General features: G+C 39.1%; 2 protein-coding genes across 3 annotated transcripts; one reads left to right on the top strand and one right to left on the bottom strand.

Moving 5' to 3' along the window:
* The first annotated feature begins 25,151 nt into the window (after positions 1-25,151).
* On the top strand, positions 25,152-57,085 carry LOC121448623 (cytochrome P450 2J3-like). Of its 2 annotated transcripts, XM_041652757.1 has the most exons (9): positions 25,154-25,555; positions 29,498-29,660; positions 39,676-39,825; positions 40,207-40,367; positions 44,708-44,884; positions 46,668-46,809; positions 49,891-50,078; positions 50,169-50,307; positions 56,454-57,085. In XM_041652757.1, the coding sequence occupies exons 1-9, from the start codon at positions 25,346-25,348 to the stop codon at positions 56,630-56,632; spliced, it is 1,509 nt and encodes a 502-aa protein (XP_041508691.1). In that variant the 5' UTR covers positions 25,154-25,345; the 3' UTR covers positions 56,633-57,085. The 2 variants fall into 2 exon arrangements, with proteins under 2 accessions (XP_041508692.1, XP_041508691.1); XM_041652758.1 differs by lacking the exon at positions 50,169-50,307 and having other exon boundaries at positions 25,152-25,555.
* On the bottom strand, positions 37,229-37,820 carry LOC121448625 (60S ribosomal protein L17-like). Its single transcript, XM_041652759.1, has one exon. It carries the CDS (start codon positions 37,804-37,806, stop codon positions 37,252-37,254), a length of 555 nt encoding a protein of 184 aa, XP_041508693.1. The 5' UTR covers positions 37,807-37,820; the 3' UTR covers positions 37,229-37,251.
* Positions 57,086-72,089: the final 15,004 nt, after the last annotated feature.

The raw sequence follows: 72,089 nt of genomic DNA on the forward strand, positions 1-72,089 counted from the left end.
TATCACCTGAACATGTTGTACTATACAAATAAGGTCCTTTTTAAATTTGCTACACAAAAAAGACAACTTTTTCCTTATTCACCATTTTTCTGTAGCGCAATCTGTATGTAAAGAGTTTTTATATATTAAAAGAGTATACATTTCCATTAATATTTAGAAAGACTCTATAACTTAGTCAGCCATGTGGGTGGAAAGTTAAATAAGTTTGTTGCAGGATATTTGATCACACTGTGAACCTCCAGATTATGTTTTTTACTAGAAAAACCTGTTCTAATTGTGGTGTGGCTCAGACCTAGCACACTAAGGACTCCCATGTGGAGTCAACAAAGCCTAGCATATTAAGTTGAGGCAGGATCAAGCCCCTTCCGCACTGCATCACCAGTCCCTAGGTGCACCAAAAGTCAGCTGACAAAGTGACTTCTGTTTTTGTCCTTCAGTAAAGGGAGCTTGCCTGGGAGAAAAATTGGCCAGGTCTGAGGTGTTCATATTCTTCACTTTTCTTATGCAAAAATTTACCTTCAAGTCCCCAGTCAATGAGAAGCTGAGCCTGATGTTCAAAATGGGCCTCACCTTTACACCAGTCAGTCACCACACCTGTACTGTACCCAGACAATGATTATGGAGAAAGAAACAATAAAGAGAAGAAGGAGGAGTGACATACACATCAAAATCACTGATGCCTATGTGCACAATAGGATGAAGGCAACTGAGGAAAGATGGATGGAATTGGAGTAAGGAAATTGAATCAAATTCCTAGACTGCTGGACCTCCAAGTTGACACTGGTTATGGGACTGATGAGCTCATAAAGGTTACTAAAGTAATAATGACTGTTAGGATTCAGGCATTATGCTGGCCTGCTCTGTCTTCTGGCAGGATGTACTCAGGCAGTGCCCTGGCCAGACAAAAATCTTAGTTTGTATGCAGTTCTAGAGGTCCCTTTAAGAGACAAGCTCTAGGGGGCTGGAGAGATAGCTCAGAGGTTAAGAGCATGACTGCTTTTCCAGAGGTCCTGAGTTCAATTCCCAGCACCCACATGGTGGCTCACAGCCATTGGTAATGAGATCTGGTACTTTCTTCTGGTGTGCAGACATACATGCAAACAGACCACTGTATACATAATAAATAAATTTTTAAAAAAGCTCTGAAGCCAGAGACCTCATGGGCTCACAGAGACACAAATAGTTACAGTACAGAACAGACCAAGAACAGATCCCAAAGACATAGATAGCAACTGCAAGGATTGTAACAAGAGGCAAAGGCACTGCCACCACCACCTGGAGGAAGAGATGGCTAGGCATCAATACAAGAATTCATTCAACAACTTAAAAAGCAATAAGGTAACACCAAAACCCAGTGGTCATTCAACAGGAAGGCTAGACCATCCTATCCCAGAAGAAGCAGATAAAAAAAATAATTTTAAACATAATTTTATGAGGATGATGGAGACCTTTAATGAGAAAATAAAAATTTCCTTAAATAAATGGAGGAAAAGGCAAACAAAAAAATTGAAAGAAATCAATAAATATTTTAAAGAAACTTCCCCAAAAGGAAAAACAATCAAACAAATTGAAAAAAATGCAAGATCATCCTTCTCAATAGATGTTGAAAGGGTCTTCAACAAAATAAAAAATTCATGATATAGATCTTGGATAGAGCAGGGTTATAAGGAACATACCTAAACATAATGAAGGCAATACACAACAAGCCAACAGACAGCATTTAACTAAATGGAGAAAAACTCAAAGTGATCCCACTGAAATCAGGAACAAGACAAGGTTGTCCACTCTCTCCATATCTATTCAATATAGTACTTGAGGGCCTAGCTAGAGAATAAAACGACCTAAAGAAGGATATACCTATGAAGATACAAGACACATACAGAACACCAAATAGACTGGATTTAAAAAAAAAAGTCTCCTTGCCACATAATAATCAAAACACTAAACATACAGAATAAAAAAGAATATTAAGAACTGCAAAGGAAAAAGGCCAAGTAACATATAAAGGCAGACCTATCAGAATTAGACCTGATTTCTCATTGGAGACAATGAAAGCCAGAAGGTTATGGTCTAGCATTATGCAGATATTAAGAGACCACTGATGCCAGCCCAGACTACTATACCCAGCAAAACTTTCAATCACCATAGACAAAGAAAACAAGCTATTTCATGACAGAATCAGATTTAGCCAATACCTAACCACAAACAAGCCCTACACAAAGTGCTAGAAGGAAAACTCCAACCCAAGGATGTTAACTACATCCACAAAAACACAGACAATAGATCATCTCACAGGAGCAAATTCCAAAGAAGGGAAAAACACACACAATAACATCATCAACAATGACAACAAAAATAACATGAACTAGCAATCACTGGTCATTAATATCTCTTAATATAAGTGGACTTGACTCACCTATAAAAAGGCACAGGCTAGCAGATGCGATAGGAAAACAGAATTCATCCTCTGCTGCATACAAGAAACCTCAAAGACAGACAATGCCTCGGGGTAAAAGGTCGGGAAAAATATTCTAATCAAATGGACCTTAGAAACAAGCTGGTGCAGCTATTCTAATATCTAACAAAATTGACTTCAAAGTACAATCAATCAAAAGAGACAAAGAAGGACATTTCATATTAGTCACAGGAAAAATCCATCAAGATGAAATCTCAGTACTGAACATCTATGCCCCAAATACAAGGGCACCCTCATATGTTTAAAAAAAAACACTACTAAAACCTAAATGACACATTAAACTGCACACACTAATAGTGGGAGACTTTAGCACCCCACTCTCAACACTGGACAGGTCTGCCAAACAGAAACTTAACAGAGAAACAAGGAATTAACAGATGTTATGACTCAGTTGGACTTAACAGACATCTACAGAACATTCCATTCAAACATAAACAAATATACCTTCTTCTCATCACCTCAAAGAACATTTTCAAACATTGACTACATACTAGGTAACGAAACAAACCTCAACAGATAAAAAAATTGGAATAACCCCATGTATCCTATCAGATCACAGTGGATTGAAATTAGATTTCAACAGCAACATTAATTTCAGAAAGCCCCAAAACACTTTGAAATTAAACAACGTTCACCTGAATCACCAATGGGTCAAGGAAGAAATAAAGGAAGATGATGGAGGAAGGTCATTGGCTAATAAAGGCACTGCCCTGGCCCATTTTATTGGTTAGAGGATAGGTGGGAGGAGTAGACAGAACAGGACGCTGGGAGGAAGAGGAAGTGAGCTCAGTCTGGACAGCTCTGCTCTCCTGAGCAGATGCCTCAGCAGAGACGCCATGTCCCGCTCCCGGGATGAAGCTCCGACCCAGGATGGACTAGGCTAGAATCTCCCCGGTAAGCGCACCTTGGGGTGCTACACACAGATGATTAGAAATGGGCTAAATTAATATGTGAGAATTAGCCTAGAAGAGAATGGGCCAAGCAGTGTTTAAAAGAATACAGTGTCCGTGTAATTATTTCGGGGCATAAGCTAGCCGGGCAGGCGGCTGGGGTGTTGGGGATGCAGCCTCGCCACCGCCCTTATTACTACAGGAAGAAATTAAAGACTTTCTAAAATTCAATGAAAATGGCCACACAACATACAAAATTTATGGAACTCAGTGGATGCAATGTTAAGAGAAAAATTCACAGCACTAAATGCCTACAAAAAGAAGCTGGGGAAATCCCACACTAGTGATTTAACAGAACACCTGAAACCTCTAGAACAAAAAGAAGTAAACTTACCCAGGAGGACTACAAAACAGGAAATTATCAAATTGAGAGCTGAAATCTACAAAATAAAAATAAAACAATACAAAAAAAGCAATGAGACAAAGAGTTGGTTCTTTGGAAAAAATCAACAAAATAAATAAACCTTTATCCAAATTAACCAAAAGGCAGAGAGAGAATGTCCAAATTAACATAATCCGAAATGAAAAGGGGGACATAACAACATACAAAGAACTCAAGTAATTGATAGTCAAAAGAAAAAATATTCCAATAAAAAATGGGGTACAGGCTTAAACAGAAAACTCTCAACAGTTAAGTATTAAATGGCTGAAAGACATTTAAGGAAATGCTCAACATTGTTATCCATCAGAAAAAAGCAAATCAAAACAACTCTGAGATTCTATTTTGTAGAAGGAGCAGTGGGCAGGCCTGCTTTTCGTCCTGCTCAGCTCTGGCATGGTTAGCTTAGCCCCGGAAATAATAACACGGAAACTGTATTCTTTTAAACACTGCCTGGCCCATTATCTCTAGCCTCTTACTGGCTAACTCTCACATCTTGACTAACCCATTTCTAATAATCTGTGTAGTACCACGAGGTGGTAGCATACCAGGAAAGATTCAGCATGTCTGACCTGGCGGCTGGCTCCATGGCGTCTCTCTCACTGCCTTCTTCCTCCCAGCATTCTGTTCTGTCTACTCCGCCTATCTAAGCTGCTGTCCTATCAAAAGCCAAGGCAGTTTCTTTATTAACCAATGAAATTAACACATAGACAAATGACCCTCCTCCTTCACTATTTTACATGGCCAAAATCAAAAACACTAATGACAACTTAGGCTGGAGAGGACATGGGGTAAAGGGAACACTCCTCCATTACTGGTGGGATTGCAAACTGATACAACTGCTTTGGAAATCAGTATGGCAATTTCTCAGAAAATAGAAAATAACCTACCTCAAGTCCCAGCAGTTCCACTTTTTAGGTATATACCCAAAGGATGTTCAATCATACAACAAGGACATGTCCTCAACTATGTTCATAGCAGCATTATTTGTCATAGCCAGTACCTGGAAGCAACTTAAATGCCCCTCAACAAAAGAATTGATAAGGAAGATGTGGTACATTGACACAGTGGAGTACTACATAGTAGAAAAAATGGCATCTTGAAATTTGCAGGCAAATGGATGGATCTAGAAAACATCATATTGAGTGAGGTAATCCAGACCCAGAAAGACAAATATAATATGTAAACACACATAAGTGGCTTTTAGACAAGAAGCAAAGAAAAACTAGCCTATAATTAACAATTTCAAAGAATCTAGACAGCAAAAGGACCCTAAGAGAGACATACATGGATCTAATCTACATGGGAAGTAGAAAAAGATAAGATCTCCTGAGTAAATAGGAAGCATAGGGAACATGGAAGAGGAAAAAAGGGGATGGACGTAGGGGAAGAGGGAGAGAGAAGAAAAATATATAGCTCAATAAAAACAATTAAAAAGGAACATATCAAAACATAATAAAAAGCAAAAAAACAGCAAGCCGACAACCAACATCAAATTAAATGGAGAGAAACTCAAAGTGATTCCACTAAAATCAGGAACAAGACAAGGCTGTCCACCAATTCAGTATCTGTTTAACATAGTTCTTGAAGGTTTGACTAAAGCAATAAGACAACAAAAGGAGATCAAGGGGATACTAATTGGAAAGGAAGAAGTTAAACTTTTGCTTTTTGCAGATGATATGATAGTGTGAAAATGTAATCCCAAAAACTCTACCAGGGAACTCCTACAGCTGATGAATACCTTCAGTAATGTGACGCAGTACAAGACAAACTCAAAACAATCAGTAGTCCTCCTATATACAAATGATAAAGAAGCTGAGAAAGAAATCAGTGAAACATCACCCTTCACAAATAACCACAAATAACATAAAATATCTTGGGGTAACCCTCACCAAAGAGTAAAAGACCAGTTTTACCAGAACTTTCAGTCTTTGAAGAAAGAAATTGAAGAAGATACCAGAAAATGAAAAGATCTCCCAAGCTCTTGGATAGGTAGGATCAACATAGTAAAAATGGCAATGCTAACAAAAGCAATCTATTGATTCAATGCAATCCCCATCAAAATCTCAACACAATTCTTCACAGACCTTGAACGAAAAATACTCAGCTTCATATGGAAAAATAAAAACCCAAGATAGCCAAAACATTCCTGTCTGTTGTCTTTGCTATGGGCGACCACATTACCAACTGCCCCTGAGCAACTCAGCCCCAGGTGGCAACTGGGACTTGAATGGGGAGGCGCTGCGGACTCATGTGGTTCCACTCCTAATCAAGTGCCACAGCAGTCTACCCCCACACAGGGATCCTGCTCGCCTGTAACAGCTTCCTCACACCTACAACAAATCTTTTCCTTTCATTCAGTGCTGGCAGCTGGGTCTGCAACATGGAAATCAGAAATGGAAAACCCAAGCACCCTCACTCTTACTATTCATATGGGTTTTCAGCAAACTTTATCACGGGATGTGTGTGTATGCATATGAAACTTAAATTCAGCTGCTGTATGTGCACCTTCAGCTAGAGTTTAGAAAAATGCTTTAAATAGCCACAGTGGTTTCTTAATGCTAAAGAACTCTGTTCAATGTGTGTCCTTCTACTAAGGAAACAGTAAGTCTCAAATATTTTAAATTGGTATAAACTTTTAAATGATGATAAATATATAGTTAGATCTGTCCCAATATACACTCTGTGTGATTCAACCAACCTTTAAAATATATTCTACATAATAAACAAATATTTAAGGTTATAAAGACCTATTTCAGATTAACAAAAGCTAACCTAGAAATTTCCTATAAGCTCTTCTTCATTATTGTCAGTTTTACTGTTAAGTTCCTATTAAAAACAATATTCTTTTTCTTTGTCCTTGGCAAGTATAAATCTCACCTGTTAAGTTAAATCCAGTTACAGTCAAGCTGGAAGACTCTGGGCAAAATGTTCCTCCACAATCTCTCAACTTGTATCTACTTCTCTAGGGAGATCCTATACTGTAGTCAGAACACATATACACCCAATAGAGTCCTCAAATGCTCAGAGATCTTAGAAATATGGCATTTAAACGTTTAATTAAAAAGGCTTTTTGTAACAGAGAGACAAGTTGGCTCCTGGCAACAACCCCTCCTTCCTCCAAAGAAGATGAGAGGGCAAAGAACTTCCATCCGTAACTCGCTTCATCAAGAGAAAGCACTAGGCACTGAGATAAACCGCCTTTCACCTCAACTCCTGTAAACCTCTTCAGACTGAGGGCAGCAGAACTCTGAAAAATTAACTGACTCATTGCCAGGGCTGATCTCCCTACCAACTCCTAATCCATACGATCTCCCGAAGCCTGTCAGGCCCTGCGCTTCCAGCCAGAAGATGAATATTGTCCTAAGAATTCCCTTCAATGACCATGGAGGTCCCCCTGGTGGCTGCCTAGGCATCCAGTCAAGTAAGTTCTCTGTTATTTTTTTTAATTTATTTATTTATTAAAGATTTCTGACTCTTCCCCGCCACCGCCTCCCATTTCCCTCCCCCTCCCCCTGTTATTTTTATCCTTCTCAAAACTCTGGTTCAGTTTGAAGGCTGAGAAGTTTGCCAGTTTTAAAAAAGACAACCTCACAAAACAGATTTTAGCCTAACTTCGTATCATGTTTAAATAAAAGGTGTTTTCACATACAAAGGTCAAGATATGAGGATCTAAGAATTTTTAGAGTCTAATAAGGTAGGTTTTAAGGCATGTAGGCATATTAAGGTGTGTACATGCAAGTTATAAAGGTCTGCGGATAAGAATGTTTCAGAGTACAAGAAAATGACTTAAGGTGCATACAGGCAAGTTAGAAAAAAAGACTAAGAATAAGAAGCTTAAGTAACGACAAATGCGATTTTAGATGTCTGAAAGAATAAAAAATGTTCCGGATTTCTCTTTCATTATGCTACTGCTATATTAGGACTTCAATAATCAATTAATCAATAAAATTTGCTATTAATCTAGCCCTGGAAGAGTACTATAACTATCGTAACTATAAGATCAAGATTTTAAATTCTCTTTGGTCGTTTTCTAACTATAGACCTAAAGGATACTTTCCATTGTACAGAAAACATTTTTCACCATTATTTCTGCCATGTATATACTGCCATTTCTACAAAACAAATTTCAGTACAAATTATAAACAGTGGAAATGCTAATGCGTCTAAAGCTTATGTTTTCACAAACTCAAAGAATTCTTGTAAGTTTCAGGGAGTTGACCTGGAGGACTCACTTTGAATAAGTCAGAACCCTCCCTCAATTACAAGGTTCTAAGAATCCAAATCTCCCCACTTCACGTCGTCCTGACATGGTCCCCAATCACCAGAGCCTAAAGAAAAAAAATATTTGTCCTACACTTAACCTTGTCCTCTATTCTGCCAGAACCCTCCCAGGTTCAAGAGACACTAAACAGTCCCATATAGCCTGGTTAGCAGTGAGGCAACCAGATACTCCAGGACATGGTCAGCAACCCAGCTTTCTCAGGCCCAGATTTCAATGCCCACAAATTAGCAAGAAACAGTTTTGAGAGCCTGACTCCCTTATCCCTGTTCCACCTGCAATCCCCTTTAATTTTCCTACCTTCTATCATAAAGAAAAGATTGGAATGTTAGGACTCAGGCATTATTCTACCCTGCCCTTGTTATCTGGCAAGTCCAGTGCCCTGGTTTGTACATAGTTGCAAACATCCCTTTAAGAGAGACAAGCTCTGCTTACTTCTGTTCTCTCTTTTCCACTGTTCCTCTTAAGGGGCAAACAGACCTTTTCCTGCTTCTTCTGTTCTCTCTCTCTCTCTCTCTCTCTCTCTCTCCCCTCTCTCTCTCTCCCTCTCTCTCTGTGTGTGTGTGTCTCTGTCTCTCTGTCTCTTTGTCTCTCTCTCTCTGTCTCTCTCTGTCTCTCTCTCTTTCTCTCTCTCTCTCTCTCTCTCTCTCTCTCTCTCTCTCTCTCTCATTTTCTCTTCCCATCCCATTTCCTTTATCTCAGTAAACTCCACATTCAAACTCTGTCTGCATGGCATATTTGTCTCCCTCAGTCTTTACTCTCCATGGTACCCGCCAAGGTCTCTCTAGTGCCTTTTTACAACAATGATTATTTCTATTATTTAATTATATGTAAAATGAAATAATTATTAAAGTGCTATTTAAGTCATAACTCACAGACCAAGAGTGTACCTTCAAGTTTTTTCCTTCCTGCTGTTGTAGACACAGATTTTCTTCTGGACTGTTGAAATGGTTCATTTGTAAATGGTACCAAGAATGCATAAGAATTAGAACTGGACTTCTGGGGGCAGCCACAGAAACATGACTTGAAGACTCTTCTGTTTGCTTTCTCTTGCTCTGCCTCTGAGTATTCCTCCTGGAAGTCAGGTCAAAAAGGATGATTTACTGGTCTCAAATAAAACAAGGCAAACAGCAGTGAAGTACTCTATAGGATTTATATACTATAGCTGGATCATAACCTCTGACCTAGCACCAGGAAATACCAAAAAGCAAATCCTGGAAACAAGTTTTTGTGGGAAATGTTGGACATTTTCTGTCTTCAGATACATGAGCCAACCTGAGGTCCTTGGGATTGTTGGGAGTTCTCTGTCTGTTGGTCCTTGATGCTGTTGAACTGGGTATAAATATCATGGCTCTTATCTTAAAGGTGATAAGAAATGGTTTATTCTGGATCCATTTTGAGTGATCATGGCCCAGGAACACAGATTTAGATTACCACAGATTCCATGATCAAATTCAGAAGCAGTTGTATCAAGTTTTATGATTTTACAAAACAAAAATGTCACATGTCAACGCAAGTTTAAAATATTTTGGTGGCACATCAGAGAAGTGATTATAGCAAGATGGAGGAGGATTCTCTATAGGCCTTAGATGCTTTTTGATGACATCTTAGCTTTTAAGTTGGTGGAAACCAGTGGCTCTGAAAAATTCATAAATTCCAAACATTTTCTCTATTCATCAGGATGTGTTGGTTTGACTTGCTGGATCTTTTATGATTTTTCCCTATAACAATATGGGTATTATTGGAATTTTCAAGGAGATTACACAGATTGATTCTGGTAATATAACCAATTTCAAAATACTGATTATTCTAGTTCATCAACATGAAGGATCTTTCTATTGTCTAGTTTCTTCTTTAATTTCTTCCTTCTTGACTTTGAAGCATCTTTACTCCATTCCATAATTGACTTATTCCTAGGGACAGGTCTGTTGTTTCTGGTGTTATAGTGGTTGGAATTATTTCCCTAAAATTAGTACCAGCCTTCCTTTGGGGGACAAACAACCTCTTGGACTTTCTCCTTACACAGGTTGGTCGCTTACTAGGTGGGCTATTGTTCTTCAACACCCTTCCTGTTGTTACAGTAGAGAGCAATGGCTCTCTTTAAGAGTGCAAACCATCTTAACTATTACAGCCTCTCTTTCAGCACATGCCTTAACCTAACATTCAGCCTCCGAATGTTCTTTTGCTCTCCAAATTATTTTTTGTACTTGTTTCTGGACTACTTCATCCTTTTCATGGTAGACCTATATAAGAGTTATCAGTAATATCCACAGACTTATTATCATGCTGTTTTGAAATCGTTTCTGTCAGAGAAATGAATGCATTGCTTTAAAATTTAGCATCACACAAGTTCTTATGACAAGGACATATGGCAGTCAGACTCTTTCAAAAAATATCATATAATAGCCTCTACCCCAGTAGTTACAGAAACTGCTTCTCTTTGAAACCTCATCGGCTGCAGCCTCACTGTATAATATACTTAGTGCTACAGTCCTCTAGGCTACCGCTAGAATGGGCATATGCATGTGAGTTCAGGGAACTGCAGAGGCCAAGGCATCAATATCTCTTGCAGCTGGAGGTACAGGTGGTTGAGCCACCTGATATGGGCAATCAGAACTAAAGTTTAGCCCTCTGTAAAAGTAATTAATGCTCTTGACCACTTAGTAGCCCTCCATCCCCAAAATTACTTTGAAATACTTGCTTATTTATCATCATTTCAACCACTTGCAAAGGGAAACTCAGTTTTCTTCAATGGAGTCTCACTGGGTATATAAATCACTCTTAAGGCCAGGCTCCATACCCAGTAGTAGATGGCCAACACAAAAATGGGCTCAATGTATTTTTATAGGACTTTTAGTCTCATAATGCTTTACTGAGGCTTTTGTCGTTGTTGTTGTTACCAGTGTTTTGTTTGTATATTGGTGTCTGATTGTGTTTTTATGGAGTGTGTGTATTTCTTGAGCTTTGATGAAATTTTAAAAATTCTGACTTGTTTTCTTTTTATATTTCCACTTGTTTCATAAAGATTTTTAAAAAGGTATGGATTCAGATGGGTTGGAGGTTGGGAGGACCTAGAAGGAGACAGATGGGGGAAACTACCACCAGGGTGTGTTTTATGAATTTTCAATATAAAACATGTGAATGTGTTTAAAATTACTGAACAGTATCTTCTGAAGTGCTTAAGATGGTTTACTTCATGATTCATATATACATCATAAAGCACCTAAAAATGAGAGTATTAAATAGATTTTATTATTTTTAATTTGTTGAATGGTATGTGTATAGGTGTGTGTGTGTGTGTGTGTGTGTGTGTGTGTGTGTGTGTGTGTGTGCATGTGCCCGTGTATGTAAATAACTTCTACCACTGAGATCTCAGTGATCCAATTCAGGTTGTCAAACTTGGAAGCAAGTGCCTTTACCATAGAGCCAACATCCTAACCTCTAAATTCTCTTTTAAAGATAACCCTTCTCAGCCAGGTGAGGGTGAAACATGCCTTTAACCCCAACACTCAGGGAGGCAGAGATGGGTGGATCTCTTTGAGTTCAAGGACAGCATGATCTACAGTGTGAGTTCCAGGACAGCCAGAGATACACAGAGAAATCTTGTCTTGAAAAAAAAAAGATAACTCTTTTCCTATCTAATTAAAATAAAACCAATATTCTAAGTCTAATTGCTTTAAATATAAAGCATAAAAAAATCTTTATAAAAAGCACCTTTATTATGGTCAAACTAATTACATATAATCCTTTTAAGATTTAGTTTTCTGCAATCTGAAATGAGAAACACAATTTTTATACCAAGATAAATGTTAAAATATTGACTCATAAATTTATTTACAACAAAATATATTATCAATTAAACAATTATCTCATATAATACAGATAAAACACCTATCAATACAGACAAGATGTATGTTCACCTCATATAGCCAAAAGCCCAGAAATCACATAAAGGTAGTGTAGAAGTTAGCTCAATTTGGGAAATAACCAGGCTAACTAAAAGATAAAACAATTATATTTTTAATTATTATAAGGGGAAAACTCACGAAACAGGAATGAGAAGTCCAAGCTCAGCTGCCCTGCAAGGGAATCACACACAGAGAGGGCAGCTGGGCTGTGTGCCTTTTTTCTCCAGGTCCCAGAAAGCCACACCCTAACTTGGACCCACCTCTTAAAGATAATTGGTTGGCAAAGATTCCCCATCACTTCCCCCTTTTGTCTAAACAAGAGCAATCCAAACCTAATACAAAACTATACACAATAGGAACAGATATCAAGTATAAAATTACAACCAACATAAACAATATTAAGTAAGGAACACATGATAAATGTTTTAATAGACATTCTATTTCAAAGAATCCAAGTCTTAACATCAGAAATAGGCTTGGCTAAACCATTAGAGAATGATAATTCTGACTATCTAATCTTCAACCCCACTGAAGGCATGAGAATGGAGATAATATTACTTGAGTAGGCAGGAAGTACAATCAAGTAGCTTCCAAAGGGAACAGTATATGGCAGAGACAATTGGCTACCTGAGCAATCACCTAAAGTCTCATTTGCAATGTTGTAGCAACCAACTTTGGCTAAGGCCTAGAGTAACTGGCAGACCATTTTCAGAGGCAGAAAAGTTTTTAAATACATCTTACCCTGTCTTGGCAAGGTTTGGCGGTCTTTTTCCTTGTGTCCTCTTTGTCCGGTCTGGATACCATGTACTTCATCAGTGATTGAGGCATGGACAGTTTCTTTCCCAAAGACCAATTGTGCCAAGAAGGAAACAAACTCCAAGTAGAATGTCTTTGGCTCTCAACATTCTCTCTGGAATAGATTGGTGCTGTTAGGAGCAATCATGTCTCACTTGAACAGAACCCTAAGTTATTTAAATGTCATGTTCTATAGATCCCTGAAGTGATTGAAGATTACCTATATAGGCAGAATACAATCTCTATGTATCTAAAGAACCTAATTAATCTGACTATATGTATAACAAACATGAACAACTATTGACCTATAATATTTAATACCTGTATAACTTAAAGACTAAGACTTCATATCAGAATATTAAATAATCTGTAAACAAATGTGCAGGAAATGAGGACAATAACCTCAAAATGTAAACAATGTATAAGTATCTTAATCAAAGATAGGAATGATATATATAATGCAATGCAAAAAATATAATTTGGACATAATTTTTATAGCATGCATATTACCTTCCTGGAGAGACATTCTATCAGTCAATCTATCATAACCATTCAACAGAGTCTGATTAATACATTCAACAGTATGATTCTCTCAGGCAATGTCTCAGTATCCTCTGTCATTGACTGGGTTTTGTTTGTCAAATTGGTTGTATCCTTATCCAGAGTGTTGAGTTTCCTTTTTAGTTGGTCATTATTGGACTGTATCATTTCTAAAAGTGGCTCATTCTTGGTCGTATTATCAAATCATGGTTTTAAGGAGAAAATATGAAGGACAAAGCTAATCCCCAGAATCAAATAGAGGGATGTAGGAGAAAAATTATATAAACCTTGCATAACATCATACATGGTATAGGTAAAAAAAAAAAGCAATTGAATTCTAGGATTGTTAAATTGTCTATCATCTTGCCCTTTTAAATTATACATTTATAATTTATATATTAAGTTATAAATCTTACCTGTGGTTGAGTCTGAGCTGGAGTAGGTGCAATAACCGTTACCTGCCAGTAGGTGTTGCAGCACACTTGTAGCCATGTGGCCAGCTTGAATATGATTTTAGCATTAAATACTGAAAGAAATGCTCAAATTAAAAACATTTAGTGTAAATCACAGACCATACACTCCATGGAAGTCCCTGACTGGTCAGCAGCCTCAAGAGCACAAAGAGAGCAAGAAAACAATGCTGAACAGATACAACCAAAGAAGCCTGTGTCCTGTCTGAGCTTCCTTGAGTGCCAGAAAAACTGGACACAAACCAACCACACAGTTGAGGGTGGCAAAGATGCCTGAGAACTTGGAGAAGCTCTGAGGTAAATAATGAGACAATATGAAGGACTGCAGCTAGCGGCTACTCAGGGCTGCTGTGCAGGAATTCTATACCCGAATGAATGACATGGAGCATAATGGTGACTGACTAGAGCCGCTGGAGACCCAAGCCCCACGTTGGGCACCAACTATAGAAGTTAGCTCAATTTGGGAAAAAACCAGGCTAGCTAAAAGATAAAACAATTATATTTTTATTTATTATTACGAGAAAACTCATGAAAGAAGAAGTCCAAGCATAGCTGTGCTACAAGAGAATCACACAGAGAGAGCACACTTGGGCCATGCCCCATTTTTCTCCAGGTCCCAGAAAGCCACACCCTAACTTGGCCCCACCTTTTAAAGATAATTGGTTGGCAAAGATTCTCCATCAAGGTAGCTCTACACACAGGCTGATTCGAAAATTAATCTTTCAAATTTATATATTAGTTTGTCGAGCAGAAAATATTTTAGTAATTATATTATTTCCATTTCTTTTGCTGAGATAGACTCTTTTGACCCTTGTTGAGGACTGGCCTCAACAAAAAACACTTCCTGCCAGGGTAGAGGCATGGGAAAAGCACAAACCACAAGACAGTATTGGAAGGGAGTTTCAGGGATAATTCAAATCCTGAAATCACAGCCTTTATTTTTCCACAGCTTTTATATGAATGTAAACTGGGGGAGTAGATAACAAAAGACTTCATAACATTCTGTTGCCTAGGCAATGGGATGACTTATCATGTTTATTTGGTCAAAGCTTGGCCACTAGGAAGAAAACACCTCCTGTAGTGCCTGCACTATGCGGATGGTACATGCTCAGAGAACTAGGCTGGAGACTTAAAAACACATGCATGTACAGACAGACAGAGACACCGGGACACAGGTCATTCTTGATACAAGAATGCCAACTTTATTGTGCTCAGGAGCGGCTTATATAGGGCTCTGGTAACGCCCCAGCTCTTGGGATCTTTCAGCCATGGCCCACTCCCCTGTCATTAGGGTATCAAGCTCAGAGCAGCTGCAGGCTGCTCAGAACACAGGATAACAAGTTGTTTATAAGAAATTCAGGGTCTGGTGGTCCACAGCCCCTAACAACCTCCTTCCCAGGTGAACTCATAGTTACAATGAAGGAACCAAATCACATTAGCATATCCTGACCACCTTTTGGGATGGCACCAAGTTTACTTAACTTCAAAAGAGCCAGGAGACCACCTCATGTGTTGGAAGGTATAAATTGTGCTTGTTAGTCTCTCAAATTCTCTGACCAACAGACAATGGTGAGAAACGGGCCTACATTTCTCAGCTCCTCCAATTTCTCCCTTTCTATTAATTTTAATAAATCCTGTGTTTCTGCAACAGGACAGAATATCATGTCTGCCTTAGGTGAAGACTTCCTCAATTTCCCAGACTTACCCATCCTCAGAACAGGAATTCTAATTATGCAAGTCCCTATCTTAGGTGCCTGAGAGGAAGAAAATTCAAACCTGTATCTGACTGCTGACATCTGTGAACAAAAGAGATTAAGGGATAAAAATCCCTCTGGGCTCTGTTTCTCAGAGCCAAAGTTTTTTGTTAAGAGAGTTCATCTGCAATTAGATAACGTTTTAAGAATTTCATGCTCCTAAAAGCTATAGTCTCCTAATTAAAGGAAAGGAGGATCACCTAGATTGGGAAAGTAAAACAGTCAAATATTCATGCTGTATTTCTTATCTGGCTCCAAGGGAAACAGGATTCAGACTGCAGCAAATTGTAGTCAGAATTTCAACAGCAGCAGCGGGGCCTCAATGGCAGTTGGGTACCCAGTGTCCAGAAGAAGCCCAGTGTGCTGCAACACAGAAGGGCAGCAGCAGGCAGAGGTTGGCCATGTGCATCTTAAGCTTGGTCTTGTGGATCAGGCACTCCTCTCCATGGGGGCAGAGAAGGCAGGACTATGAGCTCTCATTCAGACTCCTCTGTGGAGGCATTTGCAGCTACAATGTCATCAGGTCTGCCATTCCTTTATTGTATATGCAGTCAAAAACTACATCCTCGACCCAAAATTAATATAAGGTTGGGTCTTTTTATAATCCAGTGCAACTGGTTTGTCACCTTGCCTTAGCAAAGATCACCTTGGTGCCATCATGCCAAAATCTGTCTGCAGCAGACTGTTCATGTACATCCATAAAAGGTGTATGACTTAAGGCATTATGTGGCGATTTTTAATTCTCTTGTTTTTATCTTTTTAAGTTGTTTTCAAGGAGCTATGGACATGGTCCACAATTACTTTTCACCATTAACCATATGTGCAGTTCCTCTACTGAAACAGACATCCGTAAAATTCAGCATAACATCCTTTAAGGAATCTTTTACTATAACATTATGAAAAATAAATGAACAGAGTTGTGTAAATTTCAGTAATGATTAGCTGGTAAAAGATTATTAATCTGGCCTTTAAATTGAGCAAATGCAATTGCCCAAGAATCACTATTTTAAAATTATCAATTAATCTGTTACTTAGTTTAAGAAATGTTGACCATAACTGATTCCTTGCCAAAATATCTCCTAGATTCCACACTGTTCTTCTATACTAAGTAAGCTAGTGCTTCAAAATAAGAGTTTAATATCCTAACTGGAAAAAAGGAAGGTGCAGCCATAAAAAGCAGACTGTTTTTCCCATAAGCTTCTGTAGGGTAAGTTTTATAAGTAATATACATGCTTACCAAGGCTGAATCATAATTAAGATAAGGTACTTGCTGTTTTGAATACCATACTTTACCTGCTTGAGTACCTGTCTGGCAGCTTATGTAAGCTGCCTACTGGAATTTGGATCACTGCTTCCTTTAAGAATTTTCACTTAGTGGCTCAAAGCCTCTCATGGGAAATTTTAAATAAAGTTTTTAGCAAGATATCTTTCTAATCCAAGTTGTAAGTCTGCCTAGCTGACAGGAAAATAGAAAAAAGGAAAGAATATTCAAGAAATGGTACTGGCCTACCTGGATATCAGCATGTAGAAGAATGAAAATAGATCCATAGCTATTGCCACGCACAAAACTCAAATCCAAATAGATCAAAGACCTCAATAGAAAACGAAGCACACTGAACCTCACTACACTTGAAAGAGAACTACACTTGAATGCATTGGCCAGGGGCCACTTCCTAAATATGAACAAGTGGCACAGACACTGAGAAACAAATAATAGATGGGACCTCCTGAAACTGAAAAGCTTCTGTAAAGCAAAGGACACAGTCAACAAAACTAAAAGTCATCTTACAGAATGGGAAAAGATCTTCACCTATTCCGTACTGAACAGAGGGCTGATCTCCAAAATATGGTCATCAAAAGAACAAATAATTAAAAAAAAGTATAGGGTATAGACCTAAACAGAGAACCCTTAACAGATGATTTTTTTAATTTATTATTTATTAAAGATTTCTGTCTCTTCCCCGCCACCGCCTCCCATTTCCCTCCCCCTCCCCCAATTAAGTCCCCCCCTCAGCCCGAAAAGCAATCAGGGTTCCCTGTCCTGTGGGAAGTCCAAGGAACCCCCACCTCCATCCAGGTCTAGTAAGTTGAGCATCCAAACTGCCTAGGCTCCCACAAAGCCAGTGCGTGCAGTAGGATCAGAAACCCATTGCGATTGTTCTTGAGTTCTCAGTAGTCCTCATTGTCAGCTATGTTCAGAGAGTCCGGTTTTATCCCAGGCTTTTCCAGACCCAGGCCAGCTGGTCTTGGTGAGTTCCCAGTAGAACATCCCCATTGTCTCAGTGTGTGGGTGCACCCCTCGCGGTCCTGAGTTCCTTGCTCGTGCTCTCTCTCCTTCTGCTCCTGATTTGGACCTTGAGATTTCATTCCTGTGCTCCAATGTGGGTCTCTGTCTCTGTCTCCTTTTATCACTTGCTGAAGGTTAATATTCAGGAGGATGCCTATATGTTTTTCTTTGGGTTCTCCTTATTTAGCATCTCTAGGATCACTAATTATAGGCTCAATGTCCTTGGTTTATGGCTAGAAACCAAATATGAGTGAGTACATCCCATGTTCCTCTTTTTGGGTCTGGCTTACCTCACTCAGGATAGTGTTTTCTATTTCCATCCATTTGCATGCAAAATTCAAGAAATCCTTGTTTTTTATTGCTGAGTACTACTCTAATATGTATATATTCCATACTTTCTTCATCCATTCTTCCATTGACTTTATGAAAGAAGTAGAATCCCTTATAATTAACAGATGATTCTAAAATGACTAAAAGACTCTTAAGAAATGCTCACCATCCTTAGCTATTAGAGAAATGCAAATCAAAACAACTCTTCATCTTACACCTGTAAGAATAGCCAAGATCAAAAACACTGATGACAACTTATGCTGCAGAGGATGTGGGGTAAAGAGAACACTCCAACACTGGTGGGAGTATAAACTGGTACAGTCACCCTGGATACCAGTATGGCGATTACTCGGAAAATTAGGCAGCAATCTACCTCAAGACTCAGCAATATCACCTTTGCGTATATATGCAAAAGATGCTCAACCATACCACAAGGACCTGTGCTCAACCATGCCCACAGACAATGACGGGCCTGAAGCTGCAGTTTTCTGCCTCTACCTATTTTGTATCTCTTAGCTGAAACCGGTGGGGGGCAAGCCATGCTCCCTCCACTGCTTGGCTGGCCTCACTGGGACAAGCTGGTCAGCCCCTCAATCAATCAGGCTGCCGATTCGATTATTATCCTTGCTTTTTTTTTTAATCTTGTAATCATAATTTTAAGAGAATCTTTGAATTCTCTCCTCTGTTATAGCTCTAAAATTATCCATATAGGTTCCTTGGCTCACCAGCCATTTAGCTTCTATGCATTTTCAACTGACGGACTCTGGTCACTGAAGGTGGGAGGTAAAGATAGTTCTTTAAACGTCTTTGTCTCCTGCTTCCCCATCTCAGCGGTAACCTAGGAAATCTCTAGACAAAATGCTGCACAAAGGTTTCACTCTTCCTATCCATTCTGCAGCGTTAGAAATTGCAGCTCCGTGACCATAGCATTGCCGCATTCTGGGGAAGGTGGGTCTCACCTTGGCTTCCTTGAACTCTGAATTCCGGTGCAATCCGAAGGCAGCCACAGCACCGCCACTGCAGCCGGCCGTATTGCTGTGGCATCGCAGTGGCATTGCAGCAGAATCACGGTGGCATCGTGGCGGAATCGCGGCGGCGAGAATATGTCATATAAAAACTCGAAATTTCTCTGCCTTGTTTCTGCGCCATTTTAGCTTCTTTAGCGATCAAAATACGTTCAAGCAACAGTACTGATAAATGAATAGTATTTCCTTGTCCCATAGTTACAATTATGTACAGTTTCACTTCCAATTTTTTTCTTTCCCACTTCTCTTTTTTCTTTTATTTTATTGATATTTATTGAGCTCTACATTTTTCTCTGCCCCCCTCCCAGCCTCTTCCCTCCTCCCTTCAATCCTCCCCCAAGATCCCCATGTTCCCAATTTACTCAGGAGATCTTGTCTTTTTCTACTTTCTACTTTCCATGTAGATTAGATCTATGTAAGTCTCTCTTAGTGTCTGCATTGTTGTCTAAGTTCTCTGGGATTGTGGTTTATAGGCTGGTTTTCTTTGCTTTATGTTTAAAAACCACCTATGAGTGAGTACATGTGATAACTTGTCTTTCTGGGTCTGGGTTACCTCACTCGAAATGATGTTTTCTAGCTCCATCCATTTTCCTGCAAAATTTTAGCTGTAGTTATTTTTTTCTGCTGTGTGGTACTCCATTGTGTAAATGTACCACATTTTCCATATCCATTCTTTGGTCGAAGGGCATTTACGTTTTTTCCAGGTTCTGGCTATGACAAATAATGCTGCTATGAACATAGTTGAGCACATGTCCTTGTGGCACAACTGAGCATCCTTTGGATATATACCCAAAAGTGGTATTGCTGGGACTTGAGGAAGGTTGTTTCCTAATTTTCTGAGAAATCACCATACAAATATCCAAAGGAACTGTACCAACTTACACTCCCACCAGCAATGTAGGAGTGTTCCCTTTACCCCACAACTTCTCCAGCATAAGTTGTCATCAGTGTTTTTTATCTTGGCCATTCTTACAGGTAAAAGATGGAATCTCAGAGTTGTTTTGGTTTGCATTTCTCTGATGACTAAGGATGTTGAGAATTTCCTTAAGTATCTTTCAGCCATTTAAGATTCCTCTGTTGAGAGTTCTCTATTTAGGTCTATACTCCATTTTTTATTGGATTATCCATTCTTTTGATGACCAGTTTCTTGAGTTCTCTGTATATTTTGGAGATCATACCTCTGTCTGATGTGGGATTGGTGAAGATCTTTTTCCATTTTGTTTTGTTGACCATGTTCTTTGCTTTACAGAAGCTTTTCAGTTTCGGGGGGTCCCATTTATTAATTGTTTCTCTCAGTGTTTTGCTGCTGGGGTTCTATTTAGGAACTGCTCTCCTGTGCCAATGTGTTCAAGTGTACTTCCCAATTTCTCTTATATGAGGTTCAGTGTGGCTGGCTTTATGTTGAGGTCTTTGAACCATTTGAACTTGAGTTTGTGCATGGTGATAGATATGGATCTATTTATTCTTCTACATGTTGATGATATTCAGTTATACCAGCACCACTTGTTAAATATGCTTTTTTTGCTTTGATTTTTTTGCTTCTTTGTCAAAGATCAGGTGTTGAAAGATGTGTGGATTGATATCTGGGTTTTCTTTTCGGTTCCATTGGTCCTCCTGTCTGTTCTTATGCCAATACCAGGCTGTTTTCAGTACAGTAGCTCTGTAGTAGAGTTTGAAATCAGAGATTGTGATGCTTCCCGAAGTTCTTTTATTGTACAGGATTGCTTTGGCTATCCTGGGTTTTTTTGCTTTTCCATATAAAGTTGAGCACCGTTTTAAAATTTTACTACTTATTTCTGAGCATCCACTACTCACCTCTCCAACTAATGTGCAATTTTCTCACAGGCTTCTTTTTATGCCTGGTCATTTCTGTGCATTTTGGGGTTTACCAGTCAGCCCCATGTTAGGGAAATAAAACATGAGGAATTGTGGGGTCTGAAAAATGCAGGCCCATTTCCCACCTTATCTGACAGTCAGAGAGTCTGGGGAATAAAAAGGCTTAATCACACTTCCTGCATAGGAGATGGCAGACTGTCCCATTTTTTTGAAGTTTAGTAAACACGGTGCCATCCTGACAGGTGTTCAGAATATGCTAATGTGATTCTGCTCCTTTCATGGTAACTATGAAGTCACTTGGGGAGGAGGTGTTTTCAGCCTATGTGACCAAGTGTTGGCCTAGTAAACATGACTTGAGTCAACCTGCTACCTAGGCAACAGAAAGTTAATGAAGCCTTTTGTTACCTGCTCCCCCAGTTTACCTTTCATATAAAAGCTGTGGGGGAAAAAATGCAGGTGATTTTCAGGATTTGAATGATCCCTGAAAATCCTGTTATTGTCTTCTGGCTTGTGTTTTTCCCACCTACCCTGGCAAGAAGTGGTTTTTGTTGAGGCTGGTCTTGAACAGAACCTCCAAAACCTTTACTTAGAAAAGGGTTTGACGAATATTTCCAATGGAGAGAGTTTGTTATAATGGTGAAGGCATTGTACCAGAAGTATAAGGCTCACCCACTAGGCAATGGGAAGGCAGCCAGACCATGTTTCATCTTCACAAAAGAAGCAGACAGAGAAAACATGAGGTGGGGTCAAGCTAAATTAACTCAAATCCACCTAGAGTAACTTACTTCTCCTAGCAAGGGTCCACCTCTTAAAGGAGTCCTGAAAAACTCCAACCATTCATTCATACACACAAACACACACACACACACACACACACGCACGCACGCAAACTCACACGCACACATACACTTTAAATCAGGTGTGCCAAGAATAGCACTTTTGGAACATAGAATTTAGTGTTAACTGAATCCGTGTTCCTGGGCCACATGGTCACTCATACTTATGTCCAGAATAAACTGCATCCTACCCTTTGTGGTGAAATTTCTGCTTTGTGCCAACAGTTATAGTGCCCAGATGTGGAAGCCTCCGAAACAAACAATTTTTCACTGGATGAGACAGGCACCAATACGGATCCCCTTTATCCAAACTGCCAGTATTATTATCTCCTCATGTGGATTTTAGTGAATGCTTTCTGGGCTCTAAATTTCCTTGATTTGGTCAACAGTAAAAGAAATGTGGCTATTTTCAGATTCATATTTATCTATCATCCTCTGACCATGCCTCTTCATTCTTTATCTTCAAGAGGAGCAAAATCATTGTTCCAAAGAGATGTTTATGGCCTAGTTTAAGATAACAGCAAAGTAGAGAACATCCCACGCTAAGCTTAAAAATTGTCAAGGCTGCTTCCAATGGGAAGCTCTCTCACCTCCATTGGGACATCTTAGTCTCCCTTTGAGGAGCTCTCTTTCTCTTAAGCATCTTGCTTAAGTTTTCATTTGAAGATCTTTTTTACTATACCACAAGACAAAAGTCCTGATTTGGCATGAGTTGGGTACTAGAAAGTCTAGAGAAGCTCTCCAGGTGGCTATAGATGATGACAATGTACAACCATGTCTCTGTCCAAACTAAGGTTTGTAGCTGTTCATGCCAGAATCTGTCCTGAAGCTCTGTTGGGGAGTTTGCCTGACCACCACTCAGCTTTTCTTTCTTGCTAAGCATGGCTTGAAAGTTACCTTAGGTTCCCACTTACTGTTGTAAAGTACCACCGGCACCAAAGACAGAAGTCTAGACTCATCCAAATCCTATTCCTGAGTAGACGTAATAAAACATGCCTTTTCTAGGGGAGATCTTCATAATGTTTATGGTCCCAAATATACCAAGCCACTCTTGGCCTACAATAGAGTGACCCGAGACACAACGGAGGCTGCTTGAGAAAGCAGCACATTCCGAATTCAAATCACACTAGGATGGTCATTTCTCCCCTAAATTACTCAAGGGACTTTCTGCACCTTTGCTTCCCTTCATGTTCTCTCTGTTTTGTGGAAAGTTAATTGCTTAGATAAGGGAGACTCTACCTGCTTTCCCATTCCCATGACTTTCTGAGAAGGGGCTCACTCAAACGTTTAAGGCCAACATAGGAGAAATCAGACTCAATGCACTTTGATTTCTTAAGAGACTAAAACTTCGACTGTCTATAGACTTTGGACTGGATGAACATTAGGATCTTTTCATGGTAGGAAACTTAGCATATGTTCCTTAGAATATCAGTGGATGGAATCATTTCTGATCTATGGGGATACTAAGGATATCTAGACAGAAAAATAGCCACCTAAATATTGGTGGTGCCAGGTAAATATGGGACAGATCCTCTTTATGTAGACCAGGACAAAATACAGGTGAGATTGGTACTAAGCAGGGAGGTGATAGCTGGTCCATGATGCTATACTTCCAAATAGTTGCTCTTTCATGTAGATACACAAGCAGGTATGGGAAATGTAGTTCAGCCCCACTACAAATTAGAAGAGTAAATGTTCTTTCTATTTTTTTTAATGTAAAGTAGCATTGAGGTGGTAGCTTGCTTTATTTGTGATGACATTTCGTCACCATCACATCAGTTTTAAAATTAGAAAAGAATGTTGCCTTAAGTACATATGATAAACTTGACCTTTTGATCATTTTACTCAACCTTCCTCATATCTTAAAGTGATAGGAATATATGAGCTTTCTACTTGGTAATTATACTGAACATATCTGCATTGCATGTAACTGTGTCTAGTCTACAATAAATATGTTCACATGTGGTTTTCTTTCCACATAAAGACTAACAAATCCTGTGGCCATTTCAATTTTTTATTTATTTGCATTGAGTACTGCTATAGGCATATATATATATATATATACTGATATACATGTATATATGCATATATGTAGGATGCTCAATTAAACTGCACAAGTGCGTAATTATAAATGTGAGTGTGTGAGTTATTTTTAAAAGACTTGATGAATGTGCACTGCCTTATACAGGTAGGCTAAATATCTTCAAACTTATTAAAATGGTATTTGTGGTCTATTAAGTGTTTTATAAAAACCTTAATATGATATTTTTTATATAAAACACCATTCATTGGAATTGTAGGACTAATGTTTCCTTAAGTTATAAAATTTAAGGTTACACACATAATATTACACAAAACAGGCTATAATGAAAAAAATCATTTAAATTTTTATTTCAATTAACTAATGATCATGAGAAAAATAAGAACTATATGGTTTAAAATGCTTTATGTTAATCAGAATACCTCTTAGGAATATATCTTAGAAATTCTTATTAAAATGTCTTCAAAAATATCCTTAACACACACACACACACACACACACACACACATATATATATATATATGGTAAGAGAGGCTCTTACTGAACTGTAATACATGTAAAAAGGACAAATTTCTTTACAAAGATCTATTTTAAAATTTTCTTTTTCATGATTAGGATTTCGGGAGGAAGATGGAATCCCAAAAAACCAGTCACATTCAAAACCTAAGTATTTCAAAGTTTTTATCTCTTCCAATTTAAACTGGAGGAAAAACATTATTTTAAAACCAGGCTGTCAATGACTTCTCACCCTGCCTAAAACCTTATCACTGCTCAGGCTAAGTTCTGTGTCTTTAAAAATAAAGGTTTCTGCTTAATATTGGCTCATACTTTTAAGTGGATAAATTTGCAATTAGTAATTGCTTAGAGCTACGAAAATAAAACCAGATGGTGTAACCTTAAATAGAAGCTACAAAATAGATCTAAATAGAAGCTACAAAAACCCGATTTTAGAACAAGTAATCCACCTTCAGTTACAGCTATGTGTATCTATGTATTTTCTACAGGTACTTGCTTTTTATATCATGTACATAATACCAACGCAGTTTATAAGTAAGTGCAAGTTATAAAGACCAAATTACACCCAAATTCTTTTTAGCTCGTAGTGTGACTGTCATTAGAAGGGAAAAGCCACAACTCCAAATGTCTGTCTTGTCTGGTTAAGCTTGTAAGGGGGCAGGGCTGAGAGCTCTGAGCATAAGGGATAGGGCCCTGTGCTAATTGGAAGGCGTGGTTAAGACCTCTGCTCAGTGAGGGAAGGCTGGGGCTGAGAGTGCGGGGGCGTCTGTGCTCTCTGGGTCCTACGGCCTCCAAGTTGAACGGAGGGGTGTGATTGGTAGGAGACAGGAACAGATTTAGCTGAGATCTTTATAAAACGAGGAGCCCTGAGCCTCAGCTCAGACCCTCATTCCTCTTAAGAGTCTGCTGGGATAACAACCATGCTTGCAGCCGTGGTCTCCCTTGTGGCCGCCATCTGGGCAGCGCTCCATCTCAGGACCCTGCTGCTGGCTGCTGTCACCTTCTTGTTCCTGGCTGACTACCTCAAAAGCAGGCGCCCAAAAAACTATCCACCAGGGCCACGACGTCTGCCCTTTGTTGGCAACATGTTGCAATTGGACTTGGAGCAACCACATCTGGCAGTGCAGCAGGTAGGAAGGGACAATGTTGCCTGGGGGTGCAGTGACATAATCCTAATGCTAGACTGGCGACATCCGGGAACATGGGTGGGGGTGGGGTGGGCCTAGCTTAAAGGCTTATGCTCACGGTTGCGAATTTTAAGGCAAATAATTAACGTCTAAACATGCTCTTTTAAGAAATATGCAGATCAACAGGGCAGTGGTGGCGAATCTCTATAAATTTGATGCCTGCCTAGACTACAGACCGAGTTTCAAGGCAGCCATGGCTACACAGAGAAACCTAGAGAGAGAGAGACAGAGAGAGGGAGAAGAGACTGACTGAAGACTGAAGCTATTTAGGTGTTAGCTCTCTTTTACTAAGCCTTAGGCTTTTTTACACCCTCGCTTACTACTGATGCTCTCAGTTACTAAGAAAGCCACAATCAAGTCTCTATCTAGCTCCCCCAGGAGAGTGCCCATTTCTTCACTCAGTTCTGCAAGCTCTCCCATTAAGTTGGGAAATCTTTTCTGTATACACAGTGCATATTTAAGATTGCCAGGTCGTTTGAATCCTTAGCCATGTGACCATGTAATATCCCTCTTTATCCAGAGTAAATTTGTTTTGCCTGAATTTTCTCTGATGTCTTAAACACTGCAAGCCCCCTTTTGGTCAGTATGTGAAAGGCCTGTCAGTTCTTTTATTTTTACCTACGCATGATACTAGAATTGCATTCGTCTGGATTGCGTATACTTGGGAATGTTCTTATTATTCAAGTTTCATCATTAATTGGGACGCATCTGTTTACAACTTATATATAAGCATTAAATAAAATGTTTAATTTTTGCGGTTGTCTATTTGCTGTTTCCATTCTTTCATTTTTGGTTTTGATCTTCTAAGACTAGGAAGTTTCCACCATTTTTCAGGTGTTTTCTCATCTACACATATTCCTGTTTTCAGGACATTGGTGCACAGCCATGACATCTATGGTGCTGGGTCTTGCTGTTTGCCATCGGCTTTCTCTGTGCTGTGCATGGGAGAGCTGCCTCTCCCCTCTGCACTGCTTCTCTGCCAAGCTCTGCTGTGCAGATCTCCACAGAGGCCATGGTAGCTTTCTGTCCTCAGATCGATGCCTATTCTTCTTATCTTTCTTTTCTCTGTTAAGATTTGGAATAATTTTATAATAACCTGTTGGAAATATTTTTTTTCCATCTTACCAACATCTGTGCCATCTCAACAAAACTGAGGTTCTCTTGGGTCTTAGTGAATGAACGAAGCAATGTCAGACTGGGCATTTTGTGTAGTGTGCTGTAAGACTGATGCACACATTAGGTTCATATTTTACTTGTAAAGGTAACTTTAGAGGCTCAGAGTACTCACTTTTGTGAATGGCATTTCAAATGGAAATTTCAGAATAAATTTTATGAATCAGAATAACCACAGTTTGTGCTTGCCACGTCAGCCTCCACAACCTCAGGAGCATGAACTGGCAAGAAGGAAGATGGCTGCAAATTTCAGGGCCCCATCAGTATAGTGCAGCTGCAACTCACTATAGGAGAATGAACACCAGTGATCGTCCCATAATTGTCTCATAGGGAAGGGATGTATTTATTGCTGCAAAAGAAGGGTGGGAAACAGAATTCTCTCCATAGCAATTCAGCTGGAGAAGTCACAGTTCACCTCACAGGCTGAGCCTAAGAGACACATAGCAAGTGACAAGATGTCATAGATGAATCCCACCACTGTAACCCTCTGTAGGGTCCTATCCTAATGGTGCTTGATTTTATAAGCAAAAATGTTAAAAAAGATTTCTGACCTGTTGAGCCTCATTTTTCTCATTTTTCTCATATTTTGGCTAAAGAGAGTAAACTTTGGTTGGAGTTTTGCTTCTGGCAAATGATAGCATATGTTGCAATAGTAAAAAGAAATGTTTTTATTTTATCTTGTCAGGGTTAAAATATTTGCTCTATGTCGTGCTACACAGTCATATGAGGTTGGGTGATAAGTCTGGTGTCACAGCAATAGGGCATGGTTACACTGAGGCTGGAAACATTATGCCAGTTCAATAATTTTTTATTTCTTTAGTTTGTATTTCCTATAGGTTTACATTTTGATATCTTGTTATAAACAAATGAAGTTAAATGATATAACTTAGGAATGCTTAAATTTTAATCTTGCTTTTTTAAATAATTCACAAACTGATGCATGGCTTTTCCTTTGTGGTTTATGCCCCCTTCATTCAGACTCCATGATAAACACACATGGAGCAATTAGCAATCACCTCTTAGCATTCCATTTTCAGTTGTCAAGGAAAGGGGGAATCTGATTTTCCCCAGGTTGCTCATTGGGATAAAGACAAAATAAGGGCTTGAACATATATTATTTAACTCAATACAATAACTTAAAACATATATTCTAATAGAATATACTGGCCTATAATAACTAGATATATTTATTCACAGACTCATTCACTCAAGAAACACTAAACAAATGCTTGGCATGACAGGCACAAGACAGGACAGTCTATGGTCCAATGAGTCCTAAGGATTTTGCTAATCAATTCTGATATCATAAGAAATCTAGACGGATGGGCAGTTCTGGGCCTAGCCTTTGGTAGAATGATGTCACCAGTTGTGCTGTGCCTAGAAAGAATGTTTAGCAAGCGTCTAGTGAAGTAAAGGGATGGACATTTTAGATCAATTTAAGTGACATCATTGCAAACAGGATAAGGACAGTGAAGAAGCTGGGCTCCTTGTGTAGCACGTAGGAGCTGTACTTCCTGCCACATCATAGTCTCTTAGCTTTCTCTGTAGGAGTTCACAGAATTCTTACAAGAACATTACATAAATAAGAGAAAGTCTTGTCAGACTGAAGTGGGCTGTGATACACAACTTAGATATTAGTATGTACTTCAAGCCAGCTGTAACAATGGGACCCCAACATACAATGGTCCTGAATATGCCTCTTATGATCGTTGTATGTATAAAATTACTCAGTAAATTCCAAGTCACTGTTAAGATGTCTTCTATGAGTTGAAGCTCATTCCATTTTCTTTCTTTTCCTTTTTTTTTTCATCTTTTACATATTATCAGAGCAGACCCCTGAGAACCCAGGTCGATCTTTGCACATCAGCCAGGATTCTGTGACATGAATGCTGCATGAGCCCATCAGCACTGCCTCTGGGTTCTGCCCCTCCATCTTTTTGTTGCTTCCATTACCAGAGCCCTCTTCTAAATCACATTCTAATATTTAAAGAGCCACAGTTAATTTGCTATTGCTTCTGTTATCATAGCTATTTAAACAAAAAGCCATCAATAGATATTTTCAATTACTGTGAATTTCATGCATGCAGGTCATAGAGGTTGTTCAGTGGGTAAGGGCACTTGCTGAAATATTTGGTAACCTGAATTTGATCACCTGGACAAACATGGTAAGAGGAGAGAACAGACTCCCCAACGATGTCCATTGACATACTCATGTACAACACCACCCTTCACATACAACATATGCACACACACGCACACACACACACAAATAACAATGAATAAAATGATGTAAAAAAATTTTTTTTATTCTGTGATACCTACAGCAGACTCACACAGACACACCTGAGTCTTTACCAGGTGGGCATACACTTTTCTGCCTGTCCTAGACTGCAAAATGCCAGAGTTAGAGAATTTGCTTATTTATTGAAATCTATGTACTAAAATCTTCATATAGGGATACACTCTATAACATCATCCGCTCATTTATTCCTGTTAATGAATTTGTATTGGTATATCTCATTCTTAAAGTTGATTTGAGTTTAGGACATTTCAAAGAAAAGAAAATCAAAACCATTTCCACATACCAAGGTGTATCATTCACAGGGAAATAAAGACTTATCAATATGATTACAATTTGCTACACATATGCCTTCCATCCCTGGACAGAGAGATATGAACACACCCACCTCTAACTATTGAAATATGTTTCAGCTTGTGAAGAAGTATGGGAATGTTATGAGTCTGGATTTTGGGATCATGTCTTCAGTGATTATAACCAGTCTGCCTTTAATCAAAGAAGCCTTTACTCAACTGGAAGAAAACTTTATGAGTCGCCCTAAATTTCCTATTCACAAACATATTTTTAAGGAAAATGGTAAGTCTTTTATGTGTTGTTAGATATGCATTGTAATATTTATGATATATTAAAGGCATCTCTATGGCTTACTTATCCAACACTCCCATAAGCCAATACCATCATGAAATGCCACCATTAATGGGAGCTGGACATCACATTTCCTAAATGAAAGCACCCTTAAGATGGTTTATAGTGTGTCCTAGTAGAGACCGGGTAAAATCACGTTTGGAAAAACTAACTCTAGATGCTTTGATTGGAACTAACCACAGCCCCCAAACACAGCCAAGCACTGTGCTCCCTTTCATTTTCCCACATCAACCCTAGGAAAATGGATGTAAGTCAGATTTTCTTTTCTATTGCATCTTGCTTGTAGCCTCTAAGCTCCAGACCAAGATTATAATTTACTAGTATAAATACTTTATTTGTCATCAAATAAAGTCATAAGTTGAACACAGAATTTGAAATCTATTAATCCAACAAAACAGCATTTTATGTGCTTTCTAATTACTCTTTGAAATAATTATCAGTACCTTGTGATATTTGCTTTGAGAAACATAGTACTAGACATCTGTCTTAGAATTACTTTACAGTGATGAAATACCATGATTAAAGAGACTTTGGGAAGAAAAGGTTTATTTGGCTTATGGTCCTATATATGGCTGTTCATCATCAAAGGAAGTCAGGACAGAAACTCGAGGCAAGAACCTGGAAGCAGAAGCTGATGCAGAGGCCATGGAGGAATACTGCTTTCTGTCTTGGTCCTCGTGGATTATTCAGCCTGCTTTCTTATAGAAACCAGGACCAACAGCCCAGGATTTGCACTAACCACATGAGATAGACCCTCACACGCCAAACATTAGTTTAAAAAATTCCTACAGGCTTGCCTACAGCCCTATCTTATGTAGGCATTTTCTCAATTGAGACTCCCCCTTCTACAATAAATTTAGCTTGAGTCACATTGACATAAAACCAGCCAACACAGTGTAAGTTAATGCCAAGGATTAAAATAGTAAAGCAGTATTAATGCAGAAGGCTTTTAATCAGAGATATCTAAGATTGTATGAGGATTATGGGAAATCTTCTCTGAGTAAATGACATTTATTTAATGAAGTGAAAAATACTTAGTCAAGGGGATATAATATCATTGAAAAGACAAAAAGGAGAGATATCTTGAGGAATGGAAAGACATCCAATGTAGCAAGCATGGTATTTCAAGGACATAATAAACCGCTCTTGATACTTCTGAGTTCCATCAGAAAGAGCACAGGCAGTGTTTGCTAAATGTTGATTTTTATTCTAACAGCCAGGAAAACTTCTGAGTGGCTTTGAGCAGAGGAGATCTTACAATATCAGGTAGAGAATGGAGGAAAGACATTAACAAGTGTAGTTTGGACACTTTTATAAAACATAATGTAAATATCTGATATTTCCAATGGTCTTAGGTGACCCCTTTGAAATGTTTGTTCCACCCCCAAGAGGGTGGTGACCCACAAGTTAAGAACCACTTATCTAAAGGACCAGAAGTACTAGAATGGATCTAGAGATATTAAAAAGAAACTTGTTTTAGATATGAAGGGTGGGAGCTTACACACTCCAGATGCAAAACCACACTGTGAGTTAGCCCAGGGCAATGGCATTGAAGCCTTATAAACAGGCATGCTAGAGAAAAGCCAACATGACTCCATGATCTAGCTGCCAGGAGAGCAGGATGCTGAGAAAACTCCACCAGCAGTTTGGTGGCTAACCTTGGTTGTAACTTAACTGCATTTGGAATCAATTAAAATCCTAGAAACCGGGCAAACAAATGAGGAGTTTTGATTCATTGGAATTTTTGAGGGGAGAAGACCTACCCTAAACCATCACTTGAGATCAGAAGGCCCACCCTAAATTTGGGCCAAACCTTCTACTGACAGCCCATGAAAAAAGGAAGCTTTTGCCTTTTGCTTTCTTGCCCCCGCTGTCACTGGTAAGTTCAGCTATCCTGCTGATGAAAAATTCTTTCACTGGTATTAGAGTCTACTTTTTTAGGATTCCAGTGTATAAAGAAGACTAGCTGAGACATCCAGCCTCATAGATTAAATAATCATAGCTTTATTGGCCTTTCCATTAGAAGACAGTCATCTTTAGACTAGCTTATAAGTCACTTTACTAAATACCCTTTAATATCTCTTGATATTAAAGTAAAATCTAGTACTTCTAGATTTTTAGAGAAGTGGTTCTCAACTTGTGGGTCACCGCCCTCTTGGGGGTAGAATAAACCGTTCACAGGGGTCACCTAAGACCATTGGGAATACCAAATATTTACATTATGTTTCATAACAGTGTCCAAACTATACTTGTCAATTAGCAACAAAAATAATTGTATGGCTGGGGGTCATGACAACACGAGAAACTGTATTAAATGGTTACAGCATTAGGAAGGTTGAGAACCACTGTTTAAGAGATCTCTAACTAATTCAGACTGTGGTACCAGGAGTAGTAGTATTTAGCTTGCCATAGATAACAAGACATACATATACTAACCAAAAATGTGGATTGATTTGGGAATCCCCCCTCTGTATGCTGTGAATATGTTTTGTTACCATTAGCTAATAAAGAAGCTGTTTCAGCCCATGTTAGGGCAGAATAAAGTCAAGCAGGAAATCTGAGCAGAGATAAATAGAAAGAGTAGGCAGAGTCAAGGAGATGCCATGTAGCTGCCAAAGGAAAAAGATGCTAGAACCTTACCAGTAGGCCACAGTCTTGTGGCGATATACAGATTAATAGAAATTAGTTTATTTAAGATATAAGAGCTATCTAGGAATATTCTTGAGTCATTGGACAACAATGTTGTAATTAATATACTTTCTGTGTGATTATTCGGGTCTAGGGGGCTGGGAAACAAAAGAGGAGTCTCCACTTACAAAATGGTGCCCACTGTCTGGGGCATGGATCCACGTAAGACCTAAAAAAGGTGGAGAAAAAAAAGAGGGCTTCTAGACTGACAAAAATAGGAGCCAGTTTGTTGGTAGCTGCACATTTTTTTTTCAGATATGTTGTTTGCATGCCTCAAGCAGAGGAGCAGCTTCTTTAAGAGAAGGCTTTCTTATTCCTACTGACAGCATGAATGGCTCTTGATCCTTTGGGAGGTTGTTCTACAGAGCACTGAGGGTTTGCTTAATGGCAATATAGATCTGCTGTGTCCCTGGAGCTGGGGCAGTAAGCATGGCTCAAAGAGCTGTTGGTAAAAATACCTCTGCCATAAGAAAGGCCAAGAGAAGTGGAACCAGCATCTACAGCTGCTGCAACCAAGCTGCTTACCATTTTAAAAGCACTCCTGGTTCGAAAATGGTGATAGATACAAAATAAAGACAGATTTATATAGAAAGAATTCTCTGAATGGGTCATAGTGTGTTTAAAGAATGTATGTAGACTTGGGAGACAGAAGAGAAAAAGAGTATAGACATATAAAAAGAAAAATCATTTTAAAAATAAAGCAAAGTCTTTAAAGAGACAGTGTCATAGATTAAAGAAGTAAAGAAAATTAAGCCACAAAAAGATGGAATATACACAGAGATGTAGAGAGACACTTAAAAGAAATCCCACACTAGCTCAGAATTGAGAAAATAGATGGTTGTTTATTTAGGAGTAGACTCACAAATCAGAATTTTCTGCTTGAACAGAGATCAGAAACCAAAATCAGCAACCAGAACAGAGAGCCCAGAAAAGAGAGCCAACATATGACTTACATAATAGAAGAGGCCACGCCCCAATGGGCGAGTAACCACTGGCTGTAAGACTTCCTATGGCACCTCCCCCTTTTGTTTAAATAAGAGAGTTCTAAGCCTAATACAAAATTATTTACAATAAGAACAAATATATTCAATAATTATCTTATCCTAACTAGTATAATAAATAACTTGGTCAAGTCATGAGAAGAAAGTAACTACAACTATCTAGTCTTCATCCCCGTCGAAGTCCGAGAAAGAAAATAATATTACTTGAGTAAACAGGAAGTGCATTCAAGTAACTTCCAAAATGTGCAACAAATGACAGAGACAATTGGCTATCTGGGCAATCACCCAAAGTCTCATTTGCAACATTGAAGCAATCAACTTTGTCTAAGGCCTAGAATAACTGATGTACCATTTTCAGAGGTAGGAAATTTTTCAAAACCTTATCCTGTCTTGGCAGGATTTGACAGTCCTGCTTATCCATTTCTGGATATCATGTATCTTGTCAGTGGTTGAGGCATAGGTGTTTCTTTGCCCAAAGGCAAGTTTTGCCAAGAAGAAAACAAGCTCCAAGTGGAGTGTCTTTAGTGCTCAACATCCTCTCAGGAATAGATCGGTGCTGCCAGGAGCAATTGTGTCTCACTTCAACAGAACCCTAAATTAGTTAAATGCCAAGGGATGGTTGATTCTTCAATATGGTGAGCATCTAGTTGCTCTTATACCAGCTGTTCTAAAGCCTGCAACTTATCTTCAGCTAGAGGCCATTGCTTAACCCATATTGGTTTCTCAGTTAACCATTTTAAAGGTAGGTCTGTTGGTTCATCTAAAGGTTTGCTAGTTGCTTAATTTTCTTGTACAGCCTGAATGGCTGGTGACCTTTGTGTATTCTAATATTCTTCTCAGAATTATGAGTTCCTGGGAAGCAGGAATGTTAATCTGGGTATTCCATTGTTGCACTAGGTCACAACCCCATAAATGTACTACAATATTAGCCACATATGGCCTCAGCTTCCCTTTCTGACTTTCTAGCCCAATACAGTCAACCCATCTCATGCTTGAGATATGGTTCCAATTCCTAGAAATTGATTATCTGTCTCTTGAAGAGGCCAATTTGGACACCAAGATTCCGGAGTAATGATACTCACATCCACACCTGTGTCTATCAAACCAACAATTATAATGCCATTTATATGCACTCTTAGCTTTGGTCTTTGATCATTTACTGAAGCCTGCCAGAATATACATTTCCTATTTCTTTTGGAATTTTTGACTTATCTTCCATGTTTATGGCATCATCTAGAACAGTATGGTCTTTTACAGAAGGCTCTGGATTTTTTAATGTTCCTGGCGAGACATGCCCTCCACAGTGACTGGGAATGCCTGGGCCACTTCAAGGAGTTTCCTGATGGTATTGGGTTGCCTTGTCTGTCCATCATTGATCTGTATTCTTTGATCCAATGTCAGTATTTACCATACCACCTACAAATATCTGAAGGCTAAGTCCTCCTATTCTTGCCATTCCCAGAGGAGATGAGGAGATATTATTGATAGGAATTGCTTGTCTACAATCCCTTCTCAGATGTCCTATTCTATCACAATTAAAACATTTGACATTTTGATGTCTCCTCATTTCTTTGGAAATTGCTTCTCCTACCCAAGATTCAATATTATAGTCAAATGTCTCAATGTTCATTGTATGCAGGATCCATTCATCTATAGGTGCTTATCTAACCTTTAGGCCCAAGTATCTTTTTGCATTCTAAGTTGGCATTTTCAAAAATCAGATATTCAATAAGTACTCATCTAGCACCTGGAGCTGTTACTCCTATTTGTACAGCCTTCGTTAATCTTTGTAAGAAGTCAGTAAAGAGTTCTCTCTGGCCCTGTTTAACCCTGGTATATGATTCAATTCATTTTCCTAGTTCTTGTATTCTGTCCAAAGCATTTAAGGCTGCTTGGTGGCATAGGGACAAGATTTGTTCATCGTAAAGAGCTTGAACCCGTGGGTAAGCATAAAGGCCTTCACCCAGAATTTGATCTTGTGAAGTCTTAAGGCCTTTTGCTTTTCCCTGTTGTTCCAAAATTTTTGCTTCTTCTTTGAAAAAAATTTTAAACATTAATTGAGGTCCATCATCCAGGACTGCTGAAACTAATTGTCATGTGGGGTGGCTTTAATGCTAGAAGATCATGACTTTAGCATCTCCTTAACAAATGAGGAATGCAAGCCACAAGTTACAACAGCTTGCTAAATTTCTTTTAGATCATTCATTTCTATAGGTATCCATCCACCTTTTTTGGATCCTTTTGGGCCTTTAGAAGTTGATGCTTTGTCAGAGCAAAATAGAGGGTATAAAGCTAAAACCCTGGGTAAGTACTCTCTGACAGCTACTGGTGATGTTGAATCCTGCTCTTGTGCCCCCTTTCTCTGTTCATCAGCTCCAATAATTTCCTCAATTATTTCAAATCTTTTTATTATTATTTTTTGTAAAGCCTGAATTTCCTGGCCTATGTATATTTCTAGTGATTTCATTGAGGCACCTAGCCTCTGGTCTTCATTCTGCACATCTGATTCCAAGGTCTAAAGTTTCTCCTTTAAAGATAACATCTCATTCTTGGACATTACTTGAATAGTGTGCAGATTGCCATCCTGGAGAGACAGCCTATCTGCTGAACTTAACATAATTTATTAATAAATTATGATTATCAAATTCAATAGTATGAATTCTTTCAGATAACTTCTTAGTACTCTTAGTATGTATTCAATTTTGTCTATAAAATTAATGTTATCCTTTTTAATAGTATTAATTTTTTGAGGCAACTTTTGATTTTTGATGGTATTAATCCTGTCAACAAGCTGTTCATTATTAGTCTGTAAAGACTGTATCATTCCTAAAAGTGCCATATTCTTTCTTAATGATAGAATATGGAGAAGAAAACTGAATCCCAATATTCAATAAATTGAAGTATCACCATAGCCATATAAACCTCACAGAATACAATCCATAGTATTTGCAAAAAAATTACTAAAAGTTTCAATATTAACGCAATCTGTCACATTGATTTATTAATTACCTGTTGTGAGATCTGGCAAATTGTTTTAGGTGTAATAATCTTTATTGATCTAGTAGATATCGTGGTTGCAGATTTACGGTGGCAACAGGAACAGTCTTGAGCTGCTATAGTTTCTGAGCTGCTTTAGTTTCTAGCCTTGGTACTGGTTAAATGCTGAGAAATATGCTTTGCTTGACAAATTAAAAGCAACTAAATCAATTCCATACGTGGAGCAAGAAACCCAGAACTCATGGGCAGGGAGCAGAAACGGGAAGCTGCACAACTCATCACCCTGCAAGGAACCACGCCAGGGAATGCGGCAGTCGTGCATGTGCTTGGGAAAATTTTCAAGTTGCCACACACAATAAACTCTGCTGCGGTGGGGATTCTACAAAAACTGCTTGAGTAAAAGCAAGCCAAGCAGGCAGATTTGGGAGACTGTCTGGGCTGTGGACCAGCGAGGCCATCAGTGCGTCCACCCAGGAGGCGTGGAGTCCAATTGCACATGGGTGCCAAATTTGAAAGGATGCTTAAAAGAAATCCCACACTAGCTCAGAATTGAGAAAATAGATGGTTATTTATTTAGGAGTAGACTCACAGATCAGAATCCTCTGCTTGAACAGAGATCAGAAACCAAAATTCACAACAGGAACAGAGAGGTTGGAAGAGTATGGAGACATACTCTACGTCAGCTTACATAGTATAAGAGGCCACGCCCCAATGGGCGGGTAACCATTGGCTGTAAGACTTTCTACAGCACAGAGAGTCTGGATTATGTATATTATTGTGTTTTCTTTGAATTTCTTTTTTTTTTTACTTATATCTGCATTTATTTCATGTTGAATTTATTCCCGTGCCATAAGTTTTTGTTTCTTCAGTTTCTTCTGGGATATCTTTTTCTTCTGTGCAACCTCCTCTTCTGGCTTTGGAACAATCTGTTCCTTTTCAGTGAGGATCATCTCGATGTGGCAGGGGGAGCTCATGTATGGGTTAATCTGGCCATGAGCTCTGTAAGTTCGTCGGCGCATCTTAGGTGCTTTGTTCACCTGGATGTGCTCAATGACCAGAGAGTCCACATCTAAACCCTTCAGTTCAGCATTGCTCTCTGCATTTTTCAGCATGTGCAGCAAAAATTCTGCACTCCTTTTTGGCCACCGACCCTGTGTCCAGCCCCACGGTTTGGCCTGGGCGCACCTACCAACTCCACCATTGTACCGTCGGAATGGCACACACTGCTTCTTCAAAGTGACATCTTTCAGATACTTGGTGGCTTTTCGGATATGCATACCCTTGATGGCCTGGGCCGTTTCACGGGTGTTCTTAAAGTGAACCCGAAGGTTTGATCCTCTCGATTTGCATGATTTTGTTGGGTTTTCTGGGTCAAGAGAGTAGCGAACCATCTTCACGGGTCACCTCTGGCCGCTTCTTCTTTGAATTTTTTAACTGCAGAGAGACATTTGATACTGGAACCTAATAAGTTAAGCCAACATAAATATATCTTAATTTTACACTTTAGTTCTAGGGATATGTTGTTTTGGAAAAGAGGTTCTGCTTTTGTTTCCATAGAAGATGAGAACCTGTGGGTTCCTTTCAGTCTAATGTGGTTTGTGGAACAAGACCCCCTGAAAGTCTCTATGAACCCTAAAAATACTTTGTCCAACAAACAGAAGGAAGCAGTTTGGAGAAAACAATGTCCAAATTCCCAAATGATTGTTTATAAATATTTGTTTTTATTTAAAGGGGGGTATGATATAGAGATGAATACTTTGCATTGGTATTCATTTAAGGTCGATTTTGTTACACTGTGTATATGTATTTCTGCTCTTGTTTAAGGTATTACATTTTTGTTCAGCTCATTTAAAAATGTAATATATAATTAAGAAATACAGATTAATATGTAGTCATCTACAATAATCAAACTTTTAGTCATGTTAGCTTTTCTAGATATACAGAGATATAGTTCAGTTAGATAGATAACTTTCAACACTTCAAGACCTATGGAATATGGCATTTAAAAGGTTTTAAGAACTTAAACTTTTCTCAACAGTGGGACATATCTGCTTCTGGCAGTATCAATTACTTCAGAGAGATTAATGGGCATTGAAGAAATGTATTATTTAATTTGCCTTCCGTGTGACAAAGCTAGCCATTTGAGTAAGAAACTGTTCTTTCCTGGACTACTTGATGGTATGCTGTATGAACTGGACATTCAGGACCCACAGAAAAGTGACTGCTGAGCTTTCCAAAAGATGGAATGATCCTTTAGGGTTCCTGCTTCACAGAAGAAACTGCCAAGACATTCTGCAAGACACGGAAAAAAAGCAACTGATGAAAATTGTCATTAGAACGCAGAACAGATCTTCAAATTCCCTGCTTCACTGAAAAGTCTGCCAGATATTATGGGCCTGTAGGCTGAAGATAGATAACCCAACATTACAGAAGCACTTTGGCAGACTGTCCATTCAGAGAGATGTCTCTGTCAATTCTAGAATTTTGGAAGTTGCTTACAATGCCCTTCTCATTTACTTAGGTAATAGTATATTCTTCTGGGGTCTATGAAGAGTTCAATATACATAGTTATTATTTTTATTAGTTATGATAAAAGATAAATTAGATATAAAACTTTAGATTCAACTGGGTAGTTGAGGCCCATGCCTTTAATCCCAGCACTCGGGAGGCAAAGACAGGTGGATCTCTGTGAGTTCAAGGCAAACCTGGTCTATAAGAGCTAGTTCCAGAACTGGCTCCAAAACTACAAAAAAAAAACCTGTCTTGAAGAAGCAAAAATAATAATAATAATAATAATAATAATAATAATAATAATAATAATAATATAGAATAAACAATAGAGTATTTTCTTTAATTAGTCAAATGTAGATGAACTAAATATTATAACTATAGTTCTTGCTTGACAACTATTTTGTATATATAATCATGCTGTGTACCTAGTTCCCTTAAAAAATGTACTTTATCCTTGCATCTCATTTTTCTACCCATTGTAATAGATCTGGAATGTTCTGATAATAAGCCTTTCGATTTCCTAAGAGTATTAAAGTAAATAATATATTAGAAATATTGACTAAACTGTGGTGTTGCAAGTCACCAGGAGATGCTAGCCACTTTGCTCCTTGTTTTGTGATATTCTCTCTCCTTAGACAGCTGTCAAGTCCATTATTGGCTCTTCTCCTTTCCATCTGTTGGCCATTCTGTTTGTTAGATATTTTTAAACTAGAATCACAATGTCATAATGCTGAATTGCTTGTTTCCAGGATTGGTCTTCGCCAGTGGCCAAACATGGAAGGAGCAGAGAAGGTTTGCCCTGATGACCCTGAAGAATTTTGGAGTGGGAAAGAAGAGCATAGAGCATCGCATACAGGAAGAAGCTCGACACCTTGTAGGGGCCATGAAAGAGGAGAAAGGTGGGCATTCCACAGGGCAGGTGTGGGTGGCTGTGGCCCTTTCATGCATTGAGCAGATTCTTCCTAAATGTCTAAGTGCTTGGCTTGGCGTCTGCCCTATGCTGAGTACTGAGGATAGAGCAGTGAACATTTAGCCATGACCTTACCCCTGGAGTTCTGAAACTAAGTACACAAACAGTCATGAGACACACTGCTGCACCTAAGGCCTGGTCATCAGTCTGACTTCACAGATACTGACAGATTTTTTTGGTATATGTTAATCTCATAGCAAACTAACCCAGAGCCTCTTACATGGCTCTCTGTTATTAATCTTTCTCTGTCATATGAAATTAACAAACCAGTATCTTTGAAAGATGCATCTTTTTCTTTATTCATCTTCAGGGCAGCCTTTTGACCCTCACTTGAAGATCCACAATGCTGTTTCCAATGTCATTTGTGCCATCACCTTTGGTGAGCGTTTTGATTACCATGACGAGCAGTTTCACGACCTGCTGAGGTTACTGGAAGAGGCCATGTATTTGGGTTCCTCAATAATGGTCCATGTAAGTATTCTGATTTCCTTTATTTTGGGAGAAAAATTGGACTGGGGCTAATTCAAGTACAAGTAGGCTCTTTCTTTTGGTTCCCGGCACTTTTTGAAGCTAAAACATAATGTCTTTTAATTGAGTTTGGTACAAATTAATCTGCTGATTTAGAAGTATTTAATAAGAAAACTTACTGTGTACAAAATGCTTCTGATATTTTAATGAAGTTCCAACATTTATGTGGTAGCCATGCGTGTCCAAATGCTTCTCTTTTCTACGTATGAAGATCTTATTGCTGACTTTGACTTTATTTCTCTCTTGCCACTTCACACGTCACATGCAAACTACAAGCATACTTTCTAGCTATAATCCTGTGTACGTGCCTCTCTTTATTAACCTGTTGTCATTGTTTATTAATCTTTTCTCAGTGGTTAGACATCCAGTTGTTTCTAAGCTAAAGTTTGTATTAATAACACTGTCGTGAATATTTTAATTGTTCATGCTGCCACATCCACTCATTTTTCTTGTGTTTTTATTTAGACATAAATCTTTACCCCCCATGTTGTTGGGTTGTGTGTCCCTGTGCTCATTCCTATACAAATGTTCCTCTTAGAATTGCCTTGCCTCTCTCAGAAATGATCTGGTAGGTTGAACTTTCATCTTTATTTGGTTCTAGGAGCTTGACAGTTTTTTCCAAATTTTTTCAATGAGGTATGGCCATTCAACAATTTATTAGTCTATGTGTTTATATAGTTTCTGTAGTGTTTCTTGCTATTGATTTTTTAAATTTTTTATTGCACTATAGTCTATTTGGATATAACAAATTATTTCATTCTTTTGTATTTGCTAAGATTTGGGTCTTACTTTAGAGGAAAATTCCAGGTGCAGCTAAGAAGCAAATATTCTTGGTTTCATTAGGATGGTATACTCTTTTGATGTCTGTTAAGTGTATTTGGTTCATGCAGTTTAGCTCTGAGGTTTCTCTGTTGGATTTTGGTTGGGATAACCGATGCAGGAATGGGAATGGAGTACTGACATTACCATAATTATTTCATGAGAATCTGTCTGAACTTCAGATTCATTGTTATTTGTCTTATGAAATTAGGAGTCACAAATTATGATGCATGCTTATTTACAATTGTTCTAACTGATGAATTGTTCCTCTTATGAACAGGTAGTGGCTTTCTTTATCTCCTCTAGCTAATTTTGTTTTAACATCAGAATAGCTTGTTTCCAGTTTCTGTTTGCTTCCTATATTATTTCAGGTTATTATGGAGAGAGGTTGATTAGTCATGGTAATTCCATCAGTTTTATTATTTTTTTTCTGGCTGCTTAGATTATTTGTTTTTTTACTTTCCATCAACTATTATTAAGCATTTGCTTCTTTACTGTGCTAGACACGATAGATTCCTTCCTGGCCCTTCTTTATCCAGCTGTTCTCATACCATTTATTCTTCCCTGTGTTCTCATGATTGAGACTCATCTTTCTTCCTTCTCTGTGTTCAGCTCTCACTTAAGTATCTTCTTCAGGGCTGTCATGATGGTCATTTCAGCCATTACATGTCAGTGAGAATATTTCCATTAGAACTTAATTTTTGAAATTTAATTACATCTCTGTTGGGGGTGAGCATGTGGGTGTCAGGCTTGTGCAGCCAACATTTTTACTAATTGCACCATCTCCTTTAAAATATAAATATTGCTGCTTTCCTTTACAGTTTTGATGGAGATGTTCTGATTTACTCATGTTTATTTGGGGATCTAAATGACTCCAGTATTTGAACGTCTTTTCATTTCTCTGTCTTGGGAAACTTTCTCCTGTAATTCACTGAATTCCTTTTCCATCCCTTTACTTTTTTGCTCAGCTTCTGAAATAAAGTCCTGCGCATTCCTAGGTCTCTTGATCATATGACAGTTCTTCATTCTGCCTGTGGTTATTATTTCTGTTCTTTGTTGCTGCTCTTGGAGTGCAGCTTCTCATCAGCAGTTCTCCCTTCCGGATCTTCTCTTGGGTGGAGACTGTTGTTGGTGTTTTCCACTGTGGTTTTTTGTTTGTTTTATCTCATTTTGTCTTGTTTTCATTTTTGATTCAACTTTAAAGTTGCCTTCTATTTGTTTGTTGTTTGTTTTTAAAAATCTCAGTTTCCTTGCTGTATTTTTTTCTGTTCTGCCCAGTTTTCATCTCTGTGCTGCCTCTCTCCTCCCTTCCCCTGTTTCCTCCGCTCGGCTGACTTTCACCTCTAGAGCCCACGCTGGATTCCTCTGCCTCTTTGTATCTCCTTTCAATCTCTGATCATCTTGATCAGAAAATGCTTGGACACCCAACGTTTGACATATTTCAGGGTCTTCGAAATACGTGTTATTTGAGTTATAATTTTTTGAGGCATCATCTTTCCCTTTTTGTTTCATGCATTTGTTTTAATGTTCACATCTATTGATAGGGATATCTCTTCTGGATTCTTTGAAAGGATCTTCATATTGAGCAGCCTGTTCTCAAAGGCAAGTATCATTTTGCAAGTAGAAGCAAACTCCTCCAGCAGCAATATTAAACTATACAGATCTAAAAACACACTTAAAATTGTTGATAGTTCACTATCATGTCTCTGTTGAAATGATAATCGGAAGGCTCCTTGTAATTTTCTAGGAAGACAAAATTATTGAAGCTAAGTGTGGAAAGAGTAAATAAGTGGGATAAAGGGAGGAGATCAGGAAATGGAGAAAAAGAATACAGGCAAGGTTCAGTAATAAGCTGTGGAAAGAAATGTTATGAGGGAGAAGAGAAAAAAACAAGCGACTTAAGGGGGTATCAAAAAATATTACTCAGTAATGAAAAAAGTTGAGAAATAAAATAAGATAAATATAAAAAAATAAGTAAAATATAAAGGTATTACTTTAAAAACTCACTAAATTCAAAATACTGCTAAATGCAAGGGAATATCATAGGTTATAGAAATTTTTTGTGGATGAGAAATGTTATAGATAAATGATGTTAGATGAATTCATGAAAAAGAATAAAAACTAAAAATGTAATAATAACAGTTAAGGAAAAACAGTGTCCACTTAAAAAATTTGCAAATGTAAAAGAAAAAAAGTCAAAAGAGAAACCATAAAGAAGAGACAACTGACCCAACTGCATTCTGGGTCATAAAATTTGGAGTCCGCTGGTTACACGCATGGAGAAGATGAGCTGAACCTGTGGGCTCCTGTTTTGCCTTTAGCTTATTACATGCACGGAGGAGGTGAGATGAGCCCATGGGCTCTTGTTTTGCCTTTGGAGCATGTTGTTGCTGAGTCTGGTCTGAAGCAAGCATCTCCTATATTCAGAATTGTCTTCACAGATGCTCTTATTCTGTAGGTAACAATTCTCCAGGCCAGAATTACCTTAACATTTTACGATTAGGGCACATATTCTCACACCATCAAGACTTACTAGATTAAAACCCCTGCTAAGACTCTCAGGTAGGAATGTATCCCACATGTCTGGGAAGCAAGAGGACCTGCTATTAGTACTCAGGCGTCTGTACTGGACTGACATTGGGGTATATGTCCTCAGCTGTAACCACTAAGAGCACCTCCTGTGCACATTCACCTTGTTCCCACCTCCCATCTCTCTCTGTGTATGTCTCTCCCTCTTTCTGTCTCTCTCTCTCCCTCCCTCTTTATTTTTTTCTGCCACTCCTGTCCTCAGAAGTCGGTCTCCGCTCTCCCCTCCCCCCTTTCCCCATTTATTTTGCTCCAATTAAAAAATAAATAAATAAAACCTCTCCACCTGGGCTCTTTCACATGGTGCCTTTCTCTTGCATGCCACTTTTTCTAAATTAGAACACCTTCTTTCACTCCTTCAGGGATCCCTGAGTACCAATCACTATGCTGCAGCAGGAATACCCCTTTACATGTCACAGATACCCCTGTAATGTCAGAATTTCTCGATTCTACAGCAATGAACCACAGAAGGTCAGACTCAGAAATATCAAATTTCAGGTTAATTTCAGTTGGTAAGTTCAAATTGTAGCCACTGCAGGTGGGGCTATCTCCCCGACCTTACATGCTTCCCAGTCTGATCTCAGATTCCAACATCTTCATCCTTTGACCCTTCATTGTCTTTAATGACATTAGAATCAAAATTGGGACAGCTACTGAATACTATGCCAATGTGTGTCCTAGATAGGAAAGAGTTGGACCAGTGAGAAGTGGTCTGAACCTGGTATACTTTGCTTGGGAGTACTGAAATGCCCACCAGTGGGTATGAAGAAAAACAGTAGTCCAGATGTTCCAGTGTAGGAGATTAAGAGGTAAAGACTGTCTTGAAATGCAAAGTGATTTTATGTTGTCTCCATGATCATTTTCTTTTCCCTAATTAGCTCTATAACATCTTCCCATGGTTAATGAGATATATTCCCGGATCACACCAAACAACACTGGCTACCTGGAGAGAACTGAAGTCATATGTTTCTAATATAATTGACAAACACCGCCGAAACTGGAACCCTGATGAGCCAAAAGACTTCATTGATGCTTTCCTCAAGGAAATGACAAAGGTGGGGAAGACAGTTCCTGGGTCTTCTTATAGAAAGGGTGGTGTAGAATAGCTTCCAATTGATTGAGCAGTAGTCTAGCACAAAAGTAGTATTTTAGTATAGCAGAGATTTATTCTCTCATAGTTCTAGATCGTTCCGGTAATCCTGCCAGCCAGGCAACCAACTTTGAGAAACAAGAGAAACGTCATTGCCTTATGTCTCCCATCTCCTAGGGGACATTGATGTTTGTTGCTGTGGTTCCCTGCTCCATCTTCAATGCCGAGATTATATCATCTCTTTCTTTTCTGATCCTTTTACAACTCATTTCTCCTGTTATAACCCTGGAGGCCCCTCTCATAAGAATAACTCAGGATAACCTTTCCTCCCGAAATGAATCATATCCTCAAGATCTATTTTTGTGCATCAGGTAACATGTCATGGTTGCAAAGATGACAAGATAAACATCTTTGTAGATCATTACTTAACACACCCTTAGAAGTAAAACATAGGAATAACATTTTATAAATGCATGGTAATGTAATGTTGGGTTGTTTGGGTCTTTAGAATAAAGATTTAGAATAAAGGATTTGCTACAATTTGGCTTGAGGTCCTAGAAATAACTAGATTCTTTCATATTATTTATTTCCTTGGTCCGTCTCCCATATCCGAAGGAGTTAGATAAAAAATAAATGTAGCAATTAAATGTTAGAGCTTTATTTTATTGTGAGTTGGTCCAGGCCTGGTTACCCTCCCTAACTGGGATGCCACTAAAACAGACTAACTTCAGCTAAGTAAATCATAGAATTTAACTTTCTTATATGGGTGAGACACATACCTTTCTCTGGACTCCATATGAGTACTATTCAATAATAGAACAAGGCAAGAAGACACTGAGGGAACATATTAGCTAGTTTTGCATCATTGTAGCAACAATGTGTGGAAGCAACTACTGAATAAAGGAAAAATGTCATCTGGCCAAGTTTCAGAACATTTCAGTTCATCAAAATGAATGGCAAAGCAGCTCAGCTCATGGGGCGAAGGCTATGGTGGAGGCTTTCACATCACTGTTCATTAGGAAACAGCAAGCAAGGAAGGAGCCATAGGTTGGGTGTAACTCTAGGAGCTCCCATCACTCCCGTAAGCTAGATGCTGTCTTCCTATTTCTAAGAACTTACCCAAATACTATCAGTGCAAGGAACCAGTATTTAAAACATGAGTGTGTGGGGGAGCATGTTGGATTTAAACCATACTGTAAAATGTAAGTTTTTATCCTATTGATCCTAGCAGGCCTCTGGCAAATACATATCACTGAATTTGTCATGGAAGCTTCAACTCTCTGGATTATGGGCTCCTTCTCTTGCTGGGGCACAATGGTAAATGTGTGTGTGTATGTGTGTGTGTGTTTATTATCTTTTCTCTTATTTCATCTTCCTAGCATAATATTGATAGAAGCGATATTTAAGCCCAGAGGAGAAGGCAAATCCTTTACCATATGAAGTACAGGTACGAGAACAACATTATTAAGAACAGTATTAACAAACTGATGCTTCTAGAGGAAGTGAGAAAGGTGATGTTTTGTCATAAAGAAGTAGTGATGGATTCAGTGCAGTTTGATTTTGCAACATGATGCAGATTGGAGAATCAATGAACTCAGAAAATTCATGTTTCTGGTATCAGCAAAGTCACCTGTAGAATCAGCATCAGTCTGAATGACTTAATGCAATTGATTCCTCAGGGTGAGGACCAATGTTATGAGACAATCAAAAATCTTATGATTGAAAAAAATACACACTGTCTTTTCTAGCACACCGACAAAACTACTACAAGTTTCAATGAGGAAAACCTCATCTGCAGCACTCTAGACCTCTTCCTTGCTGGAACTGAGACAACATCCACGACCATGCGCTGGGCTCTGCTCTACATGGCGGTCTACCCAGAAATCCAAGGTGAGATGTGGTGACAGCATCTAACCAAGGCAGAATGGGTTCAGAAGATAGGATGGGGGAGTGGGAGAAGGAGGAGCATATGTGACGGGATGTGCACTCGGGAAACAGCACATCCTGCACATGTTCTGTGAGGACTATAATGATCCCAGGAGTGCAGATATTCCAGTCTGTACCTTCAACAATCTTGAAGCTCAGAAGAAAGAGAGAAGTCAGTTCACATTGTGGTATGCTCTACAGAGCGTGAATTTACCATACAACATTTATTCACACCCTTTCACACCCTCCTTCCTTTGTAACAATCCTTTCCAGTTTGAGTACTGGCCTAATTATTTATCCTGGTATCTAATGTCTTGTCATGTGTGCCCCTCTGCCAGACCAGGGATATTCCTGTCTCTGCCTCACAAGTGTTAGGACAACAAGCAATACAGACTACCATACCTGGCTTTCTTAACTCTGTTCTGTAATTCCAACTTTTCTCATGCTTGTATGGTAACCAATATACTCTAACTTATAAACACACACACACACACAAATTATATTAATACATATTAAATATATCATCTGTATCTATGTTATGCATATCTGGGTTACTATCTAAAATGCCTTTCTTCATGAAAGTTCCATTTTTAAGATTCTTAAAGCTTATTGATTTATGTTTCAGGCTAGCCTTCTGAAACAAAGATTCTAGAATATATTACTATATTTCTAAAAGCTCTTCATATATATATATATATATGTATGTATAGTCTGCATATTTGCACACTTGTATGCTGTCTTTTCCTGTGTACATATGAAGATTAAAGAATAATTTATGGAAGTTGATCTTTCCCAAGCTCAATCACACATCATCCGGTTTGGCCATAAGTGCTAAGTCATCTCCCCATCCAGTATATTAATTGATAGAAGTTTAATTTGTGTTCATTTTATAGTATTAACAGTAGTCAAGAGTTGAAACATCCGGGATACTCATGGGCCATGAATAAAGTTCAGTCCTTGAGGAAAAACATCTTGATACATGCATGAATATGGAAGACAAAAGTCCTATACATTAAACTATACAAATTCTCTAGAACAGTTCAATTTGTAGACATGGAAGGTGGAATATAAGAGGGATAAAGCATGGATTGTGAAGAGATAGCTTGCTGTGCAAGATCCACAGTTCCTGCCATTGCTTGTACAACAATGTAGATAAATGTGTTGTTTCAACTTCAGCACAGTGGCTGCCCCTCAATATACAGCCTTTACAGCCAGCAGCTGCAATTCAGTTACCTTCCTGCTTCTATGTCAGTAGCCCAGCCACTCAGGGCACAGCCTGCAGGAATTCTGTTCCCACAGGCACTGGCTCTGCCACTGCTGCTAAAGGTAGCATTAACTAAATCTCTGTCATTCTATTTAGAAGTAAAATTCCAGAGTCAAAGACTGAGGTGAAAACCTGCAAGCACAGAGAGGTTGAGTATCAGCTAGCTAACCTTCTCTCATAGCTGGTGTCTCCCAAAAGCACATCCCTCTACTCCACCAAAACAAACTCTCAAAACCCCTCTAAACGACTTCCGGTGCATCTGTCTATCTCTTTAAGATGCACTCTGATCATCTATTATTACTTTCTGTGAACTAGTTGCTAACTCAGCTCCCAACCTAAGGTTAATTTTATTTAATTAATGCAAATGCTAACTTGGGATTCACAGTATGATCGAATATCCCTCAACATATATTTAATCTTATATCAATAGAAATTAAAAACTGCAAAAAGAGCTATGATTAGCAGCCCACATCACTAATCAAAATGCTTAAGAGACGGAGGCAGGAAGGTTGAAAATTAAAGGTGATCATGGACATGAATTTGCCATAACTCAAAATCATCAGAGTTTTTGAAATCTGATTTATATAAATTTTATTCCCATTTAATTCTTTTATATGTACAGTACTGCCAACATTAGACATTTATATTTCTCTCTTGAGAGAAAGAGCCATGACGGACCTTGTAAAAGACCTGAATCCCAAATTCTTTTACATTGTGGCAGTAGTGGTGAGCTCAGATGAGGCTCGCAGACTCTGCAGTGGCTCCCATGAGAACCTCCTTTGCACCCAGGGAAGAAACTGGAGAAGGAAGGGGACATTGTCTCTACAAGCTTTGTCCCAAAGATGAAACACCATGTCTGCTTATGTTTTAGTTCTGTCACATTTGCTCTGTAAGGATCTGGGAAATGACTTCTTTAGCTGGAGAAGCAGGTAAGCAGCTGAGTCTCTACTGCTCTAAGATAGTGAAGATACTGAGAGGAAGCGTCTACCATATGCTATCATCATTATACCAATTTACATAAATTTTAAAATCTCCTTGTGATAAAACTGATTTTTTTCTCAATAATCAGTTGAAAAAACCAACACTCATAAACTATTTCTAGTTTGATCATCAACGCTGCCCAGAAACGCATTGCAATTCACTGCCCATGACAGCACATATCCTTGAGAAATTAGTCTGTAGATACGCTGTGGTCTCAATGTTTGTGTCCTCCCTATGGACTCATTGAAACTTAATTACCAGTGTGATAGTGTGAGGAGGTGATTTCCTGTAATGAAGGGAATTTATGCTTTAGAAAGAGGAGCTAGACCGGTTCTTTCTACCTTGTGGCATGATGATACAACAAAGATTTCCCAACTCTGATAAAGAAAATTGGTCCTTACCAGACAAGAACTCTGTTGATGTCCTTATTTTAGGATTCACAGTCTCTGCAAGGAGAAAAAAAGTGTACTGGTGATAATCTATTCAGTAAAAAGTATTTATTTTTAGAAGTCTGAATAGATACTGATATGAGCTTAGCCATGGCCACCCTGATTATTACTTCAGGGTATATGGAAATATATATATTATATAAATATAAATAGTTATGCTGTAGGCTTGAAGAAAGTTATAGAGTTTACAGTTTCCTAAATCAGACTTCCTAAGGGATAGGGAATTTTTAATTCATCACAATCAGGACACTAGATGAAATAAAAGCAAATAAGTTGGGGAGATGGCTTTTTCTATCTTTGGAAGAAAGCATTAAAGTTTAAAACTTAATGGAGCCTCCTGTTTCCTTGAAGAAAAAGTTCAGGCTGAAATTGACAAAGTGATTGGCCCGAAGAAGCAGCCCAGCCTGAATGACCGAGACTCCATGCCCTACACCAATGCTGTTGTCCATGAAGTGCAGAGGATGGGAAATATCATCCCTCTGAATCTTCCCAGGGAAGTGACAGTTGACACCACGCTGGCTGGATTTTATCTGCCGAAGGTAAGTAGACTGAGGCTTGGAAGTCTGTTAACCACCAACCCTCTGTGTGTCTAGTCCATATGTTATTTGAGCCTTTGCTGCCTTCCCTAGGGCTCCATACTCCAGACCAATTTGACTGCACTGCACATGGACCCCAACGAATGGGCCACCCCAGATGTTTTCAATCCGGAGCACTTTTTGGAGAATGGAGAGTTTAGGAAGAGAGAATCTTTTCTGCCATTCTCAATGGGTGAGTTGTGATGAGCAGGAGGGGGTTCAGAGCTCCACCTTATCCCTTCTCTTCTTTCTGGAATTCGTACAGATGGGCCTTCCCGTATATCTCCGTTTTGCAGCTGGTTTCAGTCAGTACCCACATACACACACACACACACACACACACACACACACACACACACACACACACAGTGTCAATCCCTCCTTGCTTCTGATGGAGAGTTCAGCTTTCTGTTTCCTACCTCACTGACAACAAAGACCTAATCTGTGCCTCTTGCTGAGAACAACAAAGCTGAATTCCTGCCATTATGTAGACATTTTGAGTGTAGCAGTTCTTATATATATATATATATATATTGCATATGTTTTGTCAAGTAATTAGCAATTCTTTAATTTCATAACTGTGTTCTAAGCATTAACCTATAAAAACAAACAACCTGAGAGCAGGAAAGTGTGGTACAAGAGATGAAGCAGAGCTGCCCCTTGGAGCATGCATCCCACTGCTGCCTTCCAAGCTGCAGTCAATGAGCACTGCAGAGAAAAGGACACAGACCTAGACAAATGTGCTTCTCCCAGAGCTCAGTGTCCACCAGGTTTTCTCACACAGAAGCTTGTGTTTCCTAACACTGTCTGCAGATGGTGCCTAAATGCTGCAATAAGGCACACTGAAATGCTTGATATGATCATTAAGTTTGCAGATTATCTAAGACAGTGTTGCTTCTCATGATGCAGAGGTTCAGACCAGGAGGAGACTGCATTTGCCTGCACAGCTAGTGTTGATCCAGAGCCAGTGTTTCTTGGGGCTGGCCTGCCTTGGGTTTGTTCTGACCTCTTTGTCTTTCCATCTGGGACTGTCTGTCCCTTTGCTCACTGTTCACAACTCACGTTAATAGGAGAGCTGATAAAATATAGAGACTCTGTCCCTTCTTCCTATTTATAAAAATTATAATATATAATATAATTAAAATTGTAAAGACAAAACCTCAGATACATATTTCACTTCTGTGTTAATGAATCAGATCCATAAAATATGGAGAGGCTAGAAATATGGTCCTTTTTACATTTCAATTTAATGGCCTGTGTGATAATTCCTAAGACTATGGTGAGAAGAATGAGAGTAGATCATCATCATGGATTCTACGGGAAGATTTTTTTTTCATATTGACAGAGGTTTCTGTCCCTGCCTGGTCCCCCAGACCTTCAGTCCCAAAGAAATACACAGAGTCTCCATTAATTCTAAACTGTTGGCCTATTAGCTCAGGCTTCTTATTAACTAACTCTTACATCCTAAATTAACCCGTAATTCTTGTCTGTGTTAGCCATGTGATTTGGTACCTTTTATCAGTGAGGCATTCTCCACCTTGCTTCCTCTGCATTTGGGAGATGACTGTAGACTGAGCCTTTCTTCTTCCCAGAATTCTACTATTCTCTTCACCCCACTTATACTTCCTGCCTGGGTACTGGCCATTCAGCATTTTATTAAACCAATGCAAGTGACAAATCTTCACAGGGTACAAGAGCATTGTTCTACAGTACCTCCAGGCCCATTGCTGCCCATAAACAAGTCTTCTCCTCACTATAATGCAAAATTCTCTTCCTATAGAGGCCTCTTGCCTCACCCAGTTTAAAGAATTCTCCCATCTATACCAGTTGTAAAATAAAAGTAACAACCAACAGAGACCACATCTACAATTATTTAAAATGTTGACATTTAGTCTAAACTACACACGTCATTTAACAGGCCAATTGTGTCAGATAATCACCACAAATACAGTTATTAATACTCAGGAAGAAAAGGAATAAATGTTTCCTTTCACCCCATAAGCAGATTCCAAAGAAGAGAGATACACAGGGAGTTCTTTCTTATTCAGAATCACAGGTCCCAAGAACTAATAGAGCAGGGTCTTATTTTTTTATTTGTAGTTTAGTTCTTTTTGTAGTACATCCAGAATGTAACTTTCCACCAAAGTTATGGGCCCATCCATTTGAAGATTTCCCAAATCCATGTCCTTTCTATCAGTTAGCATCACAAACTGCATCATTTAATAAGAACCTGTTACTGCTCACGGGTTCCCACATGATGTCAGTGGCTTAGAGAATCTTAGCTCTCCTGCTTTCCATCTCATCCTGTGCTCTGATTGGTGGTGATCAAGATCTCTAGAGACAGAATAGAGGACAGAGCAGTGATTAGTCCAAGCTAGGAACTGTCACTCCATAAGTGACACTGTAAGCCTCATGATCAGGTGTTTCATATTGCATTCTACATATTATTATTTGGTGAAAAGACAAAATTTAGTCTTGGAGAAGGAAAACCTATATATTTGGAATACACCGTTATTCAGAAATCAGGAAACATCAGCTTGAATGGTCAAGTCTGGAATGTTTGTGGTTTTAAAACAAGTGCTGGTTAGCAATGGGTTGTAACCCTTACTGATAAACATGTGTGATTAAATATAGAGGGGCAAGTAACATTAGAATGTCAAAAGAGGGCCTAGAGAGGTGACTGGGTTAAAAGCACTAAATACTCTTCCAGAAGACCCAGTCTGCCCATAGGGTAAATAAAAAAAATGCTTAGAAAAACATCTTCCATGATCATTAAGAAAAAAAATATTGAAAGTTATAAAAAAAAATTTGGGTAATCAGGTCCATGTGAAGAGGACAAAAGAGACACCACAGTTAAGCCTAGCATGTGACATTAAGGGTGTCATGGGCACAGCTGGCAAGCCTAATGGGATCTGTTCACCATCCGTATCATAAGGTCTCTAAGTAGAAGGACAATGTAACCAGAATCCTAAGATAGGAAATGATTTGGAGCATGAGTCCCACAAATGCTTTCTCCGGAAATTAAGCAAAATATAATGAATCAAGACAAATGACTAATTTTATATTTCCTATGATGATTCAGGGGAGTGGAGGAACAGACAGCTGCCTGACACATCTTATTTCTGCACTCAGGCCAACAGTCTTTGTCACACTGAATCTTGCTGATCATTATCTCAGTTCTGGTCACACAGCACATTAGTGTCCAGAAAATGACCACTTCTAGGGGTGGAGCCATTTACACTTGGTGCTGAGCAAATCTCCACTGCTGATGGAGACATTTTCTTTGCAGGATGTGGACCTCTCAGAGCAGAGATTCTAAAAGGAAAGCTAAGCGATTATCCTCTATGAGATGGCAGGCCCTGCTTAGGGACCATGCAAGGCTCTGCTAGTTTTGAATGCTTTAAGAGAATGACTGAAGACTTCTGGGTACTACTGCAGGGCTTTGTATGAGGATCACTGGCCATTCTCAATTTGATACCTTAGATCCTCACGTCTCGGTATCTTCATCCTTGAAAGGGATGATGGCCAGGTTTAGATGTGTACTTACTAAATGATGGACATGCCTGTCTGTAGAGTTGAGCAGGAATCTGACTCAATGTTTGAGATAAGAGACAAGTACAAAATTAAGGCAGAGATGTCAAGCCTTTATCTGTTTCTAGTTGCCTATTTATCATGGATGAGCAAACCCAATTAACAGGCTAGAACATTGGAAGGGATAGGTTGCATTGTTGTTCAGTCACTTCATAATGGGGAAAGATTGAAACATTTGCTGTCCAGTCTCTGTGTAATGGGAAAATGTCTCAAGTCCTGGATAGAGTAGTCTGTAAGCCTGAATCATCTCATCTAGGCATCCCAAAATTGTCTTGAGCTGTTTGAAGTCCAAAGCCGATCTTTAAGTGGTACTATCAGCTGAATGGCATCATATGAAATGGGGGTGGTCTTTAGTAGGGCCACATCTTCCTGGAGCCTTCAGTAATTACTATAGGAAAATTTATTGTTCACTCTGGAAAAGTTAAACATCATTCATATCAAAAGAGAAAGGCTTGAATTTTGATAAATGTATATTCAAAGAAAGGTATCAGAGACAAAAATAGGTATGGGGAGAAGTAGAAATTTTGAAAGCAGAGTCATGATAACCTTAGTCCCTAGATTTTTATTTTCCCTCTGTCCCATACCAGCTGGCTCTCTGCATATGAGACCAAAACTCTGAATTTTTCTTCTAAAAACATGCTTAGGTTTAGAGCCACAGTCTAAAACCAAATGTAGTTTTGATTTTTAAGTGAGTCAGGGCTACCTTTATATTGAGACGTAAGGAGATATGTATGTTTAAGTAGTGAGATTTTACCCTGCAGAGAATATTGGTATCATAAGTCGTTTGGATCTCAAGTTGCAGGTGTTTGTGCACCTCTTGATATGGATGTTAAAATCTGATCTCCAGTACTTTGAAAGTAACCTTAAACATTAAGCTCTCCCTCAAAAGGGTTACAAAGCAGTTCATGGTTTTGTGGCTCAGCCATTGTGTGGTATATCATATATGTTTATTAAACGAATTTAAAAAACCTTGAGACTAGTCATGCATTCTCTCATCGAGTTAAGGTATCCCTTTCACAGTCCAGGAACCCAGCTCTCAGAACTTCACTAGGGTTGCAGAAAGGATGCTTTTAAAGTAGCGAGGGTTATGTATCTGAGAGTCTTTTGAAAAAGGCTTACACATTCTGAAGGTAACTCTCTTTATTACTGCAACTTGAAAATTTCTGAGTGCTAAACTTTTTCTATCTGAGGGTAACAGGGAAACACACACTTTCTGGTGGTAACCTCAGAAAAAAGGAACAAACACACACTTCCTGATAGTAGCCTTCTCTTTTACTTCATCGTGAACAATCTCTCTTTCTTGGCATTTTCTCTGCACAGCTGAATCTTTCTTTTTACATATATATCTCTCTCTGCACAGCCATACATCCCTGAATAAAGTTACATCTCTTCACACAGTTACATCTCGCTCCCCAGTTACATCTACCTTCTACACAGACACACATCTCTATGCAGTTACACCTAGTTTCACACAGCTGTATTCTCCATTTAGATACAACCTTCACACTTCGTAAGTACACAGTTACATCTCTTGCCACATAGTTACATTCTCCACATAGCCATATACCTCCTCTTTCACATACACCTCTCCTTTATACAGCTACATCTTCCATATCCATCCATTCACTCAGCTACATCTCTTCACCTCTCTCTCACTGAATATTCAACTACATCTCCCTTTCATCATACACACACACACACACACACACACCTCTTACATCCCTCCTATTTCTCCCACACTTCTCTCTCACACATTCAGATACATCTCTCATATGTCTCTCCTACTCCCCTTACAGCAAATGCTCTGGACAAATATGAGTCACATTTTCAGGGTTAAATAGCACTTTTTGAGTAAACAATAAAAAACAGAGCCATATGATCACACAGTTTCTCTCTGGCTAGGGAGGTAGCACTGATTGGGCCTAGTTAGTAAAGTAAGCACATAGCTCTGGGTGATCAAACAAAAAGGGACATTGAAATTCAGGACTTAAAGAATAAAGAGTCAGTTGGCTAAACCTTAAGGTTGCAAATAAATAGAGAAGTCCTTTGCTGAAAAAGTTATGTCTACTAAAATTGCTTTATGCCTGACCTGGAACCAGCAGTAAAGACTTGGGAAATTGTCCTTTTATCTTCATCTAGAGGCAACTAGATATTCATCTGGAGGCAACCAGTTTGCTTTAAATGTGTTATGAAGTCTAAAATTAGCTGTTATTGTGAGAAGACACTATTACTTTCCTATGTCAGTCTGAGTAATGAAAAGTATCCTAGTAATAGTTCTATTTATCATGATGATACAGATTCAGTTTAAGCCTAAATCATTTTCCTGACCATCCACATGTATACCTGGTAGATGGAATATTTTCATGAGATAAACATATCAGCAGTGAGGAAAATACCCATAGCTGGCACATGAGAAAAACTACAGCCAGAAACAACCAGTCATCTCCAGTGATTCCATGGTTTTTTCCAAGTGGGGGTCCCCATCAGAGAGTTATTCTTGTGGTAGGTCGATCTCTTAAATACTAGCTGTCATCATCTGCGATAGGTATATTATATCACCTGTGACACTCTAATTGCTATTTTATCACATGAAAACCTGTGATCCTGACACATGTGAAACCAAACTAAACAGCCAGACACAAAGCCCAGTGACTGTTCAGAATATCCAGGATGAAAATGACAATACCAGTCCCTGAAGGCACCAATGGCAGCTGATAAAGTACCTCATCTTCTGTTTTATTTCTGCAGGAAAGCGAGCCTGCCTTGGAGAACAACTGGCAAGATCTGAGCTCTTTATTTTATTCACTGCTCTTGTGCAGAAATTTACCTTCAAGCCCCCAGTCAATGAGAAGCTGAGCCTGAACTTCAGAATGGGTGTCACCGTTTCCCCAGTCAGCTACCAGCTCCGCGCTGTCCCTAGATTCTAATTTCAGAGGCAGAAAGAGAAAGGAGAAAGGAGTAACTGTGCTATTCTCTGAGCCACTGGGGCCGCTCCTATGTGAAGGGAAAGAAGGAAGGTGACCAGGGAAGGATAGAAAGATTAGGCTACGGTTATTGGATCCATGTCCTGGACTGCTGTGCCCTCTGAATTGGTCATATATACATCACTTATAAATCTTTTCATCTAGGAGTTACAAAGAGAATGATGGCTCCTCCTGTAAAGAAAGTGTTGTAAATATGAAAGGTGGGTTAGAGACAGCATGGAAATCATTAAAGTCATATCATAAAATTGTACCTTCAGTTCGCTTCCCGCCTCCTTCATAAATGTGCAATTGCTTCTAGATGTTAAATTGTTTCTTGTGAAACTGGTACAGAGATCTTTCCTCCATCTCGTAGCCTGTGAACTCTTGCTGTGAATAAAACTGATAAGCAACTATGTCTGTAAGACTGTGCTATGATGTCATTTCCCTGACTCTAAGTGGAGTCTCCCAAACTAAAGAGAGCACAAGCCTCTTCTGAACATTAAAGGTGTTCAAGCCCAAGATGAGAGCAAATTTTACTTGGGCAAACGTTGTGCTTCTGAGCACAAGGTGAACACATATTTCCCAATATGATTCCTAGATATCCATGTGCCCCACAGTACCAGCTTACACCAATAAATGGATAGGGTGGCTTTCTTTCTGCACTCTGGCATCAGTCCCTCAACAGTCATTGCTCTATGAGTGGTGGAAGAGAGATGGTCTCATTCATATGTTCACCCGGCTACACAGTTAATTCTCTATTCAAAATGAAGCTGAGGAGCTGGAGAGATGGCTTGGAGGTTAAGAGCACTGCCTGCTCTTCCAAAGCTCCTGAGTTCAATTCCCAGCAACCACATGGTGGCTCATAACCATCTGTAATGGGGACTGGTGCCCTCTTCTGGGCTGCAGGCATACACACAGACAGAATATTGTATACATAATCAATAAATATTTTTAAAAAATGAAGCTGAAACTTACTTGTAAAATGAAGGGTATCAGGGAAATGTGCATGTTGAAAAACCTCTGTTCTGCGCTGTACCGAGTAACTGAGAGCACGGCAGAACACAGCAAGACCTCAACATACCACATAAGTTATTGACAAAGCCAAGTATCATGTTTCCACAATGAGCCAGCAATGTTCAGAGAAGTTGACTATGGCTCCTCGTAGAAATGTCTACCAATGAATCATGTATCCTATTTTTAATTGTTGATAGAAAATTATATGAATTCATTCTCCCACCAAGATTTTGATGTTGAACCTTACAACCACGATTCCTCCCTGATTCCGGATGCTCCAGTGCTCCTTCTTCTTTTCATGAATCTCTAATATTCTCTCCCGTCTTTACGTCTACCTGACACCTCACGTACAAACCCTATGGCAGGAAAGGAGGTTATTTTATTAAATACATCTAAGAAAATGACTCTTCTCTTAATATGTCCTACAAAGAGACATAGAAGTAGATGTGCTGGGCTGGGGAGATGGCTCAGTGGTTGCCTGCTCTTCCAAAGGTCCTGAGTTCAATTCCCAGCAACCACGTGGTGTCTCACAACCGTCTGTAATGAGGTCTGGCGCCCTCTTCTGGTCTTCAGGAATACATGCAGGCAGAATATTGTATAAATAATAAATTTTTTTTTTTTTTTTTTTGGTTTTTCGAGACAGGTTTCTCTGTAGCTTTGGTGCCTGTCCCGGAACTAGCTCTTGTAGACCAGGCTGGCCTGGAACTCCCAGAGATACGCCTGCGTCTGCCTCCTGAGTGCGATATTTTTAAAAATAACACAAACCACATAACTTTCTCACATCCTTCACCAGTTCTAGTTTGCTTTCTGCTACTGTGGTAAACACCGTGACCAGAAGCAGCATAGGGGAAGAAAGGGGTGGTTTCAGCTCCCACTTAAAGATGACAGGCTCTCATTGAGGAAGTCGGGAACTCCAGCAGGAACTGGAACAGAGCCATTACAGAAAGCTGCTTCCTGGCTTACAGGTGTTCCTCTCCCCTCTCTGTCACTCTACTATCGTTATTCTATAACTCAGGCCTGAGAGTTGATCTAAAGTGCTCTCTCTCTCTCTCTCTCTCTCTCTCTCTCTCTCTCTCTCTCTGTGTGTGTGTGTGTGTGTGTGTGTGTGTGTGTGTGTGTGTCTTTTCTCTGGTCTGAAGCTGGTGCATTTGGACTAGGAGTGTTGAAATGCCTACAAGTGTGTAGGTATAAAGAAAAACAGGAATCCACATGTTCCCACAATTCTACTTCAGGAGATGAAGACGCAAAGTCAAGACTGTCTTGAAACAGGAAGTGATTTTATGTGTCTCCATGATCATTTTCTTCCTAATTAGTCCTACAACATCTCTCCATGGATAAGGAAACGTCCCAGACAACACCAAAAAATGATAATTACCCATGGAAAAAGTGAATCATATGTTTCTGATATAATTGACAATCACCACAGAGACTGGAACCCGGATGAGATAAGAGACTGAGAGACTTCATTGATGCTTTCCTCAAGGAAACAACGAAGGCGTGGAAGATGCTGCTGTGTCTTCTTACAGAAAAAAAAAAACGTGATGTAGAATAATGTCCAGTTGACCATGCAGAATGAGATTAGTGATTAATCACAACTAAATACCATAACAAATAAATAAATAATGATACCATAAATAATAAATAAATAAATAATGAATACCATAAATAATAAATAAATACCATAGGATTTATTCTCTCACAGTTTTCAGTGATTCTGTATTACTATTGGCCAGGCAAGCTTCTTTGGGGGACTATAGAAACTCCATTCCCATACCTCTCCCATTTTCTAGAAGAAACTGATAATCTTTGTTCATAATTCCATCTTCAATGTCAAGGCTGCAGCATCTCTCTGCTATTTGCTTCTATTGCTACATTTCATTTCTCTGCTTCTTATCTTTTATGGCTGTCATGAAAGGATAATTCAGGGTAGTATTCCCTCTTGAATTCATCACAACTGCACAGTCTCTTCTTGTTTATCATGTAACATGTACAGACTCCAGGGTTAAGGATATGGGCATCTTTGTATATCATTACTTAACACATGCCAGGGTAGAAACATGCCCCTTTCTGACTATTTAGTCTTTTTCCCAACTGCCCTGCAAAGTGTGACCTGTTTGTATTGATTCTATGTCCTCTCCTGGCTCTGTCCTTATTCCTGCCTCTCAGTCATGATACCAATTCTTCCTTTTACCAATAATGTTCTGTCTCCCAAATCTCCCTCTCCTAAAACAATCTGATCAAGTACTACTTCTGTAAGACATTATTTTTTCACTACTCCATGAATATTGACTGATGAATCATTGTCACATTCTTCTTCCATTACAGCGTGACTTTGTTACTGTTCTATTGCTGTAAAGAGACTCCACATCATGGGCAACTCTTACAAAATAAAGTATTTAGTTGGGACCTTGCTTACAGTTTAGAGGTTTAGCCCATGACTGTGGCAGGTATTTGTTCACGCTGATGCTCTGAGATTGTTAATAAAGATGAATCTTGAATAAGGAAGCCGTGTTAGTGACTAGTTGAATAGAATTAGCCATAAAGGTTTTGGAGTACCCAGGAAGTAGTAGGGAGGGGCTGAGAAAGATGGATCATGTATCAGGAAAGGAGAGAGGAGGTCCACTGGTTTCTTCACCACTCCGCTGACCAGTCAGATTTTACCCTGATATTTGACTTTTCTGAGTTATTATTAATAATAATAAATTTAGATGGATTCTTCATCTGGCATCCAATGCAAGGCAAAGAGGTCATGACTGGCTTTTCAGTCACTGGAGTCACCTACGTACAGCTTGCTCTGTCATTCAGGCTGCCCCAGTACCCTCTCCTAATGCCACATACGTTTCTGCTGCCAGTCTGCTTTTCAGGTGTCCTTCTCCCTCCCGCCATGGATTGCCTTCTTTCCCTGGATGCCCTTACGGAGCCAACTCAACACCCCCTGGACCCACTCATGCTTCTGCTGCTGCTGTGCTGTACACCCTGAGCCACCTCCTGCACGAAGCAGCTTCAGGTGCCCTCAGCCCAGTCTGTACAGTGCAGCAGCAATGCAATGGGATCCTACGGCCTGCCTTGCTTAGTCTGGCTGCCTTGACTCTTCCCCCACTCCAGTCAAGCACTGCTCCTGCAGCTGGCTACACCCAATCCCCCTGCATGTCCATAGCCGTAGTTGCTGCTGTGGAGAAAGTAAAAAGTCATCAGATCTAGTGGGACACCTGGGAAATATTAAGGAAGGAACTCAGTTTTATAGATATATAATATTTATATATTATATATATATATCATGTCAATATTTATTGATGCATTATATATCAATATAATTGTATTATTATAAATAAATATACATTTACTAATATATTTATATGTAATATTTGCAAATAAACATTATATATAATATATGTATTTCTCACATTAAGAATGGGAAATATTAGAATTCAGAAAGTTAGGACTCTGTATGGTTTCACAATAGATGTATGGAAATGGAAAAATTAAATGAAGGGATAACCAAATTAGCTGGGATTGACATACTACAGATATAATTGTTTTCAGTCTGGTAATTCATATTTTATCCTTTAAAAAGTGGTTTGATATTTGTGAAAATATAAAAAAGTGACTGACAAGATAAAAGTCTTAGAAAGATATACCAATGAAACTAAGAAAAGTATCCACACAGAGAAAAATTTAGATCAGAAACTACCTCAGTATCCCATGATGAAACTCAAGAAGAATAACCCAAAATTATGAGAAAACCAAGCTTACTTTATTTATTTTCCATACGAGAATGATCACTTGATGATAGTACCCCCATAGCTATGCAGAAGTTAGCTGGAATCCTGTAGAAATGTTAGATTTGGGAGATTAAAGGAGGCAGTCTTTCCATATGGTATGCAATCACCACATTAAAAGCAGATGGTAAATTCATAGTCAGCAAAAAACATGACTGTCCTTCAAGGCTGGAAAGACTTGTATCTAGCGATATTGGATTTTAGTACTCAGTTATAAAAGAAAACGTGGTGGGAAGAGAAAGCTAGGGTCATTAAAAAAAGATATAGGGTTAAAAGTATTGATATTTCCCAAGATCAGTCTCTCAGTGCAGGTCAGTATACTGATTTGAAAAGACAGTTGATGATCAGACCTTCACACCTCATTCCTGTGTTCTATAGCAGCTTTTTTTTTTTTTCTGAGACAGGGTTTCTCTGTATTTTTGAAGCCTGTCTTGGAACTAGCTCTTGTAGACCAGACCTGGAACTCACAGAGATCCGCCTGCCTCTGCCTCCCAAGTGCTAGGATTAAAGGAGTGTGCCACCACTCAGCTCTATGGCAGCTTTTAATGCTTGGGACAGAGTTGAAGAATCAGGAAAGAGGACTGAGTCATTTACTAAAATTATTCAAGGCTCGAAATAATCCTTCACTGATTTTTTGCAAGGATTGACTTTAGTTGTAAATAGAATAATATCAGATCCAAAAGTTAGACAAAGGTATTAATGGAATCTTTGACTTTGGAAAATGCTAATTCAGAATGCAAATGTACAGTTAGGGCTCTAAAGGCAAGATCACACGTAACGATGGATGGATCTGAAGAACAGCTACTATTGGATCTCAGTTTGTGATGCTACATGGATAGGAGAAATGATTTCTAAAAAATTTTTAAGAAAAATCAAATATCAGATGTTTTAATTGTGGCAAGCAAGGTCATCTGAAAAGGGATTGTAGGCAAGGAATTCCTAGAAACAATGTTTTTCTAAAACATTGAGCTTAACCATCTGGAATATGGAGAAGTTTTGCTAAAGGCCAGCATTGGATTAATGAATACAGATCAACAAGGGACAGGCAAGGTAACCCTTTGCCACCAGGAAACACAATATAGGATATCTCACAGGCCCTGGTATCAAATTTGTTTCAATCATTCCCTGTCAGCATTGGGGAAACTCATTCACAGAGGAAATACAGAGAATCATTAGGTTCTACAAAAACCTGTACACCACAAAATTGGAAAATATAAAAGAAATGGACAATTTTCTGGATAAGTACCACATGTCGAAAAAAGATTTTTCTATTCCTTGGCAACAAGCCAAGAAAATTATAAGGAAATGTTCTACTTGTTCTTTTTTTTCAAGTAAAACAATTTTTATTGAGCTCTACATTTTTCTCTGCTCCCCTCCCTGCCTCTCCCTTTCCCTTCAACCCTCTCCCAAGGTCCCCATGCTCCCAATTTATTCAGTAGATCTTGTCTTTGTTCTTTTTATAACCAAACTCTACTAACTGCAGGAAGTAACCCAAAGCATACTCAAAGAAGTAAAACTTGGCAAATGGGTGTGTTTTATTTTGCAGAGTTTGGAAAATTAAAATATGTTCATCATAACATAGATATATACTCAGGATTTCAATAGGCAACTTCTTTAAGTTCTGAAAAATCTGATTATATAATTAAGCATTTCTAAAAGTTATGACTATTATGGGAATACCTGTACAAATTAAGACTGACAATGCTCCAGCATATGCCTCTACAAAAATGAAACAGTTTTTGCATACTACAACATAAAGCAGGTTGAAAGACATAAAAACTTAAGTTATTTATCTAAGTAAATGCTTTAAGGCCTAAAGGATTATTTCTAGGTTGTTAATAGAAGTAATGAAAGAAAATGAATTGGTTACAAACATTAGACTCACCAAGATAGCCTAGACAGCAGAGTACTTTCTTTGAATTTGCCAAATATAAATTGACTGGACACTGTGAACCCTAATTCTTATTATTTGGTTTTACTATGTTAGAGTTAAAAAGTTTCCTTTTTAATTTAGACAAGGGGAAATGTTGCAGGGTATTTGTTTGCACTGACAGTATGTGGCTGTTAATAAAGTTTAACCTTGAATCATAGGGCAGAGTTATCGACCAGTTGATCAGAATTGGCCATAAAGATTGTGGAGGACCATGGATGCATAGAAAAATAAACAGGAAGTAGTAAGATGAGCCTTAGAAAGATTCACAGGCTATTTTGTTTGGGGAACAAGAAAGAGGTAGCCACTGGTTGCTTCTCTACCACTTCTCTAATCAACCAGGATTTTACCCTGATGTTTGACTCCCGAGTTTTTATTAATAATAACAAACTTAGATAAACACTACACATGATCCTCATGGCAGGAAGCAGATGGGCATGGGAATGGAGCAGTGGTTGGGAGCTTTACTCCGTGATCTGCAGGCAAGTCCGAGAGGGAGAGGGAGATAGAGAGAGAGAGAGAGAGAGAGAGAGAGAGGAGAGAGAGAGAGAGAGAGAGAGAGAGAAACCTCAAAACCCACTTCCAATGACACATCTCCTCCAACAAGGCAACCCTCCCTAATCCTTCCCAAACAGTTCCACTAGATGAGGATCAAGCATTCAAACAAATGAGCCTGTGAGACCATTGTTATTCAAACCACCATACAGTGTCAGCACATCATTTATGTTTCTCTGTCAAACTGTCACCCTTCCAATGACTGTTCCAGTTACTATTGTTCTGCTAGATTCATGAAGAGCTTAGCAGGTGGGGAATAAAAACATCTTGTGCCATGAAATATATTTTAGGTAACAGTTTATTGGTACGTCATAGAACCAATTTATTAGATTTGACTAGAATATTTTTGCCCTAAGATGAAAACAAAATTGAAACAATGGGAATGTTTCTCATGTGATAATGAGAATGCTTCCCATATTTACTGAGTGGATAAATGTGCTCAAAAACATTCTTAACACTTTCCTGTGCTTTTATAGTCATGAGTGTGAGTGCAAGCACACTTATACAGAGAGCAGAGGATAACCTTCTTTCTGTGTTGATCCTTAGGTGTCATTCACCTCTTCTTAGTTCACGATCTTTCTATGGCTTGGAATTCACAAAGTAGAGAAGGGGTAGCAAGTGTTTGCTGCAACACCTAACATTTCTACATGGGTTTTGCCAGTGCAACTCGGGCCCTAAAAGCTTGCAAAGTAATCAATTGACTGAATCATTCCCCACACACAAAATCAAGTTTTTTATTTAATATATATATATATACACATATATATATATTCACACTCTATACTATAGTGTGTGTACATATACACTATACATATGCATATACAGGTCCTGATTTAAAACACATTTCCACAAGAAGGTTCTATTTTTAAGAACATTTAAAACCTATCAAGTTATAGATTGATTGACTTCCTAAACAAGCTCAAAAACAGCAATAGGTTAAAAGAATATGCTTACAAAGTTATTGTTAGTGTTTTTAAAACAACTTTGAAGTTGCTTATTTCCAGAAATAAGTTCTGAGTATATGTTATGTGTCTAAAATTTAATCCGAGAGCAGGAAAGTGTGGGACAGGAGATGAAGCAGAGCTGCCCCTTGGAGCATGCGTCCCTGAAGCCTTCCATGCCACAGTCAGTGAGCACTGCAGAGAAAAGGACACAGACCTAGACAAATGTGCTTCTCCCGGAGCTCAGTGTCCACCAGGTTTCCTCACACAGAAGCTGTTGTTTCCTAACACTGTCTACAGAAGGTGACTAAATGCTGCACAGAACCAACAGGGGAATGCTTGACATAATCAAGTTTTCTTGGTTATCTGAGACGATGTCACTTCCGTGACACTGAGGCTCAGGAAGGGAGGAGCCTGACTTTGCCCTCATATGAATGGTGGTCCAGAGTCAGTGTTTCATGGACTGGGCTGCCCTGGGTATGTTTGACAAGAACCAGCTCTGACTTTTTTGTCCTCTTTGTCTTTCCACCTGGGCTTGTGTATCAACTGTTCACAACTCACTTTAATAGGAAGATGTTAAGAGACAGAGACACTTTCCAGTCTTCCTGTTTATGAAAGATATTGAAGAGTTTTGAATATATATATTCTAGAAGTTCTCCTTCCTTTAGAGATTAATGATATAGAATATAGGGCCTGGGATGAGGTACACTCGTAGTTCTCTGGGTGCTGGAAATTGGTCTCCTCAGTGGGCAGAGTTTGGGAATACATATATATATATATATATATATATATATATATATATATATCTCACAAAATGTTAGCTACATATTTTCTTTGTTCTAATGATTCTTGAATCTTGAATCAGGTCCTGAGAACCTAGAAAGATGACCCTTGCTACGTTCCACGTAAGTGCTCATGTGCTGTGTTCTCAGGGTGTGGAGAGAAGAACATGAGCAGATCCCCATGGCTTCTACAGGATGACATTCTTCTATGCTCACTGCTGCCCATGTACATGCCTTCTCCTCAGAGTGAAAAATCATCTTCCCATAGCGGCTTCATGTCTCACCCAGTTTAAACTATTCTCATCTGTACCAGCTGTAAAACAAAAGGGACAACACACAGAGTCTCCCTGGTGCTAGGTTCTTAGGAATGTTATTACTTGCTCTTAATTACAGACTTCATTAGCAGGCAAATTGTCTCAGATAATCACCACAGAGTTGTAATTATTAGAGTTGTTGTAATTAAGGAGAAAATAAATTAGTGTCTGCTTTTATCCCATACTACTCCAGCTAAGAAAGGAGTTCTTTTTTATTCAAGATAACATGCGCATAAATTGGTCAGAACAGGGCCCAAGGCTTAAATTTGTACTTATATCCTCAGTTATAGGTAGTTCCACTTTAAGATTCACTGAGTTAATATCGTTTGTATCAGCTATAATCTTGCTGTATAACAAGCATAACAGACCGCATTACTTAGCAAGAACCCATTACTACTCAAAGATTTCCAGGTCAGGATATTGGCACTTCTTGACTAACTTACTTAGATGAGCAGGAAGTCACCTTATCTATTCTTGATGTAAGATGTCCTTGGTGGAACCAGGATGTTCTTCTCGGGTTAATTCTCATCCTCCAGCAAAGCAACTGGAAATTCTAATTGCAGTGAAAATGTCCAAAAAAGAATAGAAACACACAGGCCGAGGGAGGTCCATGCTAGCAACCATTACACCATGACTCCCTCTGCACTCTGACGGCTTTTACTGGTCCCAAGGCAAGATCCAGTTTGAGGGGAGAGAAATTACTGCAGTCTTTGGAATAACATTGAAGACACAGTGCACACAATGTGGAATCCAGCGAAAGGGAATAGTAGATTGATCTGTTCTCACTCTTGCGTTCTCTCAAAGGGCAAGAATAAACTCCAATTGCCAGAGGAGGCCTTATAAAACCAGCTAACCTGAGAAACCTGTGGCTTATTTAAGACAATGGACAAAGATCACACATTCGTACACAAAAAAGAAAAACAGTGCTCAAAATTACTGTAAATTACATAAGAAAGATGAAAGCATGGGCTGTGAGGTGTGCTATAGTGCACTTTGGGTTGACATGGCATAGTCCCTTGGGGAGTAGAACAGTGGAATTAATCATCAGGATTGGCATCAGTGATGATCAATGTGAGCCCAGATACTAACTAGAAAGAGTTACAAGTGTTATGTATAGAGATGAATTATAAATGCAAATGTTCATGCAAATGTGGGTATACATTTGTATAAGCACATTGTATAAATTTATTTATATATTCCCAAACTCTGCCCACCGAGGAGACCAATTTCCAGCACCCAGAGAGCTACCAGTGTACCTCATCCCAGGTCCTATCTTCTATATCATTAAATCTCTAAAGGAAGGAGAACTTCTAGAAAAGTGACAAATTCCAGGAAGTTAGGCAGCCTCTGCTGGATGCCTCTACTGTCCTGACCTGCCGCAGACTGACTCTCTTGGAGATCGAAGACCGAGGGAGAATAGGGGTGAAGGCTTAGGAGAACCCAGGATTCGGCAAATGACAGACAGACACAACTCTAATGAGATTTGAATCTGCTGCAATTTTACTAAAATTCAAGCATCACTTTTAAGAGATTACAGAAGGAAGTTGGCAGACATAAAAGCTTATATAGAAAAACGATTACAGACAATTGATTATTCTCAGCAAGTCTTGCAGTCATGGCCAGGTGAGCAGAGCTTTTCTTTAAAATTCATCTCACACCACTAACCAACTGCATTTTCTCATGGCCCTAAATCATATCTGCCCTCAAGGTAACCAAGGTAACCCAAACACCATTCTTCAGGATTGCACCCCCAATGTTTGCTCCAATATTGAATGGCTGGCTTCATGTTATCAAGAATAGCCTGCCTTTTTTTCCTATCTAAAATGCACCAGGGGTTTCTCATTCTGGCTAGCCTCTCCATAAATGGTAACTCTTGCCATTCCATACATTTCCTTCATAATTCATCCATATCTTCTACCAAATCTCCTATCATGAGCCCCTTCTGTTCTAGGGTATCCATAAATTCCCCCAGAGAGCGAGCCAGAGTTTTAATCATAACATTAATGGCTTGAATCAAGGGAGGGAACTGACACATCAGTTCCTCCGTATTCAAGGAGCCGTTGGGAATGTTTCCTGGTTTCTTGAACAGATTAAGTTTTTGTCAAGAGAAAAGTAGAACAGAAGAAAAAGATAGCAGAGCCAATGCAAGAAACCATCACCAGGAACAAAGTGAACGAGGTCGTTGAGGCTAATCAGGAACCTCAACTGAGCAGACTGCCAGGGAGCCGCAGGGGGCCAAGCTCCAGGAAGCACGAGCCCCTCATTTTGAGACGGCCACCACCTGAGAGGCATTTTGTCACACAGGCGAGACAGCCGTGGATATGACACTGACCACGGCTGTCTGTGGCACTAAGCAAGCAATGATTGATAGTAGGCCACGACACAGAAACAGGAATTCAAACGTTCAGACCAATATCTGACGTAATGAGTCATTCTCTGTCCCAATAGCCAGCTCCAAAATAGCAACATGGAGACCTGTTAATTATGAAAGCTTGGCCTTATCTCATAACTTAAATCATTCCATTATATATTAACCTACATTTTGCCTCGTGGCTTTTTAGCTTTCTTTCATTCTGTCTCCATGTCTCACTGGCCTCTGACATACACCTGATTCATCTCCTACTTCCTTTCTCTCTACTCAGAAGTCATGCCTGTAACTCCTACCTAGCTACTGGCCATTCATCTCTTTATTAAACCAATCACAGTAATATTTCTTCACACAGTGTAAAATATCCCACAGCAATCCATGTAAATAAACACAAGGGGGAGCAAGCATTTGAATGTTAACCTATGTGGGAAGTTCATAAAATTTCAAAAACTCACAAATTAGCAGCCAGATACAGTAAATAAATTTGTAATAGAAAACCAAATAGAAACTTAGTAAGTAAGCTCAGTGAAGACTAGTTTGTTAATGGACTCAAAATGAATGGGGTCTTTTGGGGTACCAGCCCCCGGACCCCTTCAAGGTCCCGCTAAGGCACTACAGCTGGTGAGGGAAAAGTAATTAAGAGAATCTGAGAGGAAACGAATCAATTCACACCATTTTTTCCTCACCATGTCTCCTTATTGTTCTCCTGCTCTTGTTCTCTGTTCTAATTCTTCTGTCCTGTCTAGGGGCTGGGGTTGGGGGATGGGGGAGTGGGCAGTTGGGGATGGGGGTGGGGAGTGGGGTAGGGGGTGTGCTATGGGGAGGCACTAAATATATCACCAAAGCAGCTCTGACTGAACAATGTGATGGGATTCGGATTGAAGACAGGACAGACACAGAATAGGAATGAGGAATGAAGGTCTCAGGTCAAGTGATCCTTCACACTCCCAAAGTAATGCTCCACATACATTTGTAAATAGAAGATGCCTGATGTTTCATTACAATTAGGTGCAGGTATGTGGCAGAATCCCAGAACACAGCTACTCCAAGGGCCTTGTCTTATTTGGTAAGACTTTCTCTTCTGCTTCATAAAGGTGGATGGAGTGGTACCTCGAAAGCAGCTTCAAATTATATTTTCAAATCAATTCAATAAATATTTACTGCCATAGACTGTGAGTCAGATACTGTAATCAACAAAGGGAGGCAAAGGGGCCATAACACCTCAGAGCCCTCAGTCTGTAGCACGATTAATAAAAACCCAGAGACAGATATCGGGGTTCCACCTAAAGGTCAGAAAAGCAAAACAGCCAGCCACTGGCTCTTACCTCTCTCCTCAGTCTGAAATGGCAATCTTGCCTCCAAGAATCTCAGAATGAGACTGTGTCTGAAAGCTGTCTCCTCCTGTTTTATATTCCTCTCTAGTGCTTAAATCTCATGTGATTAAACCCATGCACCACTACCACCTGACTTCTATAGCAAACCAGAGTGCCTACTGGGATTAAAGGTGTATAACCACCGCCTGTTCTGTAAGGCTGTCCAATAGGGCTATCTTACTCTCTGATCTTCAGGCAAGCCTTAGTTATTAAAATACAAATAAAATATGACTACATCAGTGTAGTGAAGAGTGGGGATTACATACATGTAAATAGACACCCAAAAGAAAATTCACTGTATGCATAAATACACACATGTGCACAAAATCATAGCTATTAGGAACTTTGGGTGTGGGGAAGTTCTGACAACATCCCCAGTATGATTCTTCTGGGCCTCACCTCTCTTATTTGCAAAGCATGCTGCAAACTCTTCCCCAGTTTCTCTCCAATTTCTTCTCCTCCTCCCTTTTCTGTGGCAGGATGTGAGCTTTTGCTTTTTTTTAAAAAAAAAAAAAATTGACCAGGTATCGTTAAAAAAAAAAAAAAGATTTATTATGTAAACAGTGTTCTGCCTGCATGTATGCCTGCAGGCCAGAAGAGGGAACAGATCTCATTACAGATAGTTGTGAGCCACCATATGGTTGCTGGGAACTGAGTTCAGAACCTCTAAAGAACAGTCAGTACTTGCTCTTAACTTCTAGGTCAACTCTCCAGCCCCTGGGTATAATTTTATAGGGACAACTTTTCCCCTTGGCTCTCTGGAAGCATTATTTGTTCTTTCCAGGTTCTTTCTGGTGCGCACTGTCTTTCATGCAGGGATGCCCTGGCTCTCCTATCTTCTCTCTCAGAAGTATGGCATTCTTCATGTTTGTATTTGCTATTTTTCTGATTAACTGAAATCCTCTTACCTGTAAGCTTACATTTTAAGACAATCCGCATACATTGGGGCCATTATTTCTTCAAGTATTTTTTTTTTTTCTGAACCTACACTCAGCTGCCATGTTTCTTTGATTGTAGTCACAGGTTAAAACCATAAATTTACTGACCAGTCATTGAGATTGTTAATTTTTTCAGCCATTTTTTTTCTCCTCGGGCAAATTTCATTACCATCTTCTAGGAACAGTGGAGGAACATGGCTTTGTGAACATCTCAGCTTCTGACCTAGTTCCCAGCTGGCTCCCTGCTTCAGATTTACCCTCCACATTCCCCATGCTTGTCTTAAAACCTGGCAGCTGCCCCAGTGAATATTGATGCTTTCTGGGTCACACTGTGTTCTCGTGCATGCACCATGAATTGTGTGTTCTGCTCTGGCAAACATAGGGCTTTTCTTCTTTATAGCTACATTAAACTGAGCAAGAAAAAAGGAACAGCTGCAAAGGGTGCCTTCAGGAGCTGGTGTGAGTCACTAGTGATGCCTACTATAGCTACTAATTCAGGACAGAGGCTTCTCTTTGTCTAAAAGCATCAAGGACCAAAACAATCACAGCACCCTCATGCACATCAAATTACATTAAAAGACTCAGGGATCTCCTGAGGAGCCAGATGAACTAGGCTGTGACTCTAGCTAGCTGGCCAATCCCAGGTTGGTCAGTTACCTCCTGCTTGTGAAGTAAACAGTTTCTCTTACTTTCCTGCCCACTTGAAAAACAATCATTCAGCCCACATGCTATGCTTGGCAAATCAAGTCACTATCCTCCTGAAGGTGATTTTTCTTTGTATGTTCTTCCTCTGTGTGTTTTTACAGAAGGCACCAATAAAGTTAGGGATGGCTCCATGATTGGTTTGGTAAAGATGAGTAAAGTTAGGGGTTTTACAAACTCTGAGTGCCTGACCTCTTTTCAGCGTACTTTCTTCTCTGCCATGTCTTAGATTACAGCCTCTCTCCAGATGGCATTCTCCAGAATGACAAAGGCATGAAACAATGCCATAGCTTATTAAAGATGGGCATACAATGTCCTAAATAAATGTTTTGTTGTTAGGCACAGGGATTTCAGGACTGTTAGTGCTGTATAACTTCCCACCTGCTTTGCCAAGGCTGTAAGGACCAGAGAGAGATAGAAAAAAAATCAACAACAAAAACCAAAACCAAAACCCACAGCACTTAGTCAAAATATCTTATCCCTGTGATTGTACATGTTTGTGCCATTGAGAAACTTACAGGCATTTTTCTTCCAGGCTATTTGATGGTTTCCTTACAAAACTCATAGAACAATATGTGCTCCCCATTGTCTAGAGGGGTAAGTTCTAGTCAGACTAGAGTTTGGCAAACTCTTTTAAAAGGCTACCATGCTGTAGTCGCTGTAATCTAAAAATGTCAGAGGCTACACCAATGACAGACTCATCTACACGGCTGCCTAAATAACAC

Source organism: Microtus oregoni, unplaced genomic scaffold, assembly GCF_018167655.1.
Source record: "Microtus oregoni isolate MIOR12 unplaced genomic scaffold, Mior012 000005F_ref0000423, whole genome shotgun sequence".
In the NCBI taxonomy this organism is placed as follows: Eukaryota; Metazoa; Chordata; class Mammalia; order Rodentia; family Cricetidae; genus Microtus; species Microtus oregoni.

Bases quoted from the DNA above. Each gene is read 5' to 3' on its own strand.
- LOC121448625 (XM_041652759.1), bottom strand. From the start codon at position 37,806: ATGGTTCGCTACTCTCTTGACCCAGAAAACCCAACAAAATCATGCAAA.
- LOC121448623 (XM_041652757.1), top strand. From the start codon at position 25,346: ATGCTTGCAGCCGTGGTCTCCCTTGTGGCCGCCATCTGGGCAGCGCTC. The intron at 25,556-29,497 runs GTAGGAAGGGAC...AATATGTTTCAG, and splicing joins CACATCTGGCAGTGCAGCAG to CTTGTGAAGAAGTATGGGAA. The intron at 50,079-50,168 runs GTAAGTAGACTG...TGCCTTCCCTAG, and splicing joins CTGGATTTTATCTGCCGAAG to GGCTCCATACTCCAGACCAA.